The sequence below is a fragment of the Sapajus apella genome, unplaced genomic scaffold, assembly GCF_009761245.1.
Source record: "Sapajus apella isolate SASKATOON/1434 unplaced genomic scaffold, GSC_monkey_1.0 scaffold7, whole genome shotgun sequence".
NCBI lineage: Eukaryota > Metazoa > Chordata > Mammalia > Primates > Cebidae > Sapajus > Sapajus apella.
The window spans coordinates 33,061,466-33,123,328 of NW_022436947.1; the positions used below are offsets into that span (position 1 = coordinate 33,061,466).

A 61,863-nucleotide genomic window follows, 5' to 3' on the forward strand; every position below is an offset into this window, starting at 1 on the left:
TTTCATGTTGTGTACTTTTCTGTCGCATGTATACAACCTTCTCCCAACCGCGCTTGGGACACACTGAGGGACTTAGATGAGCTGGGGAGCAGGTGAGGGTGTGAGTTTAGGATTGCTACAGTGGAAAAGGAAACAAGAAAGAAAAAGTGAGAGAGAGAGTTAATATTCAGCTTTTGACATCCAAACTGAAATTTTTAATGCCTTAGCAAGACAATAGGCTTGAAAACCAGGCTTTGTCAATAAAGAAAAGGATTTTTCTAAGTTTTCTTATCTCCTCCTCTACCATACCAAGAAGCATATATGCAAGACTTGATTAGAGACTTTCATAGAGGAGAGGTATAGATAACACAAAAAGCCCCCTCTCTCTCCTCTCAATGGTCTGTGACAAGAAGACCAGAGTTAGATTGGCAAGGTGAGGCACGCATCCCAATCTTCCCTCTCTGTGCCAATACCCCTGAGAGAAGAGGAGTTAAGGTGAGAGGAAGTCTAAGTTAAAGGGGTTTCCATTCCCCTTTCTGTTGAAGACCCCGGGAAGGAATCACCCTCATGAATTGTCTTGTGCCAACATGGAGGCAGCCACGTTGAAGTAAATTCAGAATGCAGCAGAATTAGGTAGGGGAGGGACCTCACTTTAGTTACACTAAGGGATATCAATTTCCACATGGGATATTTGGGGTTGGGGGAGTGTGACATGGATGTGAGTACAGAGTCTGGCTGGAAAACTTGCCAAAAGTATTCATGTCCAAGGTGCCCTCAGGCCCAGTGAAGGCCAAGGCAGGGTTAAGGTGCTAGGGAAGAGAAGGGCAATCTAACCAAGCCCAGAGAAAAGACCATTCACCTTCTTCAGGTGCAGACACCAGCAAAATACCTGGGGACTGGTTCAGACACCTTTAAGCAGTCACCATCCCAGGATGTCACTCTTAGGACTTCACCATCCTCCACTACAGATGTTCTCTTCACTCCCCTCCCCACCTGTCCCACAAAACACTTAGCACCATCAGGATGTGAGGGACCAGAAATCTAACAGGGTGAGCACTGCCTCCAAAGAAACAGGAAATTTAAGTCTAAGAGACAACTTAAATCAGACTATTAAATTAAATTAAAATCCAATTTTTTCCTCACTAACAAATACCATGGAAGATTATAAAGGATATTATGCAGGTTATAGAACCACTTTATTTTCTCAGTGAAAATCTTCAACCAGAATCTGAGCAGTGTCAGTAAATTTGTCTGAACTTAGAGCCTGTGCTCTGACCACTGCATTTTACTACTAGTACATGCTAATGGTAGGGATGCAGCCAGAACCATGGGGAGGTTAAACACTTTGATGTTCCTCAAGCAGATTTTCAAAGTGGTGGCAGAAGGTATATCACATGCCACAGTAAATAATAATAATACTTTTCTCACTGGTTGGTTGTGAAAATTGAGTGCTTAGAACAGAGCCTGACAATAAGTGCTATGTGCCTGCTGTCATCATTATTACTGTTTTCCTAGTAACTGTAATGAACATGGCTGACTCACTGGCATTCATGTAATTCTTCTACCAGGTAGCAGCTACACATTGCAAGTGGGACTGAGCCACGTCCAGCTCTGCGTATGATTACTCATCTGAGTAATCCAGCCCCTTGTCACAGTGATTGGTACAAAGAATGGGCACAGATCCTAAATTGGTTCAACCAGAGTGAAAGCTGTTACTTCTATTTGATATTTTGGGAGAAAGCTCTCTCTTCTATAGGATTTGGTGGGTGAATTTGTTACCTAAAATTACCGTAGCCAATTTTGCCACTACATTGTTTAGAGTGTATTAGCAGTTCTCAAATTTTCTGGTCTGAGAATTATTTTATACCCTTAAAAATTATTGGGGACCAAAGCCGGGTGCAGTGGCTCATGCCTGTAATCCCAGCACTTTGGGAGGCCAAGGCGGGTGGATCACTTGAGGTTAGTAGTTCAAGACTAGCCTGGCCAACATGGTGAGACCACACCTCTACTAAAAATAACAAAAATTAGGTGGGCCTGATCTTTCGTGCCTGTAGTCCCAGTTACCGGGGAGGCTAAGTTGGGAGAATTGCTTGAACCTGGGAAGCAGCGGTTACAGTGAGCCAAGATTGTGCCACTGTATTCCAGCCAAGGCAACAGAATGAGACTCTGTCTCAAAAAGAAAAAAATTATTGAGGACCACAAATAACTTTTATTTGTGTATGTCATAGTTATAAATATCTGCTGTATTTAAATTAACACTGAGAACTTTACAACTATTACTTCAGTTAATACAATATTAGGCCAAGCATGGTGGCTTCTGCCTATAATTCCAGCACTTTGGGGAGGACAAGGTGGGAGGATCCCATGAGGCCAGGAGTCTGAGACCAGCCTGGACAACTAGTGAGATCCCATCTCTACAAAAAAACATACATATATTAGTTGGACGTGGTGGTACATGCCTGTAGTCCTAGACACTTGGGAGGCTAAGGCAGGAGGATCACTTGAATCCAGGAGTTTGAGGCCGTTGCTGTGATTACACCACTACATTCCAGCATAGGCAACAGAGACTCTGTTTCTAAAAAAAATAAATAACAATAATAAACTTCTTACAGGTTAATATAAACCACATAGTTTTAAATGAAAAAAATAAAATAAAATTCCCAGTCCCCCCAAAATGTTTCATCCTGCACTGAGGACTGCTAAGGGCCACTGGACCAGTCCCCAGGTATTTTGCTAGTGTCTGCAGCTGAATGGCCTTCTGTCACCGACACATTAGTGAAAAGAGTGGCATTGTTTCCTGTTTTTGCAAATCCCTTTAATATCTAGTGTTATAGAAAACAGCTAATTCTAATATCTGATGCACTCATTGTGCTGTTAGAATACATCGTGTAGCCCTTGGAATATTCCCCTTTATGCTTGGGGGAAAATAAGAGAGGAAAAGACGAATAGCATTCAAATATCTGCATTCATTTCCTATTGTTGCTCTATGGTGGCTGAAAACAATACAAATTTATTATCTTATGCTTCTGAGGTCAGAAGTCTATAATAAGTCTCACTGAGCTAACATCAAGGGGCCAGCATGAAGGATTCCTTCAGGGGGATCTAGGGGACAATCCATTCCCTTGTCTTTGCCAGCTTCTAGAAGCTGCCCACATTCCTTAACTTGTGGCCTCATCCTCCATGTTCAAAGTCAGCAATGTGATGTCATCACAGCTTCTTCTTTGACTCTGTGCTCCTGTATCTCTCTTACAAAGACCCTGTGATTACACTGGGCCCAGCCAGATAATCCAAGGATATCTCCTCATCTCAAGATCTTTAACTTAAAGACATTTGCGAAGTCCCTTTTGACATATAAAGTAACATATCCATCCCCTGGTTCCCTGAATTAGAACATGGACATCTTTGCAGGGGAGCATTATTCAGCCTATCACAGTATTATTGTAAAAATAGTATTGACCTCAGGGAACTAAAAGAGGCTCAGAGACCCCCAGGGTCCAGGTTGGCTACTCTACAGGGACCCAAAATAATTACGGTTTAAACAAAATGAGTATTTCTTTCACACATTACAGTTAAGGCATAAGTTGTAGAATGGCTGTCAAGGCAGTTCTACAGTGTCAGGGACCCAGGATCCTTTCCTCTTGCTCTGCCTTAATCTGTAGCATTTGGAAGGCTTTTGCCTTCAAATATGTCATCTTCATCTGTTTGATTAAAGGTGATGCATCACCCATGTTAAATTCTATCCAATTAGAAGGAAGAAAATGGTGGAAAGAAGGCACTTTCTTTGTCTTTAAGGAAAGACTCAGAAACTACATACTTGATTTCTGCACATATCCTGAAGCCAGACCTGGGCACGTGTTCATACCCAACTGCAGCGGGGCTTGGAAAGGTAGCCTTTAACTCGGCAATCACGGATCTAGTTAAAAATTCTATTGGAAGCAATAGAAGTCCCTACCTTCTTTCTCAGGAGGAAAATCTAACCTGGTGAAATGTCTCAAATAAATAAAGCCAAACCTTCCCAGAAGCCTACCTCTGAACTTTTCAGTTGTCTGAGATGTAATACTTTCTTTATTTTAAAACTTACTTGATTTGTAGTTTGAGTTATTTGTAACTGAAGCTATCTGCTTCAGTAACTGTATAGTATTTTTCCAATCAAAACACCTTACAGGGTCTTAGAAGTTTATATGTAATACAGGGACAATAGCATAAATTATTTAAAGTTGAAATCACCCAGAACATTTGGGGGAACAAATGGTCACTATGTAGTTTTAATGTTAATTCACACTCCTTATTAGCTAAAAATTCAAGTCTTGAACACCATGGATTAATGAATCTAACTTCTTTATTGTACAAGTTGTAAGACTACAATAGAAGGTAGTGCCATTCGACACAAAACTACGAATATCTTATTGGGGCTAATATGGGGTCTTCATGATTCATGGACTCTTGTTTTATATCCCCTTAGACTGGTTACGTGTGTGTATGTGAGCTAAAATCGCTCACCACCACATCTGAGGTCTTGTCAGCAGGAAAAGAGAAAGGAAGGTCATTCCAAGGCCCTCTGAGGGGTATGTATACATTTTTATTGAGAGAAATAATCTATCAATAATCCTTTAGATTTTACCAAAAAAGAACATAAATAAGGGTTATCATTTACATAATTTATTTTGAATTTTAAAACAATGTTTTATTCCCAAAGCTATAAAATAAAACAAAACACCAAATTGTCGTAGGATTTAAGAAAATGTTGAGGTAAAGGCACACTTTAGATCATCAATCCATGTTGAATGAATAGATGATAAAAGACCAATCCTAGCAAACTTGCTAAGAAAATTACATCAAAATAGATACTTATTTCTGTTATATAAACCAGAGATTCTGAGTTGGTATCCCCAAACTCACAGTAGATATGAGAATGTTCAATTCATATTTTCTGCAGTCAAAAATTTTCCTCTTACAGACTCGGAGAAAAAGTGTCTAAAAACAAATGTAAGGAAATGGTTTTTTTCAAACCAACAGGAAAGGCGAAAAGCAACATTTGCCATCAGGAAAGGGTTATCAGTGTGGTCTTAGCCTTCACTGCCTTCACTTAACATCTTAATAGTATGCTCTGGAAGACGCACTGTGTAGTCAGAACTTTGTATGTGACAACGTAGTGTTGGAAAATGAAAGGCCAAGCCAATGCGACTGAACCCATTTTGAAGACTTTTAAGGGCTCTATAAATATGCAAAGAGGTGGAATATGAAATTTGGAGTTAGTAACTAATTCAAGTTAAATGCATAAAAGAATGAATTTTTGAGCTTACAGTTCTGTGTCTAGAAAATAGTATAGAATTCACAATGGCCTGTCCTCTGATTTTGGCTGCCTTTCCTTGCTGGATTAGATTGGATCAGCAGGGTGTCAAAGTGAAATATTTTTAATGTTATGGAACAAAAGAGAAAAGCCATTGGGAATGCTTTCTGTTTTTTAAAACAGGAAAATGTAGTACTGACTGCAAGTACATAAAAGTCAATTATTAATTAGTATTAATTAATATGGTCAAGAAAAACTCCTCTCCTTTCAATAAAGGGAGTCATTTTTCCTTCCTTCATACCCTACTGCCCATAATGTATGTGTTCCTCCCTCTTTTTTTTTTTTTTTTTTTTTTTTAAGTGGGGTTTTTTTTTTTTTCCCGGGCCGGGGTGCAGTGGCGTGATTTTGACTCACTGTAGCCTCCACCTCCGGGGTTCAAACAATTCTCCTGCCTCAGCCTCCTGAGTAGCTGGGACTACAGGTGAGTGCCACCAGCCTCAGCTAATTTTTTAGATGAAGCTGGGGTTTCACCATATTGGCCAGGCTGGTCTGGAACTCCTGACCTCATGATCCACCTGCCTCGGCCTCCTAAAGCGCTGGGATTACAGCGTGAGCCACCGTGCCCAACCTCTCTCTGTTATTAAAATTTTGATTACATGACAAAGAATACATTAAAGTTGGCAATATTTGCATACTCAATCTCTTCATAATGAATGCAACAGACATTCAATTATTATAAATAGTAATTCTAGGACAAGAAGTCCTTAAACTTACAATGGGTTGCATTAGTCAAAGAGGTATAATAAATTAAAAGATTGTGATTTTCTCATAGGAACAATGCTGCAATAACAGGGTTATGTTTGTAACCAAATGTCTGATGCCACACATTTTTTTAATGACTACAGTATCACGTTTAATCAATTCTAAATTATATGTCCCACAGTAATACACTTTTTAATGTGTATATAAATCAATGACCAATTCAGTTCCATAACCAAGTGTAAGAATTGTATTTATTTAGGGGAGCCTATGGAGAATTTTGGTAGCAGGAGCAGTGCTGATCTGAAAGAACAGTTGATTATCCCAAGAAATATTGTATCTGGGCCTCAGGAGGTGGAGCAGTTACTAGGAAATGGTCTGTGTACTGAGGAAAGAGGGACCCTGAAGGCTCAGAGTCAAAGGAGGCAAGGTAAACTCCAGTTCATTCTTACACACTTCAATTGGGGGAACCCGAGGGTGGTCCATGAGCAGAGAGGAGGTGGTCATGAGCATGAGGACTTAAATATGTAATACCTGGCAGGGCCAGGGAGTATCTCCTTTTACCCAAACTTTGGTTGGCTCTGGGAATCTCCTATACAAAGCTTATCTGTTTTGCTCATTTTAGATGTTTTTTGTTTCTGGCTCCTCTGCTCAGCAATAGGAATAGTAGTATTTACTCTGTCCTATGAGCACATTCAGAGAATGGCATTTTTGCCTCACATTTACCAAAACCTTAAAAAAAATCAGTGCTATTGCAACACTATTAAAATTTTAAAAAAGAAAAAAAATTCATTCAAGAATTTGCATTGCAGCAATATTTTGTAGTTGTAAGCAATAACAGTGGCAAAAACAACACCATAAACGATCCCACTAAATACAGCCAAAATACTTACCAGTACAGAATTGGTTAAGTATAAATAAGTACAGAATTGGTTAAGTAAAAGTGAGTACAGTGAAAAACTATGCAGCCTTTAAAAAGAATGGGCATATCTGGAAAGCTCTGGCTTAAAAATATACTATTAATGGCAGTGTAAATAAGAGTTGGTAGTGTATCCAAAAGGCGAACTATTACAGTTTATCTTCTCATCTAAGCCTACTAACACCACCAAAGTTTCTGTCTTAAATAACTCTTGGTTAGCTTTTTTGTTAACAAGTAAAATTGGCGTGATGGAAGGAAACTTTCCATTTTACCCTGAAGAAAACACACTTTTTTTTTTTTTTTTACAATGACCATATGCAACTTTTGCACCAAAAGAAGTTTTCTATTTTGAAAATGAACATGGGAAAGACTATAGAGAAATGGAGTGACTTGAATCAAATTAAGGAAAAGTGGAAAAGAAAAGAAAAGAGATATAGGAAAGCTGACTGATGCAAGATCTTGGGTATTGAGTAGAGCCGTTGAGGCTACTCCTGCCAACTGGTTACGTTCTACTCAAATTAGAGCAAGGAGAGTTTACAAAAGAGTCTCAAGAAGGATGGGAGTGAAAAGGTTTGACTGTGGAGAAACTTGTCCCAGGGGTAGCCCCTAACTCTGCTAGTCCAGATCCATGGTAAAAGCAACAGCAATTTCTTCCTTCAGAAGAAATTCTCCAAGAGCCTCACCAGCTCACCAGCTGTCATGATGAGCGGCAATCTGTGATTCCAGAGCAGGGTCATAGCACAAAAGGGAGTTAACAAAGGAATTCAAAGATGAAAACAGTATTTCAGAGAATTAACTTGATAGCAGCATGTAGCATGACTTAGAGGATATTGTAGCAACAGGAAAAAGCCCTAGAGAGAAAGTAGAAAATAGTATTTATTGAGCATACACTCTATGCCAGAAATTTGATTTTCTTACATAATTTAATCCTAAAATAACCTCTCTTCACTATGTAGAAGTTATTATTCCCACTTTACATACGAGCAAATTAAAGGTTGATTAAGTGGTTTACCCATGCTCTCACTGCAAACAAGTTCAGAATCAGGGCAGAGGCAGCCTTAATGGAGATGGAAAGCTGAAGCCCAGAGACACGGGGGAGGAGGAGAGGGATTTGGTGACTTCACAAAAAAGTCAAAAATGAAAGAGCAATCAAGGCTGATTTCAAACTCCTAGGCCATGGTGTTAGAACAGTAATGCAAATGAAATTGCGGAAACCAGGAGATAAATTTGTAGGAAAGAAAGAGGTGGTTTTTTTTTAAATGTTAACAATAAAACTGGAAATATTTTTTTTAATTCAGCAATACATTATGATATACATTGAAACATAAAAATCTTCTTCCTTCTCCCATTCCCACTCTCAAATTTTTGTGACTATTAACTGCTTCTTGTGTATTCTTTCTTAAAATTTTCTTTTACGCAAATAATGATCATACTCTGCCAACTCTTATTTACACTGCCATTAATAGTATATTTTTAAGCCAGAGCTTTCCAGATATGCCTCATTCTTTTTAAAGGCTGCATAGTTTTTCACTGTACTCTCTTTTACTTAACCAATTATGTACTCATTTATACTTAACCAACTCTGTATTGATAAATATTTTGGCTGTATTTAGTAGGATTGTTTATGGCGGTGTTTTGCCACTGTTATTGCTTACAACTACAAAATATTGCTGCAATGCAAATCCTTGAATGAAAAATTTTTTTCTTTTTTTAATTTTAATTTTTGAGATGGCCTCTCCTTATGTTGCCAGGTTGGAGTGCAGTGACTATTCAGGCATAATTATAGTGCACTACAGTCTCCAACTCCTGGGTTCAAGCAATCCTCCCTTCTCAGCTTCCTGAGTAGCTGGGACTACATGTGAGTGCTGCTGTGCCCAGCTTCATTTTTAACTGACATATAACAATTTGACATATTGATGGGTTACATGATAATAATGTAAAGTGATCAGATCAGGGTAATTAACATATCTATCACCTCGAACACATTATTTCTTTGCTTTGGGAACATTTCCCTGTGCAGAAGCTTTTTAGTTTTATATAATCCCATTTGTTTATTTCTGCATTTGTTGCCTGTGCTTTGAGGTCTTATTCATAAAATTGTTTCCCAAACCAATATCCTCAAGCATCTCCCCTGTATTTTCTCATAGCATTTTTATGGCTTTGGCTTTTACATTTAGGTATTTGATTTATTTTTAATTGATATTTATATATGATGAGAGATGAGGGCTTAGTTTCATTCTTCTGCATATGAATATCCAATTTTCCCAGCACCATTTATTGAAGAGACTGTCCCTTCCCCCAAGGAGTGTTCTTGGTGTTTTTGTCAATAATTAGTTGGCTATATGGATTAATGTATAGGTTCTCTATGCTCTTCCATTGGACTATGTGTCTGTTTTTATGCCAGCACCATGCTGTTTTGGTTTCTACAAGTTTGTAGTATATTTTGAAGTCTAGTAGTGTGATACCTTCAGCTTTGTTCTTTTTTGCTCAGGATTTCTTTGGGATCTTTTGAGGTTTCATACAAATTTTAATACTTTTTTTCTATTTCTGTGAAGAATGTCATTGGTATTTTGATCAGGATTGCACTGAATCCATGAATTTATTTGGGTAGTATTGTATGCAATTTTAAAACACATTTATAAACATGTATTTCTAAGATAAATTCTTCAAAATGGAAGAGCTAGATCAAATAATTTCTTGTAAATTTTAACAAACGTCTTTTAAATGTTGATAAATATTACCAAATAAACATACTGATAAACAGCCTTATCCACATAACACAGGAGACCTGATTCTCCACACTTTCATTAAAATTTGTTTTTTTTGTTTTTTGTCTTTTGAGATGGAGTCTCACTCTTCATCCAGGCTGGAGTGCAGTGTTGCAATCTTGGCTCACTGCAACCTCTGCCTTCTGGGTTCAAGTGATTCTACTGTCTCAGCCTCCTGATTGGCTGGTATTACAGGTGCCCAACACCACACTCAGCTAATTTTTGTATTTTTAGTAGGGACAGAGTTTCGCCATGTTGGCCAGGCGAAACTTGAACTCCTGAACTCAGGTGATCTGCCTGCCTGGGCCTCTCAAAGTGCTGGGATTACAGGTGTGAGCCACCGTGTCTGGCCAGAATGTATATTTCAAACTAATTCATCTTGCCGAATTGACACATGAAAAATGTTACTATATGGTTTTAAGTTGCTGCCTGAAATGTTTTCCGCATTTGAGGAGCTGCAAAGTCACTAACAAAGAGCATTCCTGTAGGTAGCTAGAAGTATAGGATCTACATTTGAATGAACAAGGAGTAGTATAGATGTTGATTTTGGAATCATGCCCATGAAAAACTAAAGTTTTCTAAAAGAGTAAGTGCACAGTTAGAAGAGCAGAGGAACAAAACTAAGCTCTGGGGATAAGAAGTGATGACAGAAAGAGGAAGATGAACCAGCTACAAGGAAACGAATAAGAACTAGAAAAATTGGGGGAAATTTAAGATTACAGAAGGCAAAAGAGGAGAGTCCCAGGAGTGAAAAGTGTAAATGTTGCATCAAGAACTAGGAAAATAGCTGAAAAAGAAGTTATTTGCTTTGCCAGATAAATGAAAACATATTTATTCAGTTTTATTATCCGTATGTCAGAACTCATGTGGACCACATCTATGATGGAAACTTTTTACTATTTATTAGAAAATTTCACCATAACACGATTGATGAGAAACCCAGCCAGCTCTTTAAATTTTTCCAGAGATGAAGTTGGCCCATTTCCAGAATGTTAAATAATGCTGGCAATAATGCTGGAGGGCAGTTTTGAAATGACCATTCTCACCATCCCATCCCAATGTACCCTCCACACCCATTGTTTTACTAGCAGTTGTACCTCTAAAATGTAGACTCTAGCAATGGGAGGGAGGCCTGAAATGTTGCGGATAAAAGGTTATCATGTTATATTTAAACATATAAAATTTAATCTTCATTCCAATATTGCTCCACAAAGTCTACTCATACTGCCACACATAATAAAATGAACTGAAATAAGAAGCCATAAAGAAATCATGACTTATTCTTGGAATGAGAATCATGAACCCTAGGTGACTAGGGTCAAGACTGTGCAAAGTGTACTTCCTACCAATGTCTCAGCATCGCCTCCCACTTGCTTCCTCAACCACCTGCACTCTCCATATGTATCTGAAGATGACTTCAACTACACTATGTCACTCTAATCCAAGTTCTTCCATTGGAAGAAGAATGCTTTGTAACTGCATTCTACAGGATTATCTCTTGTCTTCCTTGTGTATCCTCAAGTTTGACCAAGTTAAAAGACACCAGAAAATCTAATTTGTTTCTGACTGGTGATTGCTTGCTGATTTTACTTTTTGCTCTCTATTCTGAAATATGAGTTTTCATCTGATGTCTCTGGACTCATCTTTGTGGTGGTGGTGTTGCTGCTGCTGCTGCTGTTTTAGATTTTTAAGCGATAGGTTCTCACTATGATGCTCAGGCTGGAGTGTAGGGGCTATTCAAAGGTGCAATTACAGCATACCACATCCTCAAACTCTCTGTGCTCTAGTGATCCTCCCACCTCAGATTTCCAAACAGTTGGGGCTACAGGCGCACACCACAGTGCCTGGTTCTGGACTCGTCTTCACACTTAGAGGGATTAGTAGAAATTCATATTAAACTTAGGAATTATTTATTTGCTGGGTTAGACTCCTTTTGGGGTCAATCTTTATGAAGTACATAAGAATAATTGTCTCATCTCTAAACTTCTCAAGGAAACAGAAAGAGATGCTCTGGATGGACATACTGGGCCCTTGAAAATGCAGCCTGGAGTCTATTTTTAAAATCAATATGATTTGAAGTCAAGGCATAATAGTAGGCCTAGGGGAAGTGAAGTTTTGTTCCCTCCATGACCAAGAGATTTGCCTCCCGGTGTAATTTCTGCTCATTTTGTCAATGATGTTTGGGGATGCGCCTGCAGTCAAACACTGAGTGGTCAACTTAGGAGAAGAAAAATCGAGTTTGTTATTTAAATGAGTCCACTAATTGTTATGTACAAATTGTCATAATTGACCAATCTAGCCACAATATTAAATCTCTTAACTTTGCTCTATAACTTTTCCTATTTCTTCATATGTGCAAACCTGATGAAAATATGGAAACTGTCCCCTGAAAATTCCACATTTGCATACCCACCCCAGCCTCCAACACACAAACATGTACACACATGTCTTTTGCAGAGCTGTAATAGATTCCCTGAATTCTAACCACACTCTCTGGGAGTACCCAGATAGGCACTTCTCTTACCTTTAAATGAGTTTGGGTCAGGAAAATTTTATCCAGAGATTCTTCTAGTGGAATTCAGCACAGCCAAGAGGCCATGCCTCTCAGGCCATAGAGTAGGGTGATAACACACTACTAAATATAAAAATACCCCTCTCAAAAGTGATATGAGTAATGTACTATCACATCTGGAACAACCCTGTGGGTAGAAAACTTGATGGCTTCGGAGAACATGGATGGACCTCCAAAATCCCGTTTTTTAAACAAGTGCTAATTTTCTTCTTAAATTAAGTACACATCCAGGCCAAGCACAGTAGTTCATGCCTGTAATCCCAGCACTTTGGGAGGCCCAGATGGGCAGATAACCTGAGGTCAGGAGTTCAGTACCAGCCTGGTCAACATACCAATGCCCCCTCTCTACTAAAAATACACAAATTAGGCCAGAGCAGTGGCTCACACCTGTAATCCCAGTACTTTGGGAGGCCAAGGCAGGAGGATCATCTGAAGTCAGGAGTTTGAAACCAGCCTGGCCAACATGGTGAAACCCTGTCTATACTGAAAATACAAAAAATTAGCCAGGGAGTGTGGTACATGCCTGCAATACCAGCTACTTGGGAGGCTGAGGCAGGAGAACTGCTTGAATCTGGGAGGTGGAGGCTGCAGTGAGCCAAGATCATGCCACTGCACTCCAGCCTGAGTCATGGAGCAAGACTCAGTCTAAAAAAAGAGAAAAAAAATGAGTATACTTCCTTCCACCATAAATGAAGCACAGAATAAAACAGGATTTTTTTTTATCTCAATACAAATTTGTAAATGGGGTCACATTAAGATTTCAGTATAAATTTAAAATTGTGTTTTTTCTTTTAAAAGGAAGATTGGTAATTCTAGTCTATTTTATTTATGCTTTAAATTAATATGATTGCTTATTTGTCTATTGACTCAACAACCTTACTGAGCACTGGTTATGTGCCCAGCACTATGCTAGGCACTTGGGAAAGAAAGATAAATAAACACAGTCCATCTTCAGGAAGTGAGAGAATGGTGAGAAACCAAGAGCAGTATTTAATGCATAGCATAATGTCAATTACAGGGGTAAAATGTGACAAGCTAGAAAAAGAACTGTTTTCTAGAACACACTGGTAAGTCAATAAATTTGTTGTGTTAAGCCTTAAATATTAAATTATTAAGTATGCTTCTAAGTCATAATTATACAATGGCTTTAAATAGTTTGGTAACATATACAATCAAAGCTTTAACTCCATGAAACTTGGGCTAAACTTTTAAAGGATATTCCTTATTTGGGTGTTTGAGGAAAAGTTTTTTGCCTCTTTTTTTTTTTTTTAAGAAATAAAATGAACACTCATCGTAATGGCTAAAACTGAAAAGACTGACAGCGCTAAATGGTGGCAAGGATAGGAGCAACTGGAAATCTTTTATGTTGAGTATAGAAATTTAAATCGGTAAAACCACTTCTCAAAAATTATTTGGCAGTTTTATGTAAAGTTAAACATATTTCTATTCCATGACTCAGCAATCCTCCCAGGACCCAAGAGAATAAAAATATGTTCACAGAAGACTTTCATAAGAAAGTTTATAATAGCCCCAAATTGAAAACAATCCAAATGTTCATTAACTAGAGATTGTATAAACAGAGTTTGTCATATTCATACTAATGGAATACTACTCAACAATAAAAAGAATGGGCAACTAATACACATAACAATATAGATGAACTCCCAAAATATTGTGCTGTGGAATAACAGCCAGGCACAAAAGAGAACGTACTGTATGTTCCATTTGTACGAAGTTCTAGAATAGGCCAAATTAATAAAAGATGATAGAAATCAAAACAGAAGTTGCCTCTGGGAGTTGGCTGTGATGAACTGAGAAGAAGCATGAAGGAATTTTCAGAGAGGGGAACATTCTCCACTTTTGAGGTGAGTGTTAAATGATGTGGTAGGCAGAATAATGGCCCCCACAGATGACCACATCCTAATACTTCAAGCCTGGGAATAGGCTATCTTATATGGCAAAAAGGACTTTGCAGACATGATAAAGCTAAGGACTTGGAGATGGGGAGATTATCTGGGTGGGTCAATCCAACCATATGAGCCCTTAAAAGCAGAAACCTTGTCCCTGGCTGTGGGCGGAAAGAGAAAATGGTATCAGAAAAGAAGGGCAGAAAGATATATTGCTAGTGTTGAAGGTGAAGGAAGGGGTCATGAGCCAAGGAATGTGGGTGTTCTCTAGAAATTAGAAAAGACAAGGAAATACATTCTCCTTCAGACCCCCCAGAAAGGAACACAGCCCTGTCAACACCTTGATTTTAGTCCAATGAGATCCATGTGAAGCTTCTGACCTACAGAAGTGTAAGATAATAAATCTGTGTTGTTTTAAGTTATTGCATTTACGATAATTTGTTACAGAATCAATAGAGAACTAACACACACAGGTATATGCATTTGTCAAAACTCATCAAAAGATACATTCAAGATCTATGTATCACTGCATGTAAATTATACCTTGTTATAGATTGAATTGTGTTTCCCCCAAAAATATGATGAAGTCCTAATCCCCAGTACCTCAGAAAGCCTTTTTGGAAATAGGGTCACTGTAGATATAATTAGTAAAGATGAGGTTATACTAGAGAGTGGGATGGGCCCTTAACCCAAAAGTGGATCTCATGGAGAAAGTAGAATGATGGCTACCCAGAGGCTGGGAAAAGTAGCAGGGATGGGGGATGGAGAGCTGTTGGTTAATGGGTACGAACATACAGTTAGATAGAAGGAATAAGTTCTGGTGTTTGATAACATGGTAGGGTGGCTGTAGTTAACCGTAAATTATTGTATAGTTTAGAATGGCTACAAGAGAAGATTTGGAATGTTCCCAACACAGAAAAATGATAAATGTTTGAGATAATAGATATCATTATTACCCTGATTTGATCATTATACATTGTATGCATATATCAAAATATTATATATATATATATCCCACAAATATGTACAACTATTATGCATCAATTTAAAAAATAGTCTTGACTTTTCTTGGCCCTTTGTGTTTCCATAAAAGTTTTAGGACAAGTTTGTCCAGTTCTATGGAAAAAAAAAAAGAAAAATTTTTAGATTTTAATTGCAATGCCATTAACTAATAGATTAATTTGAAGAAAACATATATATGACATTGAACTTTTACATTTATGAAGATTTATGGCTTTATATTTTTCTTAGGTTTTATTTTTGTCCTTTAATAATGTTTTATAATTCTCTCTATAAAGTTCATCATTATGTATCTTTAGATAAGATTTATTCCAGCCAGGCACAGTGGCTTATGTCTGTAATCCCAACACTTTGGGAGGTCAGGGCAGGTGGATCACAAGGTCAGGAGTTTGAGACCAGCCTAAACCAACATGGTGAAATCCCGTCTCTACTGAAAATACAAAAATTAGCCGGGCGTGGTGGTGCACACCTGTAATCTCAGCTACTCAGGAGGCTGAGGCAGGAGAATCGCATGAACCCAGGAGGCAGAGGTTGCAGTGAGGCAAGATCATGCCACTGCATTCCAGCCTAAGTGAAAGAGTGAGATTCTGTCTCAAAATAAAAAAATTAATTAAAATAAAAATTAACCAGGTGTGGTGGCACATGCCTGTAGTCCAAGCTAACTTGGGAGGCTGAGACAGGAGGATCACTTGAGCCCAGGAGTTCAAGGCTTCAGGAAGCTATGATTGCACCATTATGCTCCAGCCTCAGTGACAGAGCAAGACCTTGTCTTTTAAAAAATTAAAGAAAAAGGGATTTATTTCTACTAATCTTTGTAGCTTTTGTTGCTATTATCGATGATATCTTTCTTTTTATTACATTTACTACACGGTTATTATTAGTATGCAGGAAGGCTATACACTATGTAATATATATAGTGTAATATTTTGCCTTTGTTCAGCTTGTATCCATTAATCTTGCAAAACTCTCTTATTTCTTCTAAAATAAATCATTTTTATGCTGATCAATAATTCTGAGCCTCTACTTTTAAGTGCAATATTTTCCAGTTCTTTTATCAACCAAACCTAAATACAAAATTTAATCAATGCATAGTGGTTCTAAGTGAATGTGCTGTACATATGCTAAAATAATAAAAAGCAGTAATATATAATAGTTAAAGACACGACAAAGTTAGGCTTTCTGGATTCTAACTGGCTCCAATAAAAACCAATAAAAATTAAAAGTTGAGATTTTACCACAAATGAAATCTCAGTATATTCATTTGTAAAATAGGAATAAAAATACTAAGCTATAATGGTTGTTATAAGGATTAAATGGGATAAACTCAATAAAATACATTGCCAAGTTCCTAGTTCATAGAAAACACTAATTAAAGTTAGCTAATATTGATAAAAGCATGATAAGTGACACCACAGCTCATTCAATTACACAGTAAGCACAGGTGTGAGCCAGATTTAAAAACACAGGTTCGGTTAATTTCTAACAAGCACCAGTGACCAGTCCACGTTCTTTTGGAACTGTCTTATATCAAACATAATTCACTGATTGAACTGTCATCGAACCACTATTTATTGAGTCATTGTTCTGTGGTAGATTCATTCTAGGTATTGGGCATACAGTAGTGAATTCACCAAAGTCCCTGCCTGCATAGGGCTTTCATTCTAATGAGGGAGGCAAACATTAGCTAAGTAAACAATTGTGTATTTTAAAATTATGATGCTGTGTTTTAAAAAGTACATGCAAATTAACCAAGAAACTGAAAAAGATACCATTAGAGAATGCCACAAGAGCGGCTAATTGAGATTGGGAAGTCAAAGGGGTTCTCTTTGAGAAAGTGATGTTGAAGCTAAGTAACAGCCAAACGGAGAGGGAGGGAGAAGTGCATTTAAGCAGAAGAGATGATGTCTGCAAAGAGCTGGCAAATTCAGGGACTACAAGAAGCCACTATGGAAGGAGTGGAGAAAACAAAAGTAAGAGCAGGGCCAGATGAAGTCAGAGAGTTGCGCAGGGGGAGATCACGCAAAGGCTTTGGAGGCCTGTGATCCTCCGTGCAATCATCAGCCCCACAAACAGGACTAGCGTGAAAAGATCATTCTGATTAATGAGTGGTAAAGACACTGGGAAGGCTGCGAGAGGAAGCAAGAAGTGCAGCAAGATGTAAGAGTGAAGATGAAGAAAGGCGATGGCTTTGGGATGTATTTTGGAAGCATGCTCAATAGGACTTAGGGATGGATTGGCTGTGGGTGGGGAAAGGTCTGCAAGAGGAAGTGTCAGAGGTGGTTCCCAGCTCTCTGATGTGAGTAAAGAGGAATATTCTTTACTGAAATGGGGAAGACTAGATGGAGCAGATTTGGGAGGAAAGACCAACAGGTTTTAATCTCAGGATGTGTCATGTTTGAGCTGCCTACGAGGCATCCAAGCAAAGATGTGGAGTAGGCAGTTAAATATGTGGACCCTAGAGGGCTGGGGTTAGAAATCTGAATATTGCTGAGAGCCATGGAATTCTTATATAGGGTGAGAGGGTAGCAAGAGAGAAGCAAGTTCATAACAGAATCTTAGAAAATGCTAAAGAAAGAGTTAGAGGAGAAATTGGCAAAAGGATAAGGTGAAAAACAAGTGTGTTAAAAAATTGTTTCAGCATTTTAAGAAGAGAAGATTTTAGCCTGGCATGATGGCTGAGGCCTGTGATCCCGGCTATTCAGGAGGTTAAAGCAGGAGAATCACTTCAGGCCAGGAGTTTGAGATGAGCCTGGGATCACAGCAATACCTCATCTCTAAATTAATTAATTAGTTAATTAATTTTTAAAATAAGAAGAGGAGTTCCTGAAAGAGTAGTCAGCAGGACCAAATGCTTTGAAGTAAGATGAGAGTTGAAAGTATTCATTGTGTTTAGCAACATAAGGTTTATTGCTCTTAGGAAGAGCTGTGGTGGGGGCAGCATTGGAATGCATATATGGCCTGTGGCCAGGAATTGGGTGAGCATCCTTATAAAGGCCTTTATCATACCAGGAGTTAACCTATACACCACTCTTTTGCAGCCCATGAGACATTCCATGGAGTCATCCAGCTAAAAACAACACCACTAAACTCTCATCTAAACTGGTTGGTAAAATGTCAGGGAGACAATCCTTGAGAAGATTTTTAAGTCCATGTGCACATCTTCTGTGCAAATCTCTGCAAACCAATGAAATTCAGATACGCACAAGTGCAATGGGTGGGTTAATCTCACAAGGAACTTGAGGAAGCAATTTTCATCATCACTTCTGCTGATCAAAGTCTCAAAGGTCAAGATCACATTGCAGTCTTTTCATTGTTGTAAAAGTTAATGAAAGTTAATTATTAAAGCTGACAGAAAGGTAATTTGCCCACTGTCTTACATATCCTATATATAGACATCCCGATGCATATGGATGCATGCAGAGCCTGTAGACCTGAGTGGATGGATGCTGCCTCTTAGAACCAGAACTTAGAGCTTTATCTTGAAAATGTACCACTGTTGCTGAAGCTCCTCACCGAGTATATGTCAGGTAGGAACCAAATTTATTATTGTTATATTCAAACTGGTTTTCTGTTCCTTGAAAACGGTATTTTTTCTAATCAAAGCCAATTTAGAAGTTATTATTATGTTCTTGAGTTTTTTCCATGAGTGTGAATATTTTGAATGAATTCACTAATAAGCTATGCACGTATGTCTGGAGCACTAGCAATGTGGATTAAATATTTAAGTAGCCTTTAATTTAACAAGTAAATGGTTGTAGGCATCATTAAGTTTTAAACAGCCTTTTCAAAGATGTTAGTGTTCTTGCTTTAATTATTCAGATAATTCCCTTAATTCTCCACCCAAATCTGAATTTATAGATAGATCATCTGCTCTGAGGGCTGGCAAAAAAAAAGCTAGCTTTAAGTAAAGGGTCTCTCCAGGAGACAGAATCACCTAGTAGAACAGATTCAGAAAGGCTATCTGGTCCTAGCCAGGCATAGGGGCATGTACCTATAGTCCTAGCTACTCAAGAGGCTAAGGCGGGAAGATAGCTTAGGCCAAGAGTTTGAGGTCAGCCTAGGCAACATGGCAAGACCTTGTCTTTTAAAGAAAAAAACAATGGTCGGCATCTGGTCTAGAGGTGAGAGATTTATCTGCCAGGTGCCCTAGAAAGTCCAGGACTTTCCAGGACTTGGACTTGGACTAAGGGAAAGGGAAGAGGAGAAAAGGCAATGGGAGTAAGGATAGAGAATGGAAAGAAAAGAGATGGGGAAAAAATGGTCACTGGAAAGTAGCAGAGTGCCCTATGCCACAAGTAGGAAAATATCATATAATAAACATAATAGGATATAATATACTTAGTAATGTATGGGTACTTATTCCTTGCATTACTAACTCTACCAAGATAAAATCTATTTTATTCTGTAAAATGTCAGGAAAAGATTATACAACTTTATATATGCAAGTGAGGAAAAATTTATTAAATCATTGGACTAAATAATTCTCTTTTCTGAATTAAGTTGATCATTTCGAAAAACAGTGTCATGAAATTGGCTGAATAAAGATCATTCTTTTTTCTGAGGTAGATTCTCGCTCTGTCACCCAGGCCGGAGCTCAGTGGCAGGTTCTCGGCTCACTGTAACCTCTGCCTCCCAAGTTCAAGCGATTCCCCTGCCTCAGCCTCCCAAGTAGCTGACACTACAGGCACGTTCCACTGTGCGTGGCTAATTTTGTTTATATTTGTGTTTGCTTGTTTGTTTTGTTTTTGAGACAGAGTCTCTCTCTGTCAACCAGGCTGGAGTGCAATGGCACAATCTCAGCTTACTGCAACCTCTGCCTCTCAGGTTCAAGCAATTCTCTTGCCTCAGCCTCCCAAGTAGCTGGGATTACAGGTGCCCGCCACTACACCCAGCTAATTTTTGTATTTTTAGCAGACACGAGGTGTCACCATGTTGGTCAGGATGGTCTTGCACTCCCAACCTCAGGTGATTCACCTGCCTTGGCCTCTTAAAGTGCTGGGATTACAGGCATAAGCCACTGCACCTGGTCTGTTTGTATTTTTAGAGATGGGGTTTCACCATGTTGGCCAGGCTGGTCTCAAACTCCTGACCTCAGGTGATCCACCTGCCTCGGCCTCCCAAAGTGTTAGGATTACAGGTGTGAGCCACCACGTCCAGCCAAAGATCATTCCTAATGAAAAATTAGGAAGCAACTAATTTGATTTCAGAAACAAGTAAAATGGGCTAACACAACATATACTTTGTTTTCTCCCACTGGATAAGGGAATAAGTAAGCATATAAAGAAGTGAACAAATGTATAAAAAGTTCCTAAATAGCTCATATTTGACTAAGAAACAAAATCGTTCAGAAAATGAGAATGAATATTTTTCAATGACAAGAATAAATATATAATAATACATTGTAGCTCTTCTCTCCAATAAAGGTCTTTGATTCTCCAAAGAGAAAAGAAGAGCCTCCTCTAGCCTCTGTGTCACTTTGTTGAGAAGCAAGGGGGAGAATAAGCCAAGTCACCTCAAGGAGATTGGGCCTTAGGCCACCAGGCTTATGTTTTGTGTTTGTGGATATTGAGTGTAGGAGTGTGGGGCTTTTGTGCTCAAAAGCAAGGACCTTAAGGGTGCCTCACCTGGAGCTTTGTTCTCTTGCCTTGTCTTTCTTGGGGATAGGGGCTAACAAGCCCCCCGACATTCAATATGTAGCAGAGAACATGTAGTGGAGAGAGTCTGTTATTCACAAGATGTAGCTTCTCATCTCCATTTATCTTCTGGAAAGTTGGGAAAATCATTTATCTTCTCTCATCTCCATTTCTTTGTCTGTAAAGTGGTGATAATACAGCCTACCTTCTCTGCCTCCATCACACAGTAACACTCAAGGAAGAAAAGTGAAAGTGCTCAGAAAATCTCACAGCCATATAGAAATGGCCAGGGATTCTCTTTCACCTTCTGTGAGCCTACTGGGTACGAAACCCCTTGCTATGGTGCATCCCAGCATTTCTCTAATGGTTTAGCCTATGAGCCAACAACACCTTCTCTTTCAGAGTTTGGATCTTTCCGTATCTTCTGACATGCTTTGCTTATTCCCCACTGCTTTGTCATCACCCCTGCCAAACCTATACTTTAAAGCCTAACCCAAGACTCACAGTTCCTTCACAAAACCTTCCTAACTTTAACCCACATTCACATCCCTTCTTCCAATGTATTATCTGCACCAATTATTTTGGGCACTTCTCCTGTGTATGTAAACTTTAGAGTTAGGTCTGTATCATTTATATATCTTTTGCTCATAGTTCAGTTTATTTCAGCAAACTTTCTTTTATACTATGTCATAGGACCCATGCAAAAGGGGAAACAAATGGTTAAGATTTGGGCCTTGCCCTTGGGAAACTCAGTCTTAAAGGGGAGAGAAACATAAGTAATGACCATCCTGTATGACATGGAATAGACATATACACAAGGTACTTACAAGAAGGAAATGCTTAGCTCTATCTAGGGATACCATGAAGCCTTTCCATCATTTTTTTATCTTCTACAACTCTGTTAGACACTGAATTCCTTACAAACAATAGGTTGATACATGTTTGTTGAAGGAATGAAGAAATGAATTAATGGTCAGCTGAGTTGTTTTTTAGAGACAGGGTCTCTTTATGTTGGCCAGGCTGGTCTTGAACTCCTGGCCTCAAGCAATCCTCCCACCTCAGCCTCCCAATGTGCCAGGATTACAGGCATGAGCCACTGCGCCCAGCTGTGCTGAGTTTTTAAGAATGAATTGGAATCTACCAGGTGTTGGAGGAGAAGAACACAGACAAAGGAAATCATGTATACAAAGACACAGAGCTGTTAAATATCACACTGTGTTAGGAAACTGCTGCAATTGTGAAGGAGGAATGACGAAGCTCATGAGATAGACCAGAGCCAAAACAGGAAGGGCCTTGTATGCCATTCTAGGAAGCTTAGTTAAATGGATAATTTTAAAACTAGGTTAAAATAAACTGGCCTAAGAATGGAAAACTGCTACTTCTAAAGATAAGCTCAGGGTAAACATAGTCATAGAAAAGTTGGCAGCACTAACATTTTCCAACAGGTTCCAGCTGACTTCCGTCATGTGGACCAGTTGTAAATTCAGTCTAGTCAATATTAAGCTCACTCCTGAAACTGTTACCTATGAACTTAAGGCTAAGAAGTCTCCCTTTGTATACTCTACTTTCAGTTTTGAGAACAGCCCTAGAAGGAAAATAATGGCCTCCTCCTTTGCCATTAGAAAATTGAAGGCTTGGGCTGGGTGCAGTGGCTTAAGCCTGTAATCCCAGCATTCTGAGAGGCCGAGGCAGGCGGATCACTTGAGGCCAGGAGTTCGAGACCAGCCTGGCCAACATGGGAAAACCATGTCTCTACTAAAAATACAAAAATTTAGCCAGGCGTGATGATGGGTGCCTGTAGTCCCAGCTGCTAGGAGGCTAAAGCAGGAAAATTACTTGAACCTGGGAGGTGGCAGGTGCTGTAAGCCAAGATTGCACCACTGCACTGCATCATCCAACCTGGGTGACAGAGCAAGATTCCATCTCAAAAAAAAAAAAAAGAAGATTGAAGGCTTGCATCACTGGCTCATAGCAAACATAGTTAAAATATGGTGAGGCAAGGATTTGAAACCTGGTCTGCTTAGTTGCCAAAGTCTCACTCTTTTCTTTCTTTCTTTTTTTTTAAATCTCTTTTTTTTGAGATGGAGTCTCACTCTGTCACTCAGGCTGGAGTGCAATGGTGTGATCTCGGTTCACTGCAACCTCCACCTCATGAGTTTAAGTGATTCTCCTGCCTCAGCCTCCTGAGTAGCTGGGATTACAGGAGGCTAATTTTTATATTTTTAGTAGAGACGGGGTTTCACCATGTTGGTCAGGCTGGTCTTGAACTCCTGACCTCGTGATCTGCCCGCCTCGGCCTCCCAGAGTGCTGGAATACAGGCATGAGCTACTGCGCCTGGCCAAGTGTCACTCTTTTCTGTTGTACCTCCCAATTAAATTAGATTTGACTTCCTTTTTCAGCATCTTGGACAACGTGGTAATAGGAGTGATGGAAAATAATAGCAACAATTATTTCCCACCCTAGCCTCTGACCTCTTCTGAGCTCTCTTTACCAACCTCAGTGCTGAGACCTTTCCCCTCCAAATACCACTCTGGCCCCCTCTCATTCTGATGTCATCATTTCCCTGCTTCCATCCAACCTCACACTAACCAGAATGTGGAGCTTCTTGTGTGCTTAATTTCTGATTCCTCTCTGGCTACTGATGGAGATCCCTCTCAAGGTGCTCACTGGAGCAATTATTTTGTTTGTTCTTCCATCTCTCACCCACTCCCCCAAGTACAGTTATCAGGACACTGCTGTATTTCCCATTGTCCAAGGACTAATTCGTGAAATAGGGCTGGATTACCTGTGGTTTTCCACTGACTGGCTCAGGGATATGTTGAGATTCCTGAGGTGAGTCGTGTTTTCAGCAGATTGCAGGCACAGTATGGCATTTTCAGTGATGTCTCTATGAAAGCCTTCCTCAGCTTGAACAGCTATGGTGGGATGATGCTACTGAGAGCTGCCTTGTCCAAGAGTGGAGGCATCTACTGTGACTGCAGAGGGGCTGGGAAGTGTTCTGCACCCTTGCTCATCTGCTGGCTTCAAATGACTACTAACTGAAGACAAATCCTAGCATTGCTTATCAGCATCTTGGTTCAAATTAGTTGTTTCCCAGAAAAAAGGGCAGACCTCTGAAAGACTAAAACACAGAATAGATAAACACTGAGTGAAAAGGTCAGGGTCACAAGACACTTGTCAGCAGAGTGGGACAGGCAGAGTGGAGTTTCCCATAACTGGAGGCCAGGCTGCAGGTTGAAAATGGGTAGAATTTGGAGGGGTGGGGAGGTATGTACATGACAATCCCTAGAAATATCAAAAAGTTGTTAATAAAAGGGAATAGTTAAATTGAGAAATTGAACTTCAGACATTAATCTCAGGATTAAATTTCTGCTCAAAAAATAAAAAGTAGAGAACAACAATATGTATGACTAAGCCACAGCACCAAGGTATGTAGGTATATGGATATCTGTGTGTGTGTGTGTGTGTGTGTGTGTGTGTGTATATGTATGTGTATATATATATATATATATATATATATATATATCATAAAGGTCAAAAAAATCACAAAAAGCACATTAAAGGGAAGCAAATAAAAGTGGAAATATATACAAATAAGTCTTGAAGTTCTAAAATTAGTAAGAGAAAGGGACCCTGAGAATGAATTTCAATCCCCCCAAATCCACTGACACCCTAAGAAACCCAGAGATACATGAAAAATAGAACATGAAAAGACTTACATCAATATGGGTGTAATATTTGAAATGGGAATTGTAATTCCAGGAACCAGAAAAAAGTGTTTTCCAAGAATTTCTGGTGAAAACGTAACTTGTTCAGGTTAAAAAAAGTTAAGAAAATCTCTTTTGAATTCCTAATTAAAGTAGGTTATGCTCAAGAATCTCAGAAATGATGACATGGAGAATGACATTAATTTATGACTATCTGGAGCATCTCTTCAGCAGAGGCTCCATTGGGGTAGTTGGTTCAGAGGCCAGCATTGTATGTTACGTGTCGTATAGCTTTTGGAAGTGGAGATGGGTACAAGAGGAAAAAAGAAAGGCTGGAATGTGGCCCTCAAGTCTGGAAATATTTCTTTTTTTCTTGTTTTTTTTTGTGATGGAATCTTGCTCTGTCACCTAGGCTGGAGTGCATGGCACAATCTCAGCTCGCTGCAACCTCCGCCTCCCAGGTTCAAGCAATTCTCCTGTCTCAGCCTCCTGAGTAGCTGGGAATATAGGTGCCCGCAACCACGTCTGGCTAACTTTTTTATTTTTAGTAGAGATGGGGTTTCACTATGTTGGTCAGGCTGGTCTCAAACTCCTGACCTCAAGTGATCCACCTGCCTTGGCCTCCCAAAGTGCTGGGATTACAGGCTTAAGCCACCACACCCGTCCAGAAAGATTTCTTAAGCTTCCCTGATTCCTTCCCTGAGCAGTCGCCTTGCAGGCAGTGCTGGAGTGTGAGGAGGAGGCTTTTAATGGCAGGACAGCGAAAGTTCAGGCTCCTGATACAGCTGAAAGTATAGGAAAGTCCATTAAAGAGCCAGCCACAGCCATCCTCAGAGAAGAAGCTGATTAGAAATGAAGTCATATTTCTCCCATCACTGTCATCAACAAAAAAACAAACAAAAAATACCTATAACTTAGCAGAGAGAAAACATACAACAGCCAGAAGAATATAAGTACCTTCAAGATCTTTTTTAGTGAAGATGACTAATAACTTTCTGTGAACTCCTTGAGGAAAGCATGAGTAAAGCAAGAAAAGAGTAGAGTCTTTCTTTTTTTCCCCCGTTCATAGCACCATCTGACAGAAGTACAAAAACACAGTGCTGAAGTCTTCTTCATCCTAAGGTTGGCTAGGTTGCATCCTTGACAGGGTTAAAGCCACTCTTATAAGATACTGAAGATACCTTTGTGAGAAATCCAAGATGTCATAAGTGATACACCATAGATTAGATCTTAATTATTAATGCTCCAACCGTGTTGCTGGTAATCAACAAAAAAAGACAAAAATCTATGCTATGTACCACAAGGCACAAGTCACCTCCACTTTGTGAGCAAGTTCTTCTGACAATGGGAAGTTCTATTTAGTTAGCGGGATTTGACTTCTGAAGTGTGGGTGGATAGATGGAAGAGGGGATAGAAACTAAAGAGAAAGCAAGCACTTGGGAGTGGCAGGGGAGGAGAGGCCCAGAAAGCATAGCGAAGGAGGATCTAAATGTCATAACTGAAGCCCCAGTGGTGCACCAATCATCTACTTGGGAGGCTGAGGCAGAAGAATTGCTTAAGCCCAGGAGTTTGAGGCCAGCCTGGGCAACATATGGAAGATCCCCATCTCTACTAAAATATTTTAAAAATTAGGCAGGCATGGTGGCCCACGCCTGTAGTCCCAGCTACGCAGAAGGCAGGAGGACCACTTGAGCCTAGGAGTTAAGAGGCCATAGTGAGCTATGATTGCACCACTACACTCTACCCCAAGCGACAGTGAAATCCTGTCTCTAATAATAATAATAATAAAGGAGTCATAACTGAGCTCAAAGAAACTCAAATTCTGAAGGTCAAGCCAGAGATTTGGGGTGCAGTACATTGTGGTCAGAAGTCAGCACAGAGGACTTTAGAGGAGGCTAGGAAATAGGGTGGGAAAGAAAAATCAGTGATGAAAGAGAAGTCAAGTGGGGCCAGCAGTAGAGGCCAGCATCTGATTCCTGGTTATAACTTGAGCAGTGCAAACATGGCTAAAATCCCATAAGGTATATGAGGCCATGGTGTAACAAGATACAATTTAGTGTGAGATAATTCTATTAATCACTGTGATTGAAGCTGAGGAATTACCGAGACCAGTTCAGTTATGGAGACCCCCACCCAGGCAGCACTGAAGAAATTAAGAAACAAAGAACAGCAAAGTGAAACATCAGGGGGCTAACAGCCTTCCGAGCTGAGCACCTCAGGGGCTGACAGCCTTCCCAGCTTAGAGCCTCAGGGGGTTAACAGCCTTCAGAGCTGAGCATCTCAAGCGGACTCTGACCCACGTATTTATTCTCTCTGAACAGGTGATCATTATTAATAACCAGATATTCTGGGTTTTCTCATAGAATAAAAATAAACTAGGCAGGCACCTGGTGCCTGCTTACCACTGATCAAAGATGAACTAGAAAGCATTCTCTACTAGGGAGCCACTAGGGGCAGGGTCACATATCCTGTGCTTAAAGAACTAGTTTAACTGGTGTATGATATACAAATACTGTTTACTACTTTAGAACACCCTGAGCAGTTTTCCACTTGGGGGGCCGGCTCGGTTTTCCTTGCTGTCTCTCTCAGCAAACAATACAGTCAATCATACACTCAGCAAGGAACAAAACTTGGGTATTATGAGTAGTAATACAGAACCAATATTAGAGGGAAAAATGCTAGAAGTTGCTTGGAATGTTCTTCAATAATGTTTATACTGAATAATAGAGAAGCTGCATGACAGAGAAAAGATAGCAAAGAAGTCTGAAAATGCAGTACCATTTCTACTATTTTACAAGCTGTATATCCCAAGAAAAAGTATTTCTATTTTAATGTGGGTTCAGGGTGTGTGTGATTATCTTCTCAGTTGTAAGAAGAAAATAATAATTATAAAATAATAAGAGTAACTGCCTCAAAAAATTGTGAAGGCTAACTTGGTAATCTGCATTTAAAAATTTTGTAAAATTGATTTTTAAGTATAATAGAAACAGGATTGAGATAAAAATAAAAAACTTAAACATCTTGTGTAGAAAATGCTAATAATTAAAATAACTACCCTTTAGTGAATGCCTATAGTGTGTGAGACATATGCGAGATGCTTTGGAAACCTTATTTAATCTTCACAGTCACCAGAAACTTGAATATCTTTATCCCCATTATGCAGGCAAGGCTCAGAGAGGTTGAGTAACTTGCCCAGGATCATTCCTTTAAAAAGACCTTATCACTTATGAATGAAGTAACCAAATAATATTTAGTTTGTTCCATAGTTTCCTTAACTATAAATTGTAAAACTCTAACTCCCAGAAACAATAATAACTGAAATAGATAATACCTTTGAATTTCACAAATTTTCAATTTTACAAGGTAAAAAAAATCAAATTTCAAAATTCTGATGGGTAAATTGGAAGAGCCTGGACTGGAGTTAGGAGCAATAAATAGATTTTAAATCTAATCTGTCTGAACACTCCAATACCTTAACTTTGGAAACATTTCTGGGAAAAAAAGATGAGAGGATCTCGCTTTGCAAGTAAAAAAATTGACTCAGTGATTCATAAATTCAGTCAATTTTGTTACTTTTTGGCAGATTAAAAAATAAAATAAAAGCTCTTGTTTACCTAAAAAAGCCATGTCCAGTTCACTGGAATAAAATATCGCTGTCACAAAACACAATCTAGGTCCCTTAATCCTGCCTTTTTTGATCTTAAAAGGTGGTAACATTCAGTTCAGAGCTCACTCATCTGTAAATTGCATCACATTATCTCTGAGTTATTTAAGAAGCAAGCTCTGTTTGGTTTCAGGCATTTTAAACTGCTAAAGGCAAGAAGAAGTGTTCACCACATATTTCCAAAGGTCTTCAACTTGCCACAGCCAACAGAAAAATCAAAATGATTGAACCCTTTGGGAATCAGTATATTGTGGCCAGACCAGTGTATTCTACAAATGCTTTTGAGGAAGAACACAAAAAGAGAGACAGACATCATAAGACATTTCTGGATCATCTCAAAGTGTGTTGTAGGTAAGATATTTTTTAAGATATTGGCATTAGGAATATATTTTTGAAGCACTTTCACCTAAATTTTCTAACTTTCCAACTTTCCTTTCTGGCTCTAGTCCACAGCCTACAGTCCCTTTCTCTTTGGTTTCCAAACCTCCTACTCCCTCCCAGATTTGGAAAGGTAGTGTTTAAAATGAACCCCACCTCAGCGTATCAACACAGTCTTTCCAATTAGACAACTAACAGATGGGGACAGAGGCAGATTCTCATTTGAAATATTGCATGATTCAAGCTGAGGATGACAATTAAGCTCTATTATGGTTAAAGAAAAGCAGGCATTTTTTAAAATCCTTCGTTGGTGACCAGAGGGCAGCTGACTATGGGTAAAGAATATTACTGAGAGTGAAATTACTAGTTTAATCTTTAGCATATTACTATCTTTACCAATTTCCTACCTACAGTTAGGTACTAAATTTAAAATTTGATGTTAATTGACTGACCTGTGGCTTTCCATGTTTTCAGCTGTTCTACACAAAAGGCCAAGAGAATTGTCCTCTCTTTGTTCCCCATAGCATCTTGGTTGCCAGCATACCGGTTTAAGGAATGGTTACTCAGTGACATCGTTTCTGGTATCAGCACAGGGATGGTGTCTGTACTACAAGGTAACTTTTTTTTCAATATAATTCATATACTATAAAATTTATCCTTTGAATGTGTGCAACTCAGGGGCTTTCCATATAGTCACTAGGTTGTGCATCTGTCACCACTAATTCCAGAACATTTTCACCACTACCACCCCCTAAAACTCCCTTACCCATTAACTTCACATCCCCCTCTCTACACTTTCTCTATGGATTTGCCTATTCTGGATATTTCATATGAATGAAACCATGCAATACATGGCACTTTGTATCTGGTTCCTTTCACTCACTGTAATGTTTTCAAGGTTGAGCCATATTGTAGCATGTATTGGTGCTTCATTCCATTTTATGGACAAATCAGTATTCTATTGTATGGACATGTCACATTTCTTTATAATCCACTCATCAGCTAATGAACATTTGAGTTATTTCCACTTGGGGGCTATTACGAGTTATGAGTAATGCTAGTTTGGACATTTGTGTACAAATTTTTGTGTGAACATGCTTCAGTTTTCTTGGGTATATTACTAGGAATATAATTGCTGGATCATATGGTAACTCTATATTTAATCATTTGTGGAACTGCTAACTTATTTTCTAAAGTAGCTACACCATTTTACATTTCCACTAGCAGTATGTGAGGGTTCAAATTTCCCTACATCATCAACCCTTGTTATTGTCTATCTTTTTTCTTTTAGCTATCCCAGTGAGCGTGAAGTGATGTCTCATTGTGGTTTTCATTTGTATTTCTCTAATGACTGACAATATTGAGTATTTTTATGTACTTATTGGCCATTTGTATATCTTTTGAAAAATGTCTATTCAAATTTTTTACCCATTTTTAAATTGGGTTGTCTTTTTGTTGTGGACTTGCAAGGGTTGTTTATATATTCTGGATGCCAGACCCTTGTCAGATATACAATTTGCAAGTAATTTTTTCATTCTTTGAATTATTGGTTAACTTTCTTGATAGTATCCTTGGAAGTACACATTTTTTAATTGTAAAAGTCCAATGTGTCTGTTTTTTCATTGGTTGCTTATGCCAGGAGTCTCCAATCCTCAGGCCATGGACCAGTACAGGTCCGTGGCTTGTTAGGAACTGGGCCATACAGCAGGAGGTGAGTGGCAGGTGAGCAAATGAAGCTTCATCTATATTTACAGCCACTCCCCATTGCTCTCATTACCACCTGAGCTCCACCTCCTGTCAGATCAGGGGCAACATTCGATTCTCATAGGAGTGCAAACCCTATCGTGAACTGTGCATGCAAGGGATCTAGGTTGCATGCTCCTTATGAGAATCTAATGCCTGATGATTTGTCCCTGTCTCCCATCACCTCCAGTTGGGACCATCTAGTTGCAGGAAAACATGCTCAGGGCTCCCACTGATTCTACATTATGGTGAGTTGTATAATTATTTCATTATATATTCCAGTGTAATAATAATAAAGTACACAAAAAATGTAATACACTTGAATCATTCCCAAAACATCTCCCCTTCCCTGGTCAGTGGAAAAATTATCTTCCACAAAACCAGTCTCTGGTGACAAAAAGGTTAGGGACCACTGGTTTATGCCATAGGTGTCATTTCTAAAAAAACCATTGACAAATCCAAGGTCACAAAGATTTATACCTATGCTTTCTTCTAAGAGTTTTATAGTTTTACTTCCTACGTTTACATCTTTAATACATTTTGAATTAACGAGGTAACTTATTTTTAGGGTCCAATCCTAAATACCTTAAGAACGAAATTAGAATGTCTTTGATTCCTCTCGCACAAAATAAGGACCCTGCTGCTTGTGTATTTACAGGCTTAGCATTTGCTCTACTGGTCACCGTGCCCCCAGGCTATGGGTTGTATGCAGCCTTTTTCCCAGCCATAATCTACCTTTTCTTCGGCACTTCCAAACACATATCTGTGGGTAAGTCAGTTACTGAGCTGATTAATGCTCACATTGTTTTTCTTTATGAATTTTATTGGACATACATTGTATCAATTCCAAATTGCACATAATCCAGGAGAAGAGTCATGGTCTCCTGGGAGAATTAGGACCAGGTTTGAGAAGGAAGGCAGGGTCACAGATGGCAGTCATTTTACATGCTCTTATTCTGTGGTTGAAAGACAATATGCTTTAGGGAGGTGTTTACTGACCATGATTCACCCACTGTTAATTAGGTCCGTTTCCAATTCTGAGTGTGATGGTGGGAGTAGCAGTTACAAGAATGGTCCCAGATACTGGTATAACTACTCCGGAATCGTCTAACAACTCGAGTGAGCTCAGTGATTCAATACTGAACGACAGGAAGGTGGTGGTGGCGGCAACAGTCTCACTGTTTGCTGGAATCATCCAGGTGAGCACCTTCTCAAGTAACTTGCCCACCTCAATCTGTTTGCCTTGACTGGTACACATCTCTCTGTTTTTTCTCCCCCCGGCCACCTTTCCCTGTCTTCCCTTTGGCTTGTGTTCCTCCCTCACGGCCCAGAGGAAATAATGTAAGAAGGGTCACTCGTCACAGCCAGAGGGAGAGGAGTGGGTCAATGGTACGACAACGAATGAATGCGGGTCTAGACAGAAGGAGGAAGGGTAATGGAGAGGCACAAACAGTGACAAGTGAAATGCTTCAACATGTATCTGGGAATTGAGAGAGTCAAGAAACATAACAGTATGCAAGAAATCGTCATACTGGTGGCTTTGGAGTTTTTTCTTTAACTCTTCAGCAACTATAATCTAGTTGGAAGGGACGGGGGCTTGGAACTGTTCATGTCAATTTTGGGGAAAACTGAAGAGGATTATGATGGGGCCTAAAGCCTCGCTCCCAAGCCGTATGCTGACACCCCTGCTGAATAAGGAAAATATCATGGACTTTTTGAGATGTTGCCTTAGTTTATGGATAATGATATTATTGGTTAAGGCCATTTCTTAAAGAAAGAAAAAGCCAGTTTCTACAAGGACATAAGCATGTGTCTTATTGACAATTTGATTAGGTTTTTCTAATATATTTCTGAACCTAGCATAGAAATGGAACCCACTAGGCTTTGTGCAGCCACAGCTCTGGCTGCATTCTGGAAACATGAGCAGAAAGACAGGTCAAGTATCCAAGGGAAGGAGAATCCACCCAATTCACTTTATTACAAAACAATGATGCTTTAAGGGGGAATTAACCATCCTTTTCCCCAGCTAGAATGAAGCAGTTCTGATGTCCAATACGCAATTATGTATTTCTTAAGCAAGTTGAGCAACTTTGAGGAAATATGAATAGGCACTCACTCATGCATGCTCCAGCAGCTAGAAAGTATAACTTAAAATTACATCAGCAAATTTATGAGGGCTGATGCTAGGTCAGATTCTGCTAGAAAAGGCCTATCAAAGACACCACAGTTAAAAATAAGGGTGGGTGAATAAGCGTGTTACTTCTTCAGGGCAAACTAGACTTATATCCTATGTGAATACCATGTAACGTTCCGCCTGGTGGACGGGGTGGAAGGGAAGGAGAAGGAGGAGCCCTGGATAGGAGGTATCCCAGGAGGCAGGGACATTTGCTTCTTCAAGGCATATACATACAGGTTCAGCCTTTACATTTTGTATAATATTATTTCAGTTGCGGATCTTTGCGTTTGCTGAGGCGTACTCCTAATCTATGCTGACAAAGACTTTTGTTCTCTTTCCAGCTGGCCCTGGGGATTCTGCGGATCGGATTTGTAGTGATATACTTATCTGAGTCCCTCATCAGTGGCTTCACTACTGCTGCCGCTGTTCATGTTTTGGTTTCCCAGCTCAAATTCATCCTTCAGCTGCAAGTCCCGTCACACACTGATCCATTTTCAATTTTCAAAGTAAGTATTTCTTGCACTTAAAAAATGCTGAAATATGTGAAACTCACTACTGTGTTCTTGGAGAGCTTTCCTTTAATGCCTCTGTGATGGGGTTTACCTACAGGTTATAAAATTTATTTGTATTTTAAAAAGTAAAGCCAGGCATAATGGCTCATACCTGTAATCCCAGCACTTTGGGAGCCTGAGGCAGGAGAATCACTTGAGCCCAGGAGTTCAAGGCCAGCCTGTGTAATAAAGTGAAACCTCGCCTTTACAAAAAATAAAATAATTAGCCAGGCATGGTGGTGCATGTCTGTAGTTCCAGCTTCTTGGGAGGCTGAGGCAGAGGATCGCTTGAGCCGAGAGTTAGAGTCACAGTGAGCTCTGATTGTGCCAGTGCACTCCAGCCTAGGCAACAGAGAGAGACTCAGTCTCACAAAAAAAGAAAAGAAAAAGCAAGAGAACAATACTGAAAACCAGCCACGTCTACCATCCAGCTAATGTTAACAACAAATTAAGTAATACCAATGTTTCCTAAAATCTTATTTTGAAAAGAACTTTGCTAATTGAGTTATGATGTTTTCCTATTTCTGAGCAAACAGGTCTCATTCTTTATAATTGAAGTTCTTGGGTCTTTTTTGCATCCTGTTTAGAAAACAAAAGAAAATTGACTGATATGTAGATAGGACAGCAGCTCTCCTCTCCTCCAGAGGATGCAAAGAACAGATAGTTTCTTAGTTTTAAAATTTGGGACAAAATGGTAAAACTTTTAATAACAGATTTTTTTGGGGGGAAATACTTGAGTCAAATGTAAGAGAAGTGTTACTTAATTTTTGTTGTTGACATTAGCTGGATGGTAGATGTGTTTGATTTTTGACAACTCCCAACAGTCTTTGAAAGTTGAGACAGAGCTTGCTCCACATGGGAACCAACACTCTCTTAGCTCCATCCAAAGGTATTCCAAAAGTGGAGTGTTCTAGAAGCAATTTGGGATCCAGTTTTAGCCTGCTTGAGCTTTTCTGGGTACATGAATATGGAACCCAACTAGCTTCAAGAAGTAAGACCATGCATAGTGTACAGTTAGCCAGAAAACTATTTCCCAAAAGTGACATAGAGAGTCAGCTAAGAAATGTGAGGGGGTCTAAACCCAAAAGTAAAAGGCCAGGAATTGAGCATGCTAAGCAAAACTATCAAACATCAGAAGTTACTCCCTGGACAGAGTACTGATGGCTGTGAAATAAAAAATGATGACCAGAGAGACCTAAGGGCAGGAGACCAGTTGTAAAAATGTGAAAAATATCCAACAAAATTTGACACTAGCCAAAGACAGTCTCAGTAAAAATGGCGAAAGCATCCTTAAACTAGTGTGCCACCCACACTATGCTAGCTTACTCTTCTCATATCTCCATTGCTACTTTCTACAATTTCACATTCACAGTTAAACATGAGCAGAACAGGAAATCTCTATCAGTCTCTGTCAGTCCTTTTGTTCCCATGTTTATTTTTATTTGCTTGGAGATGTGTTGTATCCAAATTATGCATTAATACAGGGCTTTGGTGGTTTTTGTTTTTATAATTGTAGGTACTGGAGTCCGTATTCACACAAATAGAGAAGACTAATATTGCAGACCTGGTGACAGCTCTGATTATCCTCTTGATTGTATTCATTGTTAAAGAAATAAATCAGCACTTCAAAGACAAACTTCCAGTGCCCATTCCAATCGAATTCATTATGGTAATGGATCATTTTCAGACTCTGTCATAGTTACTCTACTGTTTTTATGTTGCAAGTCCCTCACCATCTGTAGCTCAGGAGGTTTCAGTGGGACAGAGGGCATCTCTGCAGTTTCTGGGCCTGACATTTAGCATGACTCTCTCTTCATTCAGAATTTAATAACTTCCTCTTATGATTTTGAGTTAATTTTTTCCACGTGAGACAAGGCGAGTGACAAGACAAGAGAGCAAGACCTTTGACAAAATGTGGTGGTAGAGCCATTTGAATTAAAGCTGTGGTTCTCAATCCTGGTGGCATGTGAGATAGAATTGCCTCCAAATTTCCTAAAAAGTAACAAAGCCTGGGCTGGAGTTCTTACTTCACAGGTGCAGAAGTGGGTTTGGGCAATATATGTTTTTCAAAGCAAGACTTAACTTGCATCTCACATTTCTAACTTGGGCCATTTGCAACTTTGCAGACTGTGATCGCAACAGGTGTATCCTATGGCTTTGACTTTCAAACCAGATTTAACGTGTCTGTGGTTGGGAACATGGAAGCTGGGTAAGTGTGTCTTCGATGATGGCATCGCCATGCACTAAGCAGAGAGTTAGCAGTAGTGACTGGAGAGGTACAATCCAAACTGCAGGTCACCCTGCAGTAACCCTCATCAGAATCCTCCCTGCCCCTGCATCCCTGAGGAAGGCTCACTGCTTTCCTTCTAGGAAGAAGCTACAAAGAAAGGCAAGGTCGGCAGATCTTTTTTCTTTTTTTTTCTTTTTCAGCTTCCCCACAATGAATGCAGTTCTTAATATCAGAAAGTTTCTCCTTGAAGAAGAACTCACAAACCAGACAAGCAGGGACTCAGACCAGGAGAAACTCACATGAAAGTAAAAGTTAGCAAAGTAGTGAAAGTATAAAAATAGGCAAAGTAAGGCCAGGTGTAGTGGCCTATGCCTGAAATCCCAGCACTTTGGGAGGCTCAGGTGGAAGGATTGCTTGAGCCCAGGAATTCAAGACCAGTCTGGGCAACACAGCAAGACCCCCATCTCTTGTTTTTTTCAAAAAAAGAAAAATAGGCAAAGTAAACCGCTTCTCCTCACAAAGAAACACGAAGTGAAACCAGATTTCCTTGTCCATAAATTACTATAAACAATATGTAATGCTTTGTTTGAAGTTCCTGGAGGCAAGTTCTGAAAGTTCAAAAGAGCCACTGAAGGAACACAGGCATGCCACGTGAGTGGCCCCGGTAGCACACTCTGTCCTTTCTCGCAATCAGATTCAAAACAAGGGCAGAGAGCAAGTTTTCCCACCGCAAAGGATGAGAAGTCTGGTTTGTACAAGAACTTTAAAATGTATTCCATTACATTCAGTGGATTGAGAAGGAAGATCATTTTGTGCTGTTTCTTCTAACTACAGTCTCAGTTTCTTCCAACTTACCAAGGAAAGATTGTTTTCCTGTTTTGTTTTGTTTTTAAAAAAGACTTCTCTCCCTCTCCATGCTTAACAAGTATTTGAGAATTCCAGAAATCAACATTCATATGTATGTTTTTTTACTTTAAAGCAGCCAAAATCTTTTAAAGGCAAATATATATATTTTTTATTTCTTTAAAGAAAAAAAAATATTTTTATCACCAGATCTTCATGTGTTACACTTAATGAATTTCAAGTATTGCTTTTAATTTTAAAAGTTTTAAAATGAAAATCAGGCTGAAACTGAAAGACTATTTCTAGGGTTTCCTACCATTCTGCCACTTTCAAGCGATTTTGCTTTACTTGAATCTCTTGGGAGACATAAAACAAATAGAAAAATAAATAAATAAACACATGCAAAATCAAACAGGATCATGTCAGGAGGGTTTGGAAAGTAAAAGATAAACTTAAGATCACTGAGTCACATTAAACCCCAGTCTTACTTAGTAAGTATATTTTCAGTGTCAGTGCACCTCTCCACAAAGTGTGTGGGGTGTGGTAGCAGGCAGTCACATTTTTAACCATTACTTTAAGCAGAGAGGCAGCGTAACCCAGTAGGTAAGCTCAAGTTTTCTAGAGACAGAGTGACTGAGATTTGATTCTGACTCACATTTTGCGCTTGAGCACATTACCAAAAGCTCTGTGCCTCAATGTCCTTGGCTATAGAAATGAGGCTAAAAATAGCTATCAAGGAGGATTCTTTGAAGGGTTAATACATGTAACATGCTTAAGTGCCTGACTTATAATAAATGTTCAAATTACACTGCTATTGTTACTAGTTTAACACCTAAATTAGGTAGCAAGCACTTGAGCTTTTTACACTCCATATTTTTTTCTGGGTGATGATTGAGTAGGGACTTTAAGTTTCTGTTGATTGCAAATAGACTATAACTGGAAGGTAGTGATTATTAATTACTGCTAACCTGCTGTTCATGAGTATGCCACCTTAGAAGTTATTTTGCAAAGTCTCATACACTACATACAAATAATTTGGCTGAAGACAAGTGCTCATTGAAACAGTAAAGGAAACACAAGGGATATATCCAAATTCCAGAGCGATCCTATAACAATAGCTCATGGGCACTTTGTATGTTACACTATGTGAATAGTATTTGCACTTATTATTTGACCCTCCCACAAAACTGTGAAGAAAAGACAGTAAAGCCAGGTGCCATGGCTTACGCCTGTAATCCCAACATTTGGGAGGCCAAGGTGGGTGGATCACTTGAGGTCAGGAGTTACCAGCCTGGCCAACATGGTGAAACCCTGTCTCTACTAAAAATACAAAAATTAGCCAGGCGTGGTAGCAAGCACCCGTAGTCCCAGTTACTGTGGAGGCTGAGGTTAGGGGATCTCTTGAGCCTGGAACCCAGAGCTTGCAGTGAGCTGTGCACTCCAGCCTAGGAAAGAGAAAGAGACCCCATTTCAAAAAAAAAAAAAAAAAAAAAACAGAGAACAAGTGTTATTATCCTCACTTTACAAATGAGGAAATGGTGGCTTGGAGAGGGCAAGGGGCAGAGCCAGGAAACGAACCCAAATCTTTAGACTGTAAATCTTCATCACACCATTCTGTCTGTGGTGTTCAGAGACCAGAACAAAAGAATAATAAGGTCCTGTTTATTAAAAAAAAAAAAAAAAAAAAAAAGCAACATTCTAAACTAACTTTTGGATTTATAATGGCATCAGAATATGGCATATAATAGTGCTTCTTCAAAATTAGAGTTGAACTGTATTACCATAGATATTCACAAAATGTGGACCAGCAATTCAGAAAGAGTTGACTGGATCTAATTAACTTTCTAATAAGTTTGATGTCAGAAATACAGGCTTATAGGAGTGGAAAGTTTTAGTAGATTGATGTTGTGTGTGAGATAAATACACCTTACAATTGGTAAATATAATTGAACTGGACTGCGTTCATGAGGCATAAGCACAGAAGTATCCCCTGTGAGTTGAAGGTTTCTCTGGCGCTAGATCACTTTAAGGTGAAACCCACTCTCCATTAGGGTCATGACTGGTTCTAGCATTGCTGTGAAGTGCACGCAGAGTCCAAGGCCCATTTGTTTGCCAGGAGTTTTCCATGAAACGTTATTATTATCAATGGAAAGAAGACTCTTTTTTTTTCGGTTTCCTCGTCTCACAATTGTGTTTTCTCAAAGAGCCTTCATCTATGGATAACTATTAGGAGCATTTTGGGTGATGCTTTGCAAGCCAGTGTAACAATACAAGTAGAATAGAAGACATTTTGCAGGAAGCTTATGGGAATACATATGCACATTATAATGTGGTTTTACTGGCAAAACCACATCTGACTTACCACTATCCTTGGATTGAATTTGCAACCTTTTACCAAATTCAGTCAGTGTTGCTTTTCAGCATTAAGAAAGCAGATTCCAAAGTTGTCAGTGGAGCTACATTCTCATTAATCATACTCCACAGTGAGACACAACTCAGCCTAGATTGCATTCATTCATTGATTGATTTGCCCAATGATTATATCCGTTTATCAGTTGGTTGCTGACATTCAGACTTGCTTAATTTCCATTTTAGATTTATGCCGCCTGTTACACCTGACGTGGGGATTATCCAGGACACCATAGGAGACTGCTTCGGCATCGCAATCGTCGCATTTGCAGTGTCCTTTTCAGTTGCCAGCGTCTATTCCCTCAAACACGATTACCCCCTTGATGGCAATCAGGTAAGTATACAACCTACACTGGGTCTCCCTGGGTAACTTTAAATAATATTTTGCACACATAATATCAACGGTGCCACTTCTGAAAAAGGTTCCTCCTTGTTTTCCTGTCAGGAGTTAATCGCCTTGGGATTGGGTAACATAGTCTCTGGAGCATTCAGAGGATTTGCTGGGAGCACTGCCCTCTCCAGATCAGCAGTTCAGGAGAGCACAGGAGGCAAAACACAGGTATGTCAAGAGCTTTGCTGAAAGTACCATCCTAGCATCAGTCACTAAAAAATCCAAGCCAGGGGAAAAGTTGAGTTGGTGATGCTCTTTTTTTTAACCCTCACAGATTGCTGGGCTTATTTCTGCCATCATCGTGCTGATTGTCATTGTAGCCATTGGATTTCTCCTGGAGCCTCTACAAAAGGTAACACTCTCTTTGGATAGCATCTCTTCCTTTTGGTGGTAAATCAAGGACCCTGATTCTCAAATTCTGAAAGCACAAACTAAACTAGGCAAAACGAGGTAATGACAAACTCTCAAGTACTCTTCTTATCCAATGCTCTGTGCAAGCCAAAAATATTTATTTTCCCCTGGCAACGTGTTCTGAATGCTGGGAATACAGATGCCCAACCTGCTTTATCTCCTCTACACTCCGCATGTGCATAGCTTCAAACAGAATTAATCTTGAGGGCACCCCGGCACCACACCTTCCACACGCATGGGCTAAGTAGAGGTTTTCTTAAAGGTTAAGGTAATCAGGCCCTCTGTCTAATTCAGAGAATGGCGCTACCAGCCACACAACTCATTCTTAGGAACACACCCTGAAGCTCCTAGAACTTTGGTTTAACTCCAAGACCAACACTGTCAGATTGTGAGATGGGAGTGAACAGCCAGCACAGACCTCCCAACCCTACTGTCATGCTCCTCCATCTGTAAGTTTGAGGGTTTAGTTTAATGCGCTATAAATTTCTGCAGCACTCAGATGTAAAACATACTGTTGAACCCTGGAAATCAAAGGCCATCTAGGAAACAAGATGATGGTAGATACATTGTTCCTTGTGGTTTTAAGATAATTTTGAGGTGGTACATGGAGCCCTGTTAACCTCCTTCTAATCCTGGCTCTGCCTTTTATTATCTGTGTGATTTTGGGCAAATTACTTAAACTTGCTGAACCTCAAGAGCCACATGTGTAAAAGAGGGAGGGAAATAATACCCATTACACAGAGTGACTATAAAAGTAAATAAGATCGGCCAGGCACGGTGGCTCATGCCTGTAATCCCAGCACTTTGGGAGGCTGAGGTAGGCGGATCACCTGAGGTTGTGAGTTTGAGACCAGCCTGACCAACATGGAGAAACCCCACCTCTACTAAAAATACAAAATTAGCCAGGCATGGTGGTGCATGCCTGTAATCCCAGCTGCTCCGGAGGCTGAGGCAGGAGAATCACTTGAACCCGGGAGGTGGAGGTTGTGGTGAGCCAAGATCACACCATTGCACCCCAGCCTGGGTGACAAGAGCAAAATTCCATCTCAAAAAAATAAATAAATAAGATCATGTATGTGAACTACTTAGCCCAAGGTTTGGCATATGATAAATACTTGATAAATGATAGTCATTATTGTTAATAGTAGTAGTATTCTACACTGTATGACACTTCTGGCTACAAAGGACATAGAGATATGATACAGCCCACTAATGCCTATTGGCTGTTATCTAAACCTGTTTCCCCCGTTGGTTGGTAGCCAAACGGTACTTTGGTCCCAGGTTTCTGGACTCCCAGTGTGGTCATCCCAGAGAGTTCACTGACCAAATCCATCTTCAAGCAGGGCAGAGAACAACGTACCAAAAATATGTATTCTCCACATACAATACTTCTGATTTCAAAATAAGAAGAATGTGTATCTCAATAAAAATAAACGCACACACACTCAACCTGCATAGAGAACTCCACACTCTCATGCTTCTCCCCAGGAATTAACTTGGGTTCTCCCTAGCCCACATCAATTTGAAGACACTAAAGAAAGAACTACCATCTAAAATCCCATCTGTCTCCTGAATAAACTAGTCAAGGACATTGTCCAAGATGTTAATCAAAGACCCTTTTATAAACGATCCTGTGATACGTTCTTTTTAGACCATTGTGGTCAGGAATGTCTTTGTTTCACCTGAATAGGTATTTTGCTTCTTTTTATCATATGAAAGCAAAATAACTCATTAAGAAAGCTCATAATAAATATTTGTTGAGTGCTCAGCAGAACTCTAAGCATTTTATCTGTATTTATGTATTTAATCCTTTATGTCAAAAGCAGTAGGGATGCCAGGTTCCTGCAGAAATTATCCCCTTTTCTTTTCTATGTAATCTTTACTTTTAAAGTACTCTATTGTATATGTATGTCATTGTAAATTATTTCAAATTGTTTTCCTGTGGAATACTGACTAGGTGGGAAATAATGCCCAATGGAAAAAAGTCTGTCTCTTCTCACAGGTGTCTCTTGATATATTTTATACTTATAGAATTAAAAGTCCTGCAAAATGGAGAGGCTTGTTGTACAGTCCTCTGAATTCTTCACCTAGCTACCACAGTGGTGATCTCTTACGTAGCTGTAGTACCATATCATTCTGTACATTTGTATAGTATGTTAAGTAGATGACAGACTTTATTCAATTTTCACCATTTTTTAACTGGCATTCACTTGTGTGCCATTTTTTAAAAGTGACACTTGTGTGTCACTTAAGGCCATATTTCTTCTAAATTGTGACCTCTATCCTCACAGTTAGCAAAATTAATTGCTTAGATATGACATTATGAGGGTTACCTGTGAAAATTAGAAATAGGCAGATCAGTCCAACTGTTCCCAAAATATAAAAATAAAAACTGTGTTTGGCTTTTCTTTGTATACGGTGTTTTCACAGCGTAGCAGTATACAAATTCCGTGTTCCATTCAGAATCAAACAGCTGAAACTGGCAGTGGGGACAGGAGGGTGGGGGGCATGTTCCTACAATTATGTTAAAATCCAAAGAACGAAGAGCATGTACTTAGCTATTCAGCATTTTTCACCATAACTGTCACAATTCCGGCAAGACAAAAGATCACATTCTGGCAGTGGAAGAATTAGACGCCTGAAGTGCGGCTGTAGCATATTAGCACTGGCCTCGGAAATACTCATTCATTGGCTCATCCACTCACTCACTAATTTTAAAATCCCTTCTATATGTATTTACCAAAGTAGGTTTTGGGGATGTGGTAGGAACTAGATAGATATGTTTCTTGCTGTCCCAGAAAGCCCACCTCAAGTCATCTCATTCCAGGACCTCAAGCTCCCCAAGCTGTTTTTTTTTTTTTTTCAAACAAAGAGCTACCCCCATCTCCTCAGCTTCAATAAACAAACACACATTAGACTGTCTCTGCTTGGGAATAATTTATTCCAAGTGTTTATCTGTCATAGGTCTAAGATCTGCCTTTCTCTGTCCCAAGATGCAGGCTACTAAATGCCATCAGATCATCTATCTTATAATCACAAGAGCAGCCTAGCCCTTGTCACTGTGGTGGGGACAAAGTCACTCATGGGGACAGGTCAGAGTCCCAGTTCTGCTGTGTCTTGTATAGCATCACACACTGGAAAAGGGTGTATGCTTTGATATGCTTTGAGGCCCTTTAAAGCACTCACTTATCTGTAGCCTTCACCTTTGCTTCTATATGGTTTATTTTATGAACTTAAAGTACATCCGGTGTTTACGTTTCTTACAGTCCGTCCTGGCAGCTTTAGCACTGGGAAACTTAAAGGGAATGCTGATGCAGTTTGCTGAAATAGGCAGATTGTGGCGAAAGGATAAATATGATTGTGTAAGTAGAATATTTGAAAGAGAGATAAATCACAATCGCATTTTAATGCTAATGTGAAATGCATGTTTATATTGTAAACTAAGTGAAATTTTATTTCTATATATCCATTCAAAATAATCTTTGTTTTATTTGCTATTATTAAATTGCATACTCTAATGATCATTTTCTGGGACTTTAATTTCTTAAAATGGGCTACTTCTAATTTTAAAAGACTGGGCTCCATGAAACACTAGTGTAGAACTTCCTTAGACCTGTTCTAAAAGTTCTTGCAGTAATCACAAATATCATAGAAACTCTCTGAATTTTAGGGTATGCATGGCTTCTGTTCTTCATTACATAATGTGTTTGTTTTCATGAATCTGTGAAGAACTTAATTTCTGAGCATTCCTTTTGGAAATACTCTCATTTGGAAAGGCTCCACCTTGCTCTCACGTTTTGCTATTTTAACAGAGTCAAAGTCTGTTGTGTAAAAATGCTTGTTAACACACTCATAGGTATTTAAAGATCATAACTAGTAATTTACACTTGGTTTACTTTTGTGGGGCATTTTAACACACTTTTGGCATGCTAAAATTCTTATTAAGATAGCGACCATTAATTACATCTGCGGACCAAAAATAAGACATTCTTTTTTTTTTTTTTTGAGACAGAGTCTTGCCCTGTCACCCAGCCTGGAGTGCAATGGTGTGATCTCAGGTCACTGCAACCTCTGCCTTCTGGGTTCAAGCAATTCACCTGCTTCAGCCTCCTGAGTAGCTGGGATTACAGGCACATGCCACCGCACCCAGCTAATTTTTTGTATCTTTTGTAGAGACAGGGTTTCACCACGTTGGCCAGTCTGGTCTTGAGCTACTGACCTCATGATCTGCCCACCTCGGTCTCCCAAAGTGATGGGATTACAGGCATGAGACACCGCACCCAGCCTCTTTTTTTTTTTTTTGAGATAGGATCTCTGTCTGTCACCCAGCCTGGAGTGCAGTGATACCATCCTAGCTCACTGTAAGCTCAAACCCCTGGGCTCAAGCGATCCCCCTACCCCAACCTCCTGAGTAGCTGTGACTACAGTCACACTCTACCATCCTCAACTAATTTTTTTTAGTTTTGCAGAAACAGATTCTCACTATGTTGCCCAGGCTGGTCTTGAACTCCTTGCCTTGAGTGATCCTCCCACCTCAACTTCCCCAAGTACTGGCATTACGGGTGTGAGCCTTCATGCTCAGCCTAACTTGCCAGTTTTAATGTATTTTAATAGTACATTAAATAGTACTTGCTGATTTTAATGTACTATTAAAATAAATTAAAATTAGCTTGTTCTAGTAGGTTGGTGCAAAAGTAATTGCGGTTTTTGCAGTTATAATTATCACTGTGACAGACAATCCCATTTCCTAAATGGGTTGGAGATGAGATTAGAAATGAATATACTTTCTTTGAATCATCTTATATTTGCTTTTCTTTTTGTGGCCCAGAACCTGAGCCAGCAGAAATGACTTCTTGACACAAGTGTCTTCTGTGCACTTTGCTCCTTACCCCAAAATGCCAACTTCCAATTTCCAGCACGCCTAGCAAATTTTTTAATTTTTTATTTTATTTATTTATTTATTTATTTTGTGGAGACAGAGTCTTTCTGTCTCTACAAAAAAAAGAAAGAAAAAAAAGTTTTTTTAAAGATCCTTCTCAACATTGTACTTGAATCAAAGTCAATCATAAGTGTGTGTGTTGCTTTCTTTCCACAGGTGATTTGGATCATGACCTTCATCTTCACCATTGTCCTGGGACTCGGGTTAGGCCTGGCAGCTAGCGTGGCATTTCAACTGCTAACCATCGTGTTCAGGACCCAATTGTGAGTGCTCAACTTGCCTTGCATCCTGGCAGGCTTGGACCTGCCCAAATCAGAAGAGAAAAAAAAATGTCACTGGCTAAGAGAACAGTAGTTGGTTGATGATAGGTGTGCATTTCTGTCAAGTTTAGGTGGTTTATCCTCCCTCGGACTGCTCACCTCAAGGCCTGAAGGGCAATAGCATGGCCCAGGTTTAGAGCATCAGCCCAGGGAGGAGACCTGCTGTTGGTCTGCTCCTGGCTTTGACTCCAGTTCAAATAAATCATATAAATCTCTGAGTCTGTTTGCCTAGCTATAAACCAGAAGTGATTCTATTCCAAGCAAGTTTAATGCCTTTGCCTTGAACTTGTTAAACATGGAAATGTGTTACTGAGATTGTGAGAGTCTTCACATCTAGTGGATGGATTTCCTCTTCATAGATTGTTAGATTGCACTTGTACCTTTAAAATATGGAGCTAGATTAGAGAATTTCTCAAAGTCCCCTCTTGCCTTAAAATTCCACAAAAGCCATTTGGAATTCTTGATTTTTAATAATCATTCAGTCCAAGCATCCTTTTAATCTTAATTTCATTATTATTATTATTATTATTTGAGACAGAATTTCACTCTTGTTGCCCAAGCTGGAGTATAATGGTGCAATCTCAGCCCACTGCAACCTCTGCCGCCTGGGCTCAAGTGATTCTCCTGCCTCAGCCTCCCAAGTAGCTGGGACTACAGGTGCCCACCACCACACCTGGCTAATTTTTGTATTTTTAGCAGATATGGGGTTTCACCATTTTGGCTGGGCTGGTTCTTGAACTTCTGACCTCGGGTAATTTGCCTGCCTCAGTCTGCCAAAGTGCTAGGATTACAGTCGAGCCATCGTGTCCAGCCTTGATTTTTAAAAATCTCTGCCATGTAACATCACTACCATGTGGTTGCTCAGCCTATTTTGAATTACATAGTATGACAGAAAAAGAAGCCTCCTTGAGAAGAGACTTAGAGAACAGAAATTGTTATCAAAAAGTCAATCTCTGACTGCAGAAATACACCGATACTGAAATACTCCTGTACTCTTTCATTTATTTATATTTCATTCCAATCTTTACTGGGAACCCATCAAACATAGAGACAAACTGAATGGTCATAAGCAAGTCATTTTACTTTTCCTTGTCATCATCCATACAACTGGGTAATCATATCTGCCTTACCTTATGGAATAACTGTGATATTCATAATCAAAATGGCAAAAGCATATGGAGTGCTTTGTAAACTGTAACATGACAAACGGAAGGCACTTTTTAGGTGCTGTGAGAGGACGCAAAGATAAGTAAAACAGGGTGTTCCCTTCCAGGGTCTCTGATGGCATGATGATTCCCCAACCTTTTACATTCTGAAAACTGAGCCTGTTTTGGCATGCTGGAAAAAATCAGTGTTAGCTTTATAGGCCCAACAAATGTGCATGGGTGATTTACTTAGTGTTTTTCTCCCTACAGTCCAAAATGCAGCACGCTGGCTAATATTGGAAGAAGCAACATCTATAAGAATAAAAAAGATTATTTGGATGTAAGGGAGATTCATTTTTTTCTTTGACTTGCTAAATGATATTAAGTACAGATCTAATGGGCACCATCTAATAATATTTCTCTGCCTTATAGATGTATGAGCCAGAAGGAGTGAAAATTTTCAGATGTCCATCTCCTATCTACTTTGCAAACATTCATTTCTTTAGGCAGAAACTTATCGATGCTGTAAGGTTTGGGGTTAATTTTTTTTTTCTTGTAATCTTACTGAATATCTGGGAATGTGTTTGTTCTGTAAGGTCATTGTTGAGGCTGGGTTGTGTCACATATGTTGAGGTGGGATTGCATCAGTGTTTTTTGTCCCATGTCCCAGAGCAGGTGAAACTACCTTATGGGAGTTTGCTAATATGTTGAGAAATAAGCCTCTTCAGATGACATCTACTATAGAAAAATCCTTTTCCCAAACTCTGCTGTAGAGTAAAAAAAAATTTCTATGTTTTGGGCTGCTGGCTTTTAGTAGGTGTCACCCTACAGATTTTCTTTGGGCGTCAACTTTAGAAACAATGAGGAAGCATTTAATATTTGATCAAATCATCAAAGAGATTCAGTATAGCAGCTGTAAATGAATAGTTAATACTATATAACAATAAATACTGAGTGTCCCTGGCAAACTGGAGAGATGATGACAAGGAAGCAGTCTTTTTTTTTTTTTTTTTTTTTTTTTTTTTTTTTTTTTGAGACGGAGTTTCACTCTTATTGCCCAGGCTGGAGTGCAATGGCGCGATCTCGGCTCACCGCAACCTCCGCCTCCTGGGTTCACGCAATTCTCCTGCCTCAGCCTCCTGAATAGCTGGGATTACAGGCATGCGCCACCATGCCCAGCTGATTTTTTGTATTTTTAGTAGAGACGGGGTTTCACTATGTTGACCAGGATGGTCTCGATCTCTTGACCTCGTGATCCACCCACCTCGGCCTCCCAAAGTGCTGGGATTACAGGCGTGAGCCACCGCGCCCGGCCAAGGAAGCAGTCTTGACAGTTAAGACAAAAAGCTCAGTCCTCACCCTTGAAACATGCCTTTTGGTCTACTCTGTACCTTGCATAGAGCTCCTGCCTTAAACTTTAATTATTATTATCCGTTTGATATGCATCGGATATTTTTCTACCCAGTTTTGTTGTTGCTGTTTGCAAAATGAGATCATATTGTATATTTGGTTTTCTATACTGCCCTTTTGAATTACTCTAGTAAACTTCCATCTAACTATATTTTTTGTCAAGGATTTTTTTTTTGAGACAAGGTCTCGCTCTGTCATCTAGGCTGGCATGATCACAGCTCACTGCAACCTCAAACTCCTGGGTTCCAGTGATCCCCCTGCCTCAGTCCCCCAAGTAGATGGAACTACAGGCATGTGCCATGACACCACACTAAATTTTTAAATTTTTGTAAAGACAAAGTCCTGCTTTGCTGCCCAGGCTGACCTTGAACTCCTGGCCTCATGCAATCCTCCCACCTTGGCCTCCCAAAGTGCTAGGATTAGAGGCGTTAGCCACCACACCTGGCCAAGGATTTTTTATTACATAATTTGATCCTCCTCTCTTATTTACCTGGAACTAAATATTACAGCAGTAAGAACTTATTAGGTTGAAAAGGGGAAATAAAGATTTGCCTCAAACATAATACTAAAATTATAAGATAATAACATACAATTACATAAATTTTAATAAAATAAAAATTACATAGAAGCAGAATACTTATGTAGGTGCCACCCATACTCAATAAATAGAAAATAAAAAAAATAAAATCCCCTAAAGTTGTGTGGGTTCCAAACACAAACAGATTCAAATAGAGTTTATGTCCACTCATGGATAATTTATGAATGAATCATGGACTGTGTCATACAAAAGCTTTTGACTGTTGGTAACTGGATATAGGTGGAGCAGACCATGGGTCTGACACAATGTTGTTGCTGATGTTGTTTAAACCACTTTTAAATTTTGTCACAAATATTTTTATTATCTGTCCAAATCCCTCAAATCACTCCAGTTAAAGTTGTTAGAATTATGCTATATAAATAACAGAATATTCAGTACTCTTGTAACACAGCAATGGGTTTCTCAGGTTGGCTTTAATCCACTTCGAATTCTACGCAAGCGCAACAAAGCTTTGAGGAAAATCCGAAAACTGCAGAAGCAAGGCCTGCTACAAGTGACACCAGTAAGCTTCTTGACCACATTTCTATGCGTTATAGCTAAAAGCTCGGTAAAGGATGATTCAAGGTGTTAGTTCCATTCCTTTAAATGAAATGCCAGACCAACAAGGGATTTCATGTGTCAATTAATGTTCTATTTAAAAATGTTTCTGAGGGTCTCCCTAAAATTTTGACTCTCCTGGGAAAAGTACCAAACACAAGTGTCTACAATCTTCTCGTTGTTGTTTTGAGACATTGTCTCGCTCTGTGGCCTAGGCTGGAGTGCAGCGGTATGATCCGATCACAGCTCATTGCAGCCTTGACCTCCCAGACTCAAGGGACCCTCCCACCCCAGCCTCCCAAGTAGCTGAAACTACAAGCACATACGCCACCACGCCTGGCTAATTTTTTTTATTTTTTGCAAAGATAGGGTCTCGCCATGTTGCCCTGGCTGGTCTCAAACTCCTGGGCTCAAGTGATCCACCCACCTCAGTTTCCTAAAGTACTGGGATTACAGGCATGAGCCACCACACCCAGACCAATCCCGTTGTTTGGCTCAACTCTGAATCAGTGCTTCTGAAACTCACTGGCTATCCCTAACATACACAATGCTTTTCTTGGTCACAGTTATCATGCTTGTTATCCTCTCCTGCAGAAAGGATTTATATGCACTGTTTACGCCATAAAAGATTCTGACGAAGAGCTGGACAACAATCAGATAGAAGTACTGGACCAGCCAATCAATACCACAGACCTGCCCTTCCAGATTGACTGGAATGATCTTCCTCTCAACATTGAGGTCCCCAAAATCAGCCTCCACAGCCTCATTCTCGACTTTTCAGCAGTGTCCTTTCTTGATGTTTCTTCAATGAGGGGCCTTAAATCGGTAATTTCTTTGTTCTTAATGGAAACAACCAATCAATGGCTAAAGGTTAAAAAATTGTATTTGTGGGTCGGGAGCAGTGGCTCACACCTGTAATCCCAGCACTTTGGAAGGCCAAGGTGGGTGGATCACCTGAGGTCAGGAGTTCAAGACCAGCCTGGCCAACATGGCAAAACTCCGTCTCTACTAAAAATACAAACATCAGCTGGGCATGGTGGCACACACCTGTAATCCCAGCTACTTGGGAGGCTGAGGCAGGAGAATTGCAGTGGAAGGTGGAGGCTGTAGTGAGCCAAAATCGCACCACTGCACTCCAGCCTGGGTAACAAGAGTGAAACTCCGTCTCAAAAAAAAAAAAAAAAAAACTTAAATTGTATTTGTGGAAGGATGCTCCTTTATGTAACATACATTTAATTAGAAGCAAATTATAATCTTAGAGTTCCATGGAGGGAAAGATGGTGTTCAGTAGACTCTTAAAAAGGGCATTTTCCATGAGACTAAGTACTAGATCGAAGGGAATCAAATCTACAATTCTAATGTATGCTGAATCTGTTGGTGGACAGCTATGCTCACATTCCTTTTAAATTTCAATTCTGTGGTGTTTTCAAATATTTGTGAGCACTGTATCTAAATTATTCTGAAATCAGAGAAGATATGGAAAGGTCCTGGGAAAAAATGTAAGAATGGGTTTTGTTTTGTTTTTCTATCCTCATCCGTTATAAGCTGATGAAGTTTCACTTGGCTATTTTTTTAAATGTCTCAAAAAGAACCCAAAGAGATATATGAAAAAATAAATGTCACATGTGATTTCAAAACATGACTGAAACAATCAGATTGCAGTCTGTTTTATTTCCACAGATTTAGTGCATTTCTAAAATAAATTAGTTTCTAACAGAAATGCAGAAACATTTTATAAAAAGAAAATTTAAGAAACTGCATCTTTCTCTCTTTTTCTTGGGTTTTCACAAAAATCTGCCTAAGTGAGAGCTAACCCAAGATAAGACCTATTAAGCATGGGTGAACTGGATACAAAATTAGAAAATGGAAGATTTTTTTTTTTTAATGTCAGCATCATACAACTCTCAAGTCTACTTGCATTTTCTTTTTTTGCTTTTGGGTTTTGTTTATTTTAGGCTTTGTTTACTTTAGCTTATGTTTCTGCATTTTCACATACACACACACACACACACACACACATTTATTTTTTGGTCCTAGCAATATAACACAAAGGACAGGGCCTCTAATCCTTAGCTAAGTGCCTAGAAGAGGTTCTGAAAGTGTTTATCGATGACAGTAATGATATTAGTGATCATCTAATCTTATCAACAATATAATATAAGCTACTTTTCTTACTTTACATGATCTTACTCATAGCACTGCTGGTATTTGTTCTTAGCCTAGGGACCAGAAAAATGGATAAAGGTTCATTGGTGCTAGATATACCCATTCATCCGTTATTCTTGTGGACAAGAATAATTAGCAACTTATGGTCCATAGGTTCTTTCTTAAAACTTTTATGTAGCAAGAAAGCTCTAGCTGAGGTCATCCCAAAGAAGACACTGTTTTAAAATTAAATCAGTGTTGTTCTTATGAGTTTGAGACAGAATGTTTTCCCATAATACTTCCCTCAAGAATGGTCATTTTTAACTTCTTACTGAGGAGAAGGGCCCCTTTATTTGGGTTTATTTCTGTCATACAGGCTTGTTTTTAACTTTGATATATCTTCACATATTATATCTTTTCAAAATGTTAAAGGTTCTAAAAGCAATATATCACCCGTAAGGTATAATTCTGATTGTTTTCTTTACATTTCTGACAAATGAAACTGTTCCCTAAGGAAGATATACTTTCTTTTTTACAGATTCTGAAAGAATTTATCAGGATCAAGGTAGATGTGTATATTGTTGGAACTGATGGTAAGTTGCTTTAATTTTGTTTTATGTTCTGACAATCACTTCCCTCCCAACTGTCAATCTAGACAGCCTCTCCAAAGAATGAGTATTTTATATGATCAAGATGAAAATCTGATTTGCAGCCAACCTAATAAAAATCCCTATGGAAACAGTATCTTTATATTTTAGTTATGTTGATGTGTAATTAAATGATTTCTACAATTTGGATCCTGATTTCATAGGCAACAAAGGAGGAATATGTTAACCATATTTTACTCTAAACTTCCTGAAAAAGTAGCCTTGTTTTCTGTCTCTCTTCCTCCCTTCCCTTGCACGCTCCAGCCCGTAACAGTCTGGGTTAGCTTCACCTGCTGATGAGGCCATCCTTGCCAAGGTTATCAGTGACGTCCGGATTGTCAGGATTAACTGCCTTTGTCTGGGATGCCTCTGCAGCAGCTTATTTAAGCATCTGCCTCTCTCCCTAGCATTTTCTTTGAAGCTCTCTCCCTCCCTGACCCCGGCAGGACAGTTCTGATTCACTTTCTACCTCTCAAACGGCTCCTCAGGGTCTGACATTGGTTCTTTCCCACTTTTCCAGTCTTCCCCAGGTTTCAACCTTAAACGCTATTCCATAGTTCTAATTCCACAGACTCTTTCTAGTCAATTTCCTACGTATTTATGATTTCATGTATATCTACTTGTTAATGAATCCCCAAACTATACCTCCAGCCCAGACCTTTCTTCTGAGCTGCAGACCGATAGATTCGACTGTCTGGATGTCCCCCAAGCACTTCAGATACATGTTTTTAAAACTACTTATAGGATTCCCCCTCCCAAAAATATTTCTTTCCTATCACAATCACTGCATCACTGCTTTTTTTCCAGATAAAAAAACCTAGTTTTCCAGATAGAAACCCTGAAACCCTCACCAATTTCTCCTCTGCTTCCCTCTAGTGAGTGAGTCATTGGCCTCAAAGGTCCTTTATAGGACCTTTAGGTCCTATAAATATTTCTTCTTAAATCAATCTGTTTGTCTCCATTTCCAGAACCTTAATCTAGACCCTTATCGTTTCTCAACTAGGCCTTCTAGAAGGACTTTCTAACTAGTATCCTGTCCATCCCTATAATCCTCTCCCACCTAATTTTTGGAAAGAAGGCTTTTTCAGGAATTTTTCCAACAATAACTGAAAACATTCTTGCTTCCCCAGGCAGAGCACTGGGTCTTCAGACTGTTTGCATCTACAGAATACACACATGTAACATAATTTTGCAGTTCTGTTTGCATCCCAACTAAACTGTATCTCTTCCAGGGTAGGTATTGTTCTTGCTTACCTTCTTATTCCCTGTCTCTTCCCTAGATCCTAGGACATAATGGGCATTCAGTAAAGATTTACTGAATACCTACCATTTATCAGGCACTGTTCGGGTGCTGGGAATATAGCAGTGAATCTGACAAGCCCCTGTCCTCATGAAGCTTATAGGCTCATAGGAAAGTCATATAATAAACAAATAAAAGCATATTTCAGGCAGTGATAAGTGCTAAGAAAAAAGCAGGGTTAAAAAACAGAGGCTGGGAGCCGTGGCTCATGCCTGTAATGCTAGCACTCCAGAAAGCTGAGGCAGGCAGATCACTTAAGCCCCGGAGTTTGAGACTAGCCTGGGCAACATGGTGAAACACCGTCTCTAAAAAATAAATACAAAAATTAGCTGGGTGTAGTGGCATGTGCCTGTAGTCCCAGCTACTCAGGAGGTTGAGGTGGAAGTATCACTTAATCCCTGGAGGTCAAGCCTGTGGTGAGCTGTGATCACGCCACTGCACTCCAGCCTGGGTGACAGAGCAAGACCCTGTCTCAATAAATAAATAAATGAGAGAGAGGAAGAAAGAGATAGAAAGAAAGAAAGAAAATGAAGGAAGGAAGGAAAAAAGAAGGAAAGGAAGGAAGGAAGGAAGGAAAGGAAGGAAGGAAGGAGGGAGGGAGGGAGGGAGGGAGGGAAGGAAGGAAGGAAGGAAGGAAAGAAAGAAAGGCTGGTGATCAGGAATGTCCAGCAATATGACATTTTGAGTAGAGACTAGAATGAAGTGAGGGAGTCAACCTTGACAGTACTTAGGGGGAGCTTTTCAGGGAGAGGAGACAAGTGGTACATGGGTCCTTAGAAAGGTAAGAAATTGGCATCCTTCATCTCTCCCTTTCTGCTGGATCCTGTCCCTAAAATATACAGACATATTCTAGTTTCAAGACTTTTTTTTTTAAAACTTTTAAGTTCAGGGATGTTATGTAGGTAAACTCACTCATGGGGATTTATTACACAGATTATTTCATCACCAGGTATTGTGATGAAATACAATACCTGGTATTGTGGTGAAATACAATACCTAGTGATGAAATAATCTGTATAATAAACCCCATGACATGAGTTTACCTACGTAACATCCCTGAACTTACGCAACATCACTGTTTACCTACGTAACAAACCTGTATTCATCATGCAGGTTTGTTATGTAGGTAAACTCATGTCATGGGGGTTTATTACACAGATTATTTCATCACCAGGTATTAGCCCTAGTATCCATGAGTTATTTCTCCTGATCCTCTCCCTCCTCCCACTCTCCATCGTCTGAAAGGCCCCAGTGTGGGTTGTTCCCCTCTATGTGTCTATGTGTTCTCATCATTTAGCTCCCACTTATAAGTGAGAATATGTGGTATTTGGTTTTCTGTTCCTGCATTAGTTTACTAAGGATAATGGCCTCCAATTCCATGTACCTGCAAGGGATATTATACTGTTCTTTTTATGGCTATATAGTATTCCATCGTATATATGCAACACATTTTCTTTATCCAGTCTACCATTGATGGGCATTTAGGTTGATTCCATGTCTTTGCTGTTGTGAATAGTGCAGCAATGAACATACACATGCGTGCGTCTTTATAACAGAATGATTTATATTCCTTTGAGTGTATACCCAGTAATGGAATTGCTGGGTCAAGTGGTATTTGTCTTAGCTCTCTGAGAAATCGTCACACTGTGCTTAGACACTGTTGGTGAGAGTGAAAATTAGTTCAACCATTTCCAGGCTTCCTTATAATTAAAAATATCCCCTTGATACCGGAACCTTTAATTTACAAAACAATTTTACCCTTTTCCCATCATCCCAAGTATTTTGGAAAGTATCTGTTCCTGCTGTCTCTGCTGCCTAGCATTCTTTTCAGTCTTTGTCAAAGCTTATCACCTTCCTTCCCATTGCATGCCACCCCCTCCATCCCAGGTCCTGGCAGCCACAGTGCCCTCCATGCTCCTTCTCCCTCTGTCATTGAAAGGTTGCCTGTGAACAGAAGAATCCATCTCCATGATTGTGTACCTTCTCTTCCACCACTTTTCTCCAAATCCTAGGCACTTTTAGATGGTATCTGCTCAAGTTTTCCCAGATACCCACCAAGAGGAAACTTTCTCAGAATTTTTATAGCACATGATCTATATGTCTCTTGTATATTCAACAAAAATATGAAGATATACTAAGTGCTGGAAATTATTTTAAAACTAAGAATACAATAAAGGAGAAAAACTAGATTGCTCCTTGCCCTCATTATTATACAACACTTTTCCTGTCAGTACTACAGGAATATATACATGTTCTATCTTCCTTGAGGGCAAGATTCAGGACTTAATTTATCTTTTGATCCTTCTCATTACTCAGCCAGAGTTTTGCACATGGTAGACATAAGGTAATAGTTGGTCGAATAATCTATGCAAATGAATGCTGTTTAGTGCCTACAAAAACAGGATTTCTCAAAGAAGATTAGAGAGGTAAGTAGTAAAGAAGATGTTTTCTTATAAAACCCATCAGCTTTGGGAAAATGGGCTACAATCAAGAACCACAGCATTTCACCAGTCCATAAACATATGTTCTATTTTGGCAGAATCCCAAACTTTAAATCCCAAACTTCAATAATGAGCCACACTTGATACTCGAATCATTAAGCAGGGGGATCAACTCACTAGTCTCCTGCCTAAATGAATTAATTTTCTTCTAGGAACTACTTTTTTTCATTTGCTCCTTTGCCTTCCTCCTTTTTACATTGGGGCATTAAATATTTTTTGTATTAGAAAGGTATTTGTTAGTTCCAAAAGACATTGTACTAATGATAGACCGCTATTGTACCACTGCAACGCACAAACTCTTAACCAAATGTCAAGGAAACACACATTTGCAAATGGAAGGTGAAATTACTAACCTCAAGGTGGAACCTGTGGCCAAACAGTTGTTTCTTCCTAAGAGTTGTTGTTTTCTCTCCAGATGACTTCATTGAGAAGCTTATCAGATGTGAATTTTTTGATGATGAAGTCAAAAACTCAATATTTTTCTTAACAATCCATGATGCCGTTTTGCATATTTTGATGAAGAAAGATTACAGTACTTCAAAGTTTAATTCCAGTCAGGTACCAGCTCTTTGATGACTTTCATAATTGCATAAGTAACCATCTGCTTTCCTTAAATTTCTCTTAATTTTTCAACATTAAAAACAAATCAGCCCCTAATTCATATTTCCATTCTCTTTTTCTCAGGAAAAAGATGGAAAAATGGATTTTACCATAAATACAAATGGAGGATTACGTAATCGGGAATATCAGGTAAGATTCTTCAACAGGTTTATCTTCATCTAGACATCACAGCAAAAAAAACCTTCAAAGTAGTGAGACCACTTGCTGCATGTGGCAGAAAGTCCAGCACTTGCTTGAGCCTCTGTGCCTCATCCCTAGAAAACTGAAGCAATGCTAACCAATCTCACAGGGTGTTTTCAGGAAAAGAAACTCAGACCCGTATAAAAAAAGGATGAAAAAATAGTGATACTAGATCTCTGTTAATGCAATGTTAAGCATATATTTTTTTTATTTTTCAAAGCACTTACAACAATGCTCTTACTCTGGCCCTGTAATAATCCACGTGGCAGGGAAGGTATTGCTATTCCCATTTACAGGTGAATTAGCAATGAAGCTGATAAGCTAATACACACCTCCCAATAGCCAGGTGCATGAGAAGTCCCTAGCACAGTGCCCAAACAATAAAACTTAAGTTTCCATCCTTCCTTCCTTACTAGAGTAAGTTGCCAATTCAGGGTTTAACTGGAGAGTCCCATTTCATTGTAGATGTTCATTTCTAGAACATTCAGTCCTTTAAAGCAATGTTTCTAGTTTGGGGAAAGTAGAATCACAAATTAAAATGGGTTTTTGCTGTAGGCCAGGTAGGTGGCAGGTGTATTACATTCATTATCTCAATCCTTATAACCATATACAAAGAAGATATCTTCATTTTCCAAACAAGAAAAATAAGAAGCCCAGACAGCTTAACTAATTTGCTTGAGGTCACACACCAAGTGACTCCACCAAGATGATTTTTCTGATGACAAGACCTGTCCTCTGTTCACTATAGTACACTATCTCTATCCTCTGGTGAAAGACTAACAGATCCGGGACCAAAGAAAGAATTTAATGATTGTCTTCAAGCACGGCAGTGGGTTGGTGGTATTTCTCTTAGTTGAAAGGTCTCAAAAAAGAAATTTCTGTTCGAAATGAAAAAGAAATGTATAGCATAAGATAAACCTGGGACTTATTAGAGTGGTATCGGAGAGAGATCCAAGATGGCTGATCACTAGCAGCTCGGGATTGCAGCTCCTAGTGGAAGCTCAGAGAATGACAGGACACCACACTTAGACGAATTTTTGTTGCTCACGGACCGGAGATTCCCAGCCGAGGGGCCCCAAAGGTTCCCAGCGCGACTCTTGTGGCCGGCACGGCGGTTCTTGGTGTAGAGTAAATGGGACTGGGTCCCCTTTTGGAGCTCTGGGAAGGCAGAATCGTCTATTCAGCTGACTGAAGGACGGACTCAAGAAGGAAGACAGACCAGAGATTCCCGGGCAGAAAAGCACCATCAATCTTAACGCTGCTGTTTTAGCCAGTGCAGTGGGTTGCTCAGATTCCGGTGCTGGGAATCAACAAGTTGGACGTCCACTCAGAAACCTAATTAGAAAGTCAGTAATTATAAAGACCACAGATGGATAAATTTATAACGAAGGGAAGAAACCAGCCTAAAAAGTCTGAGAATACCCAAAATCAGAACGCCTCTCCCTCTACAGGGGATCACAATTCCTCATCAGCAACGGAACAAGGCCTGATGGAGAACGAGTATGTTCTGGAGAACGAGTGTGTTTCATTAACAGAAGTAGGCTTCAGAAAGTGGATAATAAGAAACTTCTGTGAGTTAAAAGAAATTGTTCTAACCAATGCAAAGAAACTAAGAACTTTGAAAAAAGGTTTGACGAAATGCTAATGATAATAGACAATTTAGAGAGGAATATAAATAAATTAATGGAGCTGAAAAACACAACACGAGAACTTCGCAAACTATGCACAAGTTTTAAGAGCCGAATCGATCAAGCAGAAGAAAGGATATCAGAGGTCGAAGACCAACTTAATGAAATAAAACAAGAAGACAAGATTAGAGAAAAAAGGATAAAAAGGAATGAGCAAAGTCTCCAAGAAATATGGGACTACATGAAAAGACCTAATCTACGTTTGATAGGTGTACCTGAATGTGACGAAGAGAATGAATTCAAGCTGGAAAATACTCTTCAGGATGTTACTCAGGAAAATTTTCCCAACCTAGCAAGGCAGGATAATATTCAGCTCCAGGTAATACAGAGAACACCACAAAGATATTCCTCAAGAAGACCAACTCAAGGCACATAATCGTCAGATTCACCAGGATTGAAATGAAGGAGAAAATACTAAGGGCAGCCAGAGAGAAAGGTCGGGTTACCCACAAAGGGAAGCCAATCAGACTCACAGCTGATCTCTCAGCAGAAACCCTACAAGCCAGAAGAGAGTGGGGGCCAATATTCAACATCCTTAAAGAAAAGAACTTTCAACCCAGAATTTCATATCCAGCCAAACTAAGCTTCACAAGTGAAGGAAAAATAAAATCTTTTGTGAACAAGCAAGTACTCAGAGATTTCATCACCACCAGGCCTGCTTTACAAGAGCTTCTGAAAGAAGCACTACACATAGAAAGGAACAACCAGTATCAGCCTTTCCAAAAATATACCAAAAAGTAAAGAGCATCAACATAATCAAGAATTTACATCAACTAATGGGCAAAACAGCCAGCTAACATCAAATGGCAGTATTAAACTCACATATATTATTATTAATCCTAAATTTAAATCGACTAAATCACCCAATCAAAAGACACAGCCAAAACCCATCGGTATGCTGCATCCAGACCCATCTCACATGCTAGGAAACACAAAGACTCAAAACAAAGGGATGGAGACAGATTTACCAACCAAATGGAGAGGAAAAATAAATAAAAAAATAAAAAGCAGGAGTTGCAATTCTCGCCACTGATAAAATAGACTTTAAAGCAACAAAGATCAAAAGAGGCAAAGAAGGATATCACATAATAGTAAAAGGATCAATGCAAGAAGAAAAGCTAATGATCCTAAATATATACACACCCAATTCAGGAACACCCAGATACATAAGACTTATAAAGAGATTTAGACTCCCACACAATAATAGTGGGAGACTTCAACATCAATATTAGACAGATCAACAAGGCAGAAAATTAACAAGGATATCCAGGACTTGAACTCAGATCCAGAACAAGTAAACTTAATAAACATTTATAGAACTCTCCACTTTAAATACACAAAATATACACTCTTATCAGTACCACATCACACCTACTCACAGGTTTAAATGAAATATTGGTTGGCTTGTTATTTTCTTCCCTCATTTTTTTCTTTAAAAAAAAAGCAGCACCATACATTCATAAAAATGCATCTCTAACAAGGCTTCCAATCCCCCCCCACCTCACCAGAATTGCTAACTTATTTACTGATTTACTTAAAAGAAAAACATTTGTTTACTCAAAAGGGTAACAGAGAACAAGCTACTATGAAGAACTGAATGACTACTAAGGGCCAGAGGTATAGAAACAGATGTCAAAACCTTATGAAAAGAATAGACCTTAAGGAGATATATGCTCTTAACCCCAAACAGTGCAAAGTTCCCTGCAGCAATCATGACATTCACTAAGAATTGAGGAGAAACAATTAGCTCCTTTACTCATGCAAAGAATCCAATAAATCTAGATCAGTGGTTCTCAACCTTGGCTGTACTTTAGAGTCCCCAAGAGAGATTTTTATAAATACTTATACCCAGGTCTTATCTTAGAACAATTAATTAAATTAGAATTTCTAGAGGCCGGGGGTCCAGAAAAAAAAAAAAAATGAGTGGTATCAAGTAGCAAAGGTCAGATGAAAAGCCATTCCAGAAAATTGGATAGACCTGAGGTAAGAGGTGAGCATAGATAAACACCATGATTCCGTCTCCAAGGACTAGATTCCAGAGAAACCAAATAAAACTGGCCCCTTGCCTGAGCTCCTTAGAAGAAAAGCCTCACACCAAAAACCCTCTCCTCAGTGATTGGATTTAGAATTGTCACCAAGTATTGGAGGATAAAGCGTAGGAACAACATTTAAACCTCATGTCAGACCCAAATGCTAGAGCCCATTGTCTAAAAGAATAGCTAGCACAATGGTGGACCTTGGCTTCCCCATATTAAAAAAAGAAACATTTAACACCATCTCTCTGTCTGGCTTCAAGGATGGTAAATCACCAGCTGTGGATACACCACCAGTGGTGACTGGGGTAAAAGCCCTTTGGATCAAATGTGAAGAAGGATATTGCTGCAACACATTGTACCATCCCTTTAAGTTAAATCAGGCCTTTGAATTACAATGTAGTATCACATGGATCTATGTTAAATAAGTAGTGATGGAAGGTAATTGATCATTAAAATTCAAAACAAAAAGAAAACCCTGATGATAACTCTGATAAATTCTAGCTCCTAAGATGTGATTATCGTAATAGAGCTTCACAGATATTTTTAAATAAGAATTTTCTGTCTTCTTCCAGGTGCCAGTTGAAACAAGATTCTAATCAACATGTAATTCAGAGGGATCTTCATCTGACTATGACATAAAAAGCAACTTTATACCCAGGAAGTTATTGACAAGTTCATACATTGTATGAAGAGCGTTTTTGACAATTCATGTTTCAAATTTTGGAACGAGATTGTTCTAGCACGGCATATTTTTCACATATCTAGTATGAAATTATATAAATATTCTTAATTTTATATCTTGTAGATTTATCAAAGGACAAAAATTATTTTGTTTATATGTATTTTTGTAGTACTGACAGATTTCCATCATAGTCACTACCTTCATTCATATGTTTAGCAGTATATTGACACCACTGTTTTGAATCTCATAATTTATACAGGTCATACTAATATATTTCCATTAAAAAAATCAGTTGTACAGTGGATGTGTCTTGTTTTGCTAAATTTGTCAACTTTCTGAAACATGCTTGTTGTGGGTCCCATTATATAGTGGTCTGGCTGGAAACCTGCTTCACGAGAATCTTCTAACAGAACCCCTGTAATGAGGCTTCTTTGCTCAGATTTTCTTATTACTACTCCAGTTTCTTAAAGCATACCACCTCCTATCCAAATTTTAAACACAATCCTTCTAATGCGATATCTGTAACTAGAGAGATGTAGTATGAAAACTATACAAGTTAAAAAAATGAGAATGCAAGGAAGGCGAAAAGAAAAGATGGGCAGCCAGTTCTTCCTGGTCTCAGTGGGAAGAAGTAAAAGAGATGGTAGGAAAAAGTATTAGCCTTTTCTTTTTTCACTGCTCATTATTATTTGTAACAGATAGGGCAAAATAACAGCTGTAGAGCTCAATTTATCTGGAGGAGGAGACTCAGCACACTTGCTTCTCATTTTCCACTGGCATGGCTCTTGGTGCAAATTTGTATTTATTTATGTAACAGGTAGAAATTAAACATCAGCACCAACAGAAAAATATTCAATGCCCTCTGTTAAACATCAAACCACCTCGTCAATGGGCAAAGCTGTCCCAATTGTTTTAGCTCTTACCTCTGAACATTGTTGTCAAAGTACCTTTCCACTGTGTTAGTGTCGTTGAGACGGCTTGTCTATTGGACTTAAAACTACATACACAAAGGTAAATAAACATTATTTACGTAGCCAATCTTAGAAGTAGAATATCAGCACTCTTTTATTTTCCAATTTTTTGTAAAGACAGGATCCATGTTGCCCAGGCTGTCTCGAACTCCTAGCTTCAAGCAATCTTCCTGCCCCAGACTCCCAAAGTGTTGGCATTACAGGTGTGGGCCACTGTACCCGGCCACAGCACTCTTTATAACTGTGTTTCTTAAACGTTTTGAGTCATGGAGACCTAATAGAGTTTCATACACCCTATGGACTTTGGGGAAAAAATACACACACACACACACACACACACACACAAACACAATTTACATATAAAATGCCCGCAGATCGTGGGTTAAGAACTTTTCCTCTAAAGAGGGCAGGAAGTAGAAATTGTAAACAGCAGCCTATTTACTTGATCATTTGCCTTGAAGGTGAGGCAAATGCTTCATATAGGATTGTCACTGAGGTCTCCATCTTCCCAAAAGTGCCCTTTGCACTCTTCTTGCCAAGCACAAAAAAAAAAAAAAAAAACCCTCAAGAAACAAGCACAAGCACTCCAATTATTGTGCCCACATCACAGTACATTCAACCTTAACACCTTACAGGTTCACTTATCCTTAACCTTAAATGTTTTTTCTTGTAGGCCACTAACGTTGGGTATACTTTGAGTAATGGGAATACATGAGGCTGAGCTACTTGCCTGCCTCAGAGCAAATAATGGAAATTGACTAGTACCAAAATCTGCTCCCTAATTTAGGAAGA

The 61,863-nt window shown here is 39.2% G+C and overlaps 1 protein-coding gene and 1 long non-coding RNA gene across 2 annotated transcripts; both read left to right on the forward strand.

Moving 5' to 3' along the window:
- The first annotated feature begins 18,610 nt into the window (after positions 1-18,610).
- SLC26A3 (solute carrier family 26 member 3) lies at positions 18,611-60,402 on the forward strand. The gene is made up of 21 exons (XM_032276310.1): positions 18,611-18,741; positions 28,353-28,570; positions 29,072-29,211; positions 30,999-31,109; positions 31,364-31,539; positions 32,858-33,022; positions 34,584-34,736; positions 35,194-35,276; positions 38,736-38,883; positions 38,995-39,108; positions 39,215-39,292; positions 42,618-42,713; positions 44,447-44,553; positions 46,026-46,095; positions 46,188-46,280; positions 48,170-48,265; positions 48,895-49,125; positions 50,984-51,038; positions 55,309-55,451; positions 55,578-55,643; positions 59,991-60,402. Exons 2-21 carry the CDS (start codon positions 28,440-28,442, stop codon positions 60,012-60,014), a joined length of 2,280 nt encoding a protein of 759 aa, XP_032132201.1. The 5' UTR covers positions 18,611-18,741; positions 28,353-28,439; the 3' UTR covers positions 60,015-60,402.
- Positions 46,620-47,331, forward strand: LOC116550329. Its single transcript, XR_004268339.1, has 2 exons — positions 46,620-46,748; positions 47,078-47,331. It is a non-coding gene; the product is annotated as an uncharacterized LOC116550329 (long non-coding RNA).
- Positions 60,403-61,863: the final 1,461 nt, after the last annotated feature.

Coding starts and splice junctions, on each gene's coding strand:
- SLC26A3 (XM_032276310.1), top strand. CDS start 28,440: ATGATTGAACCCTTTGGGAATCAGTATATTGTGGCCAGACCAGTGTAT. Junction 44,554..46,025: donor ATCGTGTTCAGGACCCAATT/GTGAGTGCTCAA, acceptor TTCTCCCTACAG/TCCAAAATGCAGCACGCTGG. Junction 55,452..55,577: donor CAAAGTTTAATTCCAGTCAG/GTACCAGCTCTT, acceptor TCTTTTTCTCAG/GAAAAAGATGGAAAAATGGA.